Source organism: Octopus sinensis, linkage group LG19 (genome assembly GCF_006345805.1).
Source record: "Octopus sinensis linkage group LG19, ASM634580v1, whole genome shotgun sequence".
In the NCBI taxonomy this organism is placed as follows: domain Eukaryota; kingdom Metazoa; phylum Mollusca; class Cephalopoda; order Octopoda; family Octopodidae; genus Octopus; species Octopus sinensis.
Window position 1 is genome coordinate 28,175,077 of NC_043015.1, and position 55,000 is coordinate 28,230,076.

The following is a 55,000-nucleotide window of genomic DNA, read 5'->3' on the forward strand; positions in this document are numbered from 1 at the left end:
CTGTCCTTGTTTGTCCTCTCTGTGTTTAACCCCTTGTGGGTAGTAAAGAAATAGGTATTTCGTCTGCTGCTACGTTCTGAGTTCAAATTCGGCCGAGGTCGACTTTGCCTTTCATCCTTACGGGGTCGATTAAATAAGTACCAGTTATGCACTGGGGTCGATGTAATTGACTTAATCCGTTTGTCTGGCCTTTTTTGTCCTCTCTGTGTTTAGCCCCTTGTGGGTAGTACAGAAATAGGTATTTCGTCTGCTTCTACGTTCTGAGTTCAAATTCCCCTGAGGTTGACTTTGCCTTTCATCCTTTCGGGGTCGATTAAATAAGTACCAGTTATGCACTGGGGTCGATATAATCAACTTAATCCGTTTGTCCTCTCTGTGTTTAGCCCCTTGTGGGTAGTAAAGAAATAGGTATGAGGTTTGGGAGTGGGTCCATGTTTGCTAGAAACTGCAAAGGCAACTAAAATCCCTAGTAGAAGCATGATACATGTAACTAAGTCATACTTGCCGGCAAATTGTGACTAGGCTTTATTTTGTTTTTTTCTGTAAATGGCAATGAAATTTTCTTTCAGACATGTTGCGTTGAATACATTCTGTATTCTGGTTTTAACTTTTCGCAAACCCATAAATATTATCTATCTTCAAACAAGGCCATAAATATTCACAGAGCAAATATTCAATATATAAATAGCTGTTTCTAAGACCTTAGAAGATTGCTACAGAATTAGCTAAGTCATTAATGAGACAAAAATAGATATAATGGTAATATATTTGAAGGTTCTAGACACTTATGCTATCAGATACAGTATATTATCCGAAAATCCATAAAAATTTGAAGGCAAGTTCTATCGTACGATCTTACTAAATGAACGTCCAATAGAAAATCATTTTAAAGAATTAATGACGAAAATATTGAATTGTTTAAGATGCCTCTGTTAGCTTAAATAGTTTATGTTATACAAAATACAAATTCTTTTCGAAAATTTAGAAGAATATTTCATATTGTAATGATAATTTAACAAATATCAACAATTCTATCATATTTCAATTTCTTACAGATTTGAGATGATATGAACTATACCAGCAAGTGTCTTCCTCTATAGCCCCAGGTCAACTAATCCCCTGTGAAGGAATTTGGTAGACAGAAATTGGGTGGAAGCCAATTTAAGGTGGCAAGCTGGCAGAAACGTTAGCGCGCCGAGCGAAATGCTTAGTGGTATTTCGTCTGCCGTTATATTCTGAGTCAAGACTATTTAAGCATTTTATCCGATCAAATTCATCCTATGGTTGCGAAACTGTTTCCAGAGGGAAACACAGTCTTTCAGGATGATAATGCACCAATTCACACAGCTAAAGTTGTTACTGAATGGCACGAGGAGCATTCTAGTGAAGTTGAACATCTTGTCTGGCCACCACAGTCCCCAGATCTCAATATTATTGAACATTTATGGTGCATTTTAGAAAAACAAGTAAGGACTTGATATCCTCCACCATTATCGCTACAAGAACTGGAGACTGTTTTAGTTGAAGAATGGACAAAAATTCCTTTGGAAACAATTCAAACTCATGGAATTCAAGCTGTAATTACTGCCAAAGGCGGCCCTACCCCATATTAAAATAAATCTCTTCCAGCTGGCTAATGGCACAATGTCTAATCAGACACTGACTAATTGGACACAGACAGTGTGTCGTTAGCCAGCTGGAGGAGATGTCCTCCTGGGGCTATAAACAACAGTAACATCGTCCTCTACGGGTCCGCCACATTTAGGTGGCAAATATACTTCACGATTCGATGCTGCTACTGTTTACATCCTGCTCTGAGATTTGTTATATATATATATATATTCTTTTATTCTTTTACTTGTTTCAATCATTTGACTGGAGCCATGCTGGAGCAGCACCTTTTAGTTGAAGAAATCGTCCCCTGGACTTATTCCTTGTAAAACTGGTACTTATTCCATCGGTCTCTTCTGCTGAATTGCCAAGTTATGGGGACGTAAACACACCAACATCAGTTGTTAAGCAAGCGATGGTGGTAGGGGACAAACACAGACACAAAGGTACACACATAAATATATATATATATATATGTATGTATGTATGTATGTATATAGTTAAAATTTACAGAAAATGAAAGGCAAATACAGGTGAAAGAACAACAAGCAGATGTATTAGTTTAACGCTTAGGAAGAATGAAAAAGTCTTTGATGTTTTGAGCCTACACTCTTCTTCGAGAAAGGATTGAGAGGAAAAAAAAATGAAGAGACAATGAAAAAAATGAAGAGAGAAAAAAAAGGGGAGGGTTTAATGATTCAATATGAAATGGCCATATATATGTGTGTGTATGTGTGTGTGAGTGTATATTTAGTATATGCAAATAGATATATGTATGTATATATATTTGCGTGTTTATGTATATTACATGTGTAATTATGTATGCGTACAAGTGTTTAGGTATATTATGTAAACAATGAGGCATAAATAAACAAAATCAAGACATCAGTCTTAAAATAAACATATCACATAATATCCAGACCTTAACTAAAGTTTCCTATTTTACATAGTAATGTTTAAAGAGAGAGAAAGAGAGAGAAACTATATTTAGAGATTTCATTTTCTTTGATATATGCTGTAGTTATTACAAAATAGATATGAAGTGAAGCAAGACGAATTGGAACAGTGCAGTTATGCCATCACTCTAAAAGAGCTTTTCATGTGTGTAAACTTCACACAAAATACAAAAACTGATTGCTAAATTTAATGTTTGAAATTTGTATACAACACTATTTTGTTAAATGTTTTTACAAAATATTCAAAAAAAAAGAACCCCACTAGAAAGTCCTGTTATTTTTGCAGCGTACACTGGTCCTTATTTCATTGCTGAATGACTCTGAGAGGTATGCCTGTGGAACGCAATATCCTTGTAGGGCCTTCCATCCTGGACAGTTCAAAGGAATGCCAGGCTAATATGCTCCACCTCACTGCTTCCCAGAAGGGAAAATAAATGGGTTTATATAGAGTCAACCCTCTTATCTAGAAAAAAGCAAAGTTACAGAGGCATCGATGCCAATTCAAAGCCAACAAGACCTGGGTGAGGAAGGCTTCCCTTAGGGAAACATATGATGTGGTGCAGCAAAGTCCAAAAGGAAAAAGCAAGGATTCAACTGCAGAAGAGCAGAAAAGACAGCCCAGAGTTGAGAACAACAGAGAAAATTTGCTGATAGTCTATGCTCCATACAGAGAGAAGAGTTGAGTAAGACACCTACACAAAGAAGCCAATAGGCATAAAAAATCTGCAAGTATGACCTGGGAGCACATATCATGCATTTGCTCCTTGTTTTAGGTGTCTTATGCAGTTCTGAGCAGACACAGACACTGTCTTGGTCCTCCCACTGTTGACTCAGTGGAACATTGGAAATGCAGCAGCTGGAGGGAGAGAGGGTTGCACCGTCATTAGGCTCATATTTTCAGCTGAGTAGACTTGAGTAGCGTGATCTGGTTTTCTACAGTTGGATGCCCTTCATAACACCAACCACTCCAAGAGTGTAATGGTTGCTTTTACGTGCCACCAGCATGGGTGCCATTTGCGTGACACCAGTATTTACCACAACCATCATTCTGCTTGGCTTGATGGGTCTTCTCAAGCATGACATAATGCCAAAGGTCTTGGTCATTGTTTCCATGGGGCCCAGCAGTTAAAAGGAGCTCGGCCACTTTGCCTCCATGAGGTCCAACACTTGAAAGGAACCCAGCCACATTGCCTTGCTGGTGGGCTGCTATTGGCACAGTGGCACATATACTCTCTCAAAGTGTTGGGTGCTAAAACACCTAAGAGTGATGGAAATTGATGTTTCACCATTTTCGTGGCTTGTCAACATCACGTACCCGACAGGATTGGAGGCGAATGACCTCACCAGTCTCTGATGAGGTCAACTTTGCTTTCATTCTTCGGAGGTCGATAAAACATAACAACAGTTTTGTACTGGGGTTGGTATGTCCTACTATGTCCCTTTCCCCCTTTCCCCTTTCTCCCTCTCCCCACAACAATGTGGTTTGTTTTGGGGTCATAGCCATAGACCCGTGATTCCTCACCCATTATGACTATTTTCAAAAAGTCTTCATTGTTCTTGACAAAATCAAGGAGATCTTTTGCAACTGAAACCTGAGTGCCTTTTTGAGAAGTTTTGGCACAAACTTAGCAGATATGCATCTCATAAGGGCTGGTTTCCCAGTTTCCTTGGCATATAGGTTCCCCAAAAAATCACTGTTTTGATCATTATCATGATTGTGATATTTGATTCTCTTAATGATGACGATGATGATGAGATCCTCAGCATCAATACCATCATCGTCATCACTGCCATTGTCGTCATCATCAATATCCTCCTCCTCCTCCTCCTCATCATCATCATCATCTCTGTCGCCATCACCATCTTTGATATTTTCATTACCATCATCATTAATATCATCGTCGTTGTTGTCATCATCACCCTCATCATCATCATCATCCTCACCCTCATCATCATCATACCCTCATCATCATCATCATCATCATCATCATCATCACCATCATCATCATCATCATCATCATCATCATCATCACCATCATCACCATCAGCCTCACCATCATCATCATCATCACCCACATCACCATCATCATCATCATCATCACCATCATCACCATCACCCTCACCATCATCATCATCATCATCATCATCATCACCCTCATCACCATCATCATCATCATCATCATCACCCTCATCATCATCACCATCATCATCATCATCATCACCCTCATAACCCTCATCATCATCATCATCATCATCATCATCACCACCCTCATCATCATCACCACCCTCAGCATCATCACCACCCTCATCATCATCATCATCATCATCACCACCCTCATCATCATCATCATCATCACCACCCTCATCATCATCGTCATCATCATCATCACCACCCTCATCATCATCGTCATCATCATCATCATCACCCTCATCATCATCATCACCCTCATCATCATCATCATCATCATCATCATCACCATCGTCATCATCATCCTCATCCTCATCATCATCATCACCACCATCATCATCATCAACACTGTCTTTCTCATTGCCATCATCATCAATCAATACCAACATTTGTCATTGCTACCATCATCATCATCATCATCATCATCATCATCATCATCATCATCGTCATCATCGTCATCACCGGCATCATTGTCATCATGTCTCTTTCACATCCTTGACTCCATGCTGATGACAGATCCAGTTGTGAATCTACTCCACTGAACGGATGACATTTTGGCTCAACTTTGTTATTTAATTAGAATCTACCACTTTCTCCCGTCTCCCAGGAATCGATGCACTTCAACCAATAAATCAACTTATTTTGGTATTCTTCAGCTGCATCTTTCTGGATTTGGAAACAATACACCGTCTATACATGTGTGTGTGTGTGTGTGTGTGGTGTGTGTTTGGGGGTGTGTTTGGGGGTGTATTTATGTGTGGTGTGGTGTGTGTGTGTGTGTGTGTGTTTGGGGGTGTGTTTGGGGGTGTATTTATGTGTGTGTGTGTGTGTGTTGGGGGTGTGTGTTTGGGGGTGTATTTATGTGTGTGTGGTGTGGTGTGTGTTTGGGGGTGTGTTTATTGTGTGTGTGTGTGTGTGTGTGTTTGGGGGGTGTTTGGGGGTGTATTTATGTGGTGTGTGTGTGTGTGTTGTGTGTGTTTGGGGGTGTATTTATGTGTGTGTGTGTGTGTGTGTGTGTGTGTTGGGGGTGTATTTATGTGTGTGTGTGTGTTGGGGGTGTGTTTGGGGGTGTATTTATGTGTGTGTGTGTGGTGTTTGGGGGTGTGTTTGGGGGTGGATTTATGTGTGTGTGTGTGTGTGGTTTGGGGGGTGTTTTATGTGTGTGTGTGGTGTGTGTGTGTGTTTGGGGGTGTGTTTGGGGGTGTATTTATGGTGTGTGTGTGTGTGTGTGTGTGTGTTGGGGGTGTATTTATGTGTGTGTGGTGTGTGTGTGTGTGTGGTGTTTGGGGGTGTATTTATGTGTGTGTGTGTGTGTTGGGGGTGTGTTTGGGGGTGTATTTATGTGTGGTGTGTGTGTGTGTTTACAAGTTTTTGCTTGTGTCTATCTGTGAATGTGTAGATGAGGCTGTATGCGTGTCTGCAAGTATAAATATAGTGCGTGTGTATGTGCATGTTTGTGTGTGTGTATGCATGTGTGTGTATTCATGTGTGTATGCCTGTGTGAGTGTGCGTGTATATGCATGCGTGTGTATGCATGTGTGTGTGCATGTGTGTGTGCATGTGTGTGTATGTATACCGCTGTGTGTGTGTGTGCGCATGTGTTTTGTGTGTGTGTATATGCATGTGTGTGTATGCATGTGTATGTATGCATGTGTGTGTATGCATGTGTGTGTGTGCGTGTGTGTGTGTGTGTGTGCGTGCATGTATGTATATATGTATCATCATCATCATTACTTAACGTCCGTTTTCCAATGCTGGCATGGGTTGGATGGTTTGACCTGATGCTGGCCAGCTGGGAGCTGTCCATACTCCAACCGTCTGTTGTGGCATGGTTTATGTATGTACGTGGTCTGATCAATAAATATCTGGACTGTTGCTATAGTAACAAAACTAAATCATGCAGAGTGAAGCTGCTTGACACAGATTGACCTTCATCTTTGTTGTGCACGTGCACTAAGTTTTAACATTCTAGCTCACTTCCGCTGTTCACAGCAATGCTTGGAAAGAAGGTGTGTAGCATGTGATTGTTGCGTTGACCATGATAGAAAAAGTTGAGCAGAGAATCTGCATCAAATATTGTCAAAAGCTTGGCAATACCTGCTCAGAGGACTATGCAAAGTTGCAGAAAGAGTATGGAGAGGAGTTTATGAGCCACATGCGAGTGTACACGTGGTTCAAAAGTTTTGGAGATGGCCAAAAAATGTTGATGGTGACAAACGTTTTGGGTGACCTGCAACCAGCAGAACTGAGAAAATCATTTCAGACGTAGCATGTGATCTTTACATTGACCATGATAGATAAAGTTAAGCAGAGAATCTGCATCAAATATTGTCAAAAGCTTGGCAATACCTGATCAGAAGATTATGCAAAGTTGCAGAAAGAGTATGGAGAGGAGTGTATGAGCCACATGCGAGTGTACAAGTGGTTCAAAAAATTTGGAGGTGGTCAAAAAATGTTGATGGTGACAAACGTTTTGTGTGACCTGCAACCAGCAGAACTGAGAAGTTCATTGCAGATGTACATGCAGCTGTGGGGAGAAATTGTTGAATCACCATTTGTGAGTTATCAGAGGATGTGTAGATTAATTACAGTTCAGTTCAGTCCATTATCACTAAAGGTTTGGGTGTGGAGGCACATGGCCTAGTGGTTAGAGCAGCAGACTTGCAGTCTAGGGATCGCCGGTTCGAATCTCAGACCGGGCGATGTGTGTGTTTATGAGCAAAACACCTAAGCTCCACGTGGCTCCGGCAGAAGGTAATGGCGAAACTTCTGCTGACTCTTTCGCCACAACTTTCTCTCACTCTTTCCTCCTGCATCTTGCAGCTCACCTGCAATGGACCGGCATCACGTCCAGGTGGGGAACCTATATGCCAAGGAAACTGGGAAACCAGCCCTTATGAGATGCATATCTGCTAAGTTTGTGCCAAAACTTCTCAAAAAGGCACTCAGGTTTCAGTTGCAAAAGATCTCCTTGATTTTGTCAAGAACAATGAAGACTTTTTGAAAATAGTCATAATGGGTGACGAATCACGGGTCTATGGCTATGACCCCAAAACAAAGGCTCAGTCTTAGCTGTGGAAGACTCCAACCTCTCCTGTCAACAGAATGTGAAGACACCATTGACCATTTTCTTCGACTACAAGGGGATTGTTCATCATGAGTATGATCCACACGCTCAGACAGTAAACAAGGAGTACTACGGTGATCTTTTGCAGGATGCTATTCGTCAGAAAAGGCCACAATTATATGCGTCCAGTGAGTGGCAATTGCACCATGACAACACACCTGCCCATTCAGTAGCAGTTTTTGGCGAGGCACAGCATTCCCCAGGTCTGACAGCCACCGTATTCCCCAGATCTCACCCCTTGCGACTTTTTCCTCTCTCCAAAAATCAAATCCTGCTTGAAAGGAAGATTTCAGGACATCGAGGAAATCAAAGTCAGAGCGACAAGGCAGCTGCTGATTATCCAGAAAGCAAGTTTCAGAAATGCTTCCATCAATAAAAAATTGGTGGTGGTGATGGTGATGATGATGATGATGAGGGTGATGATGATTGTCGTTATTGTCTTGGTGTTTGGTACAAGTATTAACATGAAATTTTCACAGAACGTTTCAATTTAGATCTTTAAAACAGGAAAAATTTCTATCATAGAACCACAGGCACTCTTAGGCAGGTCAGTATTAAAAAAGGGTTAAATACACACACACACATTTAAAAAACAAAAAGACACGTAATTATGGAAGCCTAATCAGTAACAATGAGAGAATTTCACCAATAAATCAACAGCCATTGAAAGCTCATTGACATTGAAAAGTTTGACGGATTTAAATGTCAAACCAATTTCCACACTGCACTGTGTCATTTGTACAAAATGATTTTGACATTGTGTACATTTGACATTTCATTTAAAACATTTAATTTTGTGTTATTGAATTTAAAATACTGAAAAAAAAATTTAGGTACAGCTGTGGCTGAGTGGTAAGACATCTGCTTCTTAACCACGTGGTTTCAGGTTCAGTCCCATTGCATGGAACCTTGGGTGTCTTCTGCTATAGCCTTGGGTCAATAAAAGCCTTGTGAGTAGATTTGGTTGATGGAAATTGTAAGATTCCCTTCATTATGTATGTATGTGTGTATGTATGTATGTGTGTATGTGTGTATGTATGTGTGTGTATGTGTGTGTATGTGTGTATGTGTAGGTATGAATGTGTGTATATATGTATGTATGTGTGTGTGTGTGTGTGTGTACGCATGCATGCATACATGTATATATGTACATATATATGTATGTATGCGTGCATATGTGTGTGTCTCTCCATGTCTTGACATTGTTTGGTAATCATGAATGAGTATCACTTACCCCCGGCATATTTACAACACACACGCACATACAAAGGCTACTTTCAGTTTCTGTCCACTTAATCGACTCACAGAGCTTTGGTCAGCCTAGTGCTGCAATAAAAGACTCTTGCCCAAAATGCCATGCAATGTGATTGAACCCAGAATTATGTGGTTAGAAAGCAAAGTTCTTAACCATACAGTCATGCCTGCACTTTCACAGAAGTTATTTATATTGGGTTGTCCGGAAAGTTCATGCCGATTTATAGTAGCTTACCTTTCGACTTATTTTAGAACATGGTTGAGTCCATAAAATAGGATTTGACTACACCTCCATTTAGAGCACAGATTAAGCTATCTTTTCGTGGAAGAAGGTTTATGTTCCTATAACCTCTGTTAATTTTGTAACCCTTTAAAATGGAAGATAAAAAAATTCATTTTTGGCACTTGATGCTTTGGGAACCAGACAAAAATTGCTGCAGCTTGGCTGAGATGTGTTACCCCACCCTCCATATTCACCAGATATTGCTCCTTCGGATTTCCACTTATTCAGGTCTCTGCAGAATAGTCTTAATGGTAAAAAATTCAATTCCTTGGATGACGTAAAAAGATACCTTGATGTATTCTTTGCCATGAAACCACCTCAATTCTGGGAAGAGGGTATTTTCAAGTTAAAGGAAAGATGGAGGCGCATTGTGCAATAAAATGGTTCGTATTTGGTTGATTAAAAATGTAATGGCAAGTATTTATTGACCGTTTTCTTTCCTCTATAAATCGGCACGAACTTTCCAGACAACCCAATATTTAACCCTCTAGTATTTCAACCAGCTATATCTTGTCTATATCATATTCTTTTTTTTTCTCTTTTACTTGTTTCAGTCATTTGACTGCGGCCATGCTGGAGCACCGCCTTTAGTCGAGCAACTCGACCCCGGGACTTATTCTTTTGTAAGCCCAGTACTTATTCTATCGGTCTCTTTTGCCGAACCACTAAGTAACGGGGACATAAACACACCAGCATCGGTTGTCAAGCAATGCTAGGGGGACAAACACAGACACACAAACACACACACGCATATATATATATACTAGCAGTATCGCCCAGCGTTGCTCGGGTTTGTTTCGACCCGCTGGAATTGTAATTTTGAAAAGTAAAAATTTTGTGAACATTTTTCTGGTCGAAATACACCAAAAAGTGGCGACACAGCAGTGAAAAAATCGTAAAAAATAGGGATTTTCATAGAAAAAGCATCTTTTTGATGTAAAATTTTTGGTGTTAACATGGTCCGATTTGAATTTTGTTCTACGGAAGGAAGAGCAACCCTTCTTCTACCATACTCTCAATTTTGGTCAACTTGCGCCGCAGGGTCTCGGAGGAGATAGTGTTAGTTGAAGGTTACCATTCTAGGTGCCTGAGTAACAACCTCGCGGATTTACAGATAATGAATTAATTACTATTTTACAGAATAAAATTAAATAATTCTTGAAAATTAATTAATATTAATATTTTTTGAACAAAGTAAATAATTTTTAAAACTTAAATAATATTTTTTTACACAAACGCGAACGGGGAAAAGGGGGTGGCGAATTCGATTTACATACCTAAATTTTTTCTTTTTCATGACATTGTAGCAAAATAGTAGTGAATTATATAAATACCAGCAGTACATTTTTTTTTCTGGGGTATTTTTTTTCAACCTCGTCACAATTTGCCCCTTTCAATTTAAACAAAGTCTTAATTAAGCAATTACGGCAGCTTAGCAATGGTTCAATACAGGCGTGACATGTGTATCTCAATTGTTCAAAACCCTTCGAATTTTTTCGCACGTGATGATATCATAGTGAAAACTTTCAATTACGCGTGCTTAGAAGTACGCTCGCAAATTAATACTACCAAAATTTTGAAGTTCGCGCTCCGCTTGTGTGTGTGTGTGTGCGTGCTTTAGGTGTACGTAGGTATGTGTTTTTGTGTGTGTGTGTCACTGAAGCCATACATACATATATACATACATAACCTCTCTCTCTCTTTTCTCTCTCAGTCACTCACTACAAAAAGTGAATAAAAAAAGTTCAGTTATTTCTGTCTTTCACTCTGTCTGTCTCTTTACACACACTAACAAAAGCACTTCACTTACACACCACACTTTCTGTGTCGCACACCCATCAAACACACACACACACTCACGCACGCACACATGTACGTCAATGCTTTCGGAGTGAAATGTTAAAATATTGAGTTTTCTCGAATTTTGTCTTAATTGGGTGTGAAATTGAAAGAAATATATTATGGCATGACCGAATGGAGTACTTTGAAAAATCTTAGGTAAACTCTAATTGAAGAAATTGTGTGAGGAGTAAATCGTTATGTATTTATTTGTTTCTGTTTGCTGTGTTTTTTTATTTTTTGAGTTGTGGTTTAAATACTTTCAGTTTAGTTTTCCTCAAATCACTCTGTCGTTATTTACTTTCATTTTATTCGTTGCACACTGTGTGTGTGCGTGTGCATGTGGTGTAAACCATATTAAGAAAAGCATTTGACATACACACCAGAATGTAAGTTTTCTGTAAATTTTGCTTAATTGGAGTTTAAATTTTAAAAACTGGACCTGGCATGACCCGATGCATTCTACTCTTAAAAATGCTAGGTAAATTGTAATTGAAGAAATCCTATATTGTAGATTTCTATAAGTTACAAAGGGAGGCAGATAAAATCTGCCTTTTATAATAAGAGATATATATATATACATATATACGACGGGCTTCTTTCAGTTTCCGTCAACCAAATCCAGTCACAAGGCTTTGGTCGGCCCGAGACTATAGTAGAAGACACTTGCCCAAGACGCCATGCAGTGGGACTGAACCCGGAACCATGTGGTTGGTAAACAAGTTACTCACCACACAGACTCTCCCAGAGAATTACACTTTGATACCAAACCATCTGATCCCCACCACCACGACCACCACCACGACCACCACCACGACCACCACCTCTGGTTCTGTGATGCAAGCTTCTTGTTTAAAAGTGATTTAAATTAAAAGTTTTCCCATCAAAACTTTGTGGTTATGTGTGTGGTTCCAAACACCAGCTTAATAAGTTATTTTACTAAATTCTTGATTACTTTCAAAATTAATTAAAACAAAGCCAGTATATTTCAGCAGAAATATGATAACGAAAGGGTTAAAAAAGTAAAAAGTTTGTGTCATAGAACTTGAGTCAGTGGTGGTGGTGGTGATGGTGGTGGTGGAGGTGGTGGTGACGGTGGTGATGGTGTTGGTGGTGGTGGTGGTGGTATGATGATAATAAGGGATGCTGCTGCTGTTGCTAATGGTGATATTGATTGTTTTTGTTGTTTTCTTTTTGTGTATTTTCTTTTTTTGCTATCATTACTCTTGTTGTTGTTGTTTACAATGAAGACACCTCCAAATTCATTGACTGCTAACACCAATCCAAAACAAAGACTGACTATCCACACACACACACACACACACACACAAACACACGCTGCACAGATGTAGTGAGGCATATCACTATACATATATAGAGAGAGATATATATGTATGTATGTATATATATATATATATATATATATGTGTGTGTGTGTATATATATATACATATATATATATATATATATGTAATGTATATATATATGTATATATATATATATATACACATATATATAAATATATGTATATATATATATATACTATATATATATATACACATATATATATATGTATATATATATACATATATATATATATATGTATATATATGTATGTATATTATATATATATATATATATATGTATATATATTATATATATATATATATATATATAGGTATATATATATATATATGTATATATATATATATAATATATGTATATATATATATATATATATATATATATATAGGTGTGTATATATTTATATTTATATATATATATGTATATAACATATAAACACATACAAAATAATATACAAATGGTCGAGTTGCTGTTCCTAGGTAAATCAATATTTGTTGTTAACGAGTTTAACATTGCCAATATTAAATTGTAATCAATCAACAACAAAAAGAAAAACATTTCGTTTTTGTTATGCGTTTTTTCGTTCGTTTGTTTGTTTGTTTCTTTCTTTCTTTCTTTCTCCAACTTAAAACTTTTATCTTATCTAATAAAGTCAAAAATTAAGACAAATATATAAAGTTCTATAAAAAAAAGGTTAATTTTTTTCTTTGTTTTCTGAGTTTGACTTTTAAAGAATAAATTTAATTTTTAATCAAATAAGATATAGAAAATAGAAAATTAGTCTGTGTATATATTTATATATTCATTATCGTGTTTTTTTTTGTTTTGTTTTGTTCTGTTTTTGATTGTTTTTTTTTTCTCTTTGTTTAATTAGATTTGTGTTTAGTTAAAGAGAAATGTTAACTGCTACGGGATGAATTGATTGGAACATTGGCAAAGTTCTGAGCCAGGGGGTGGGATATTGTTAAAATGATGGGTGAGATGTCAATAGACTGTTGGAGGTGCTGCTTCTAGAGCGTCAGAAGTGCTGATAGAGTACTGGAGTATATCCAGGGTATTGCTTGTGGAGGCACATGGCCTAGTGGTTAGAGCAGTGGACTTGCAGTCGAGGGATTGCGAGTTCGAATCTCAGGCCGAGCGATGTGTGTGTTTATGAGCGAAACACCCAAGGTCCATGCGGCTCTGGCAGAAGGTAATGGCGAAACGTCCAGGTAGGGAACCTATACGCCAAGGAAACCGGGAAACTGGCCCTAATGAGCCAGGCATGGCTCGAGAAGGAACAAACAAACAACAAAAGGGTATTGCTAGAATGCTGGAGTATATTTATTTCTTTACTACCCACAAGGGGCTAAGCATAGAGGGGACAAACAAGGACAGACAAAGAGATTAAGTCGATTACATCGACCCCAGTGCGTAACTGGTACTTAATTTAGCGACCCAGAAAGGATGAAAGGCAAAGTCAACCTCGGCGGAATTTGAACTCAGAATGTAATGGCAGACGAAATACCGCTAAGCATTTCGCCCGGCATGCTAACTATTCTGCCAGCTCGCTGCACTATGCTGGAGTGTATTGGGTGGGTGATGTGGAGTATATTAAAAGTATTGATAGAAAACGAGTATATTGCATGAGTATTGCTACAATCATCATCATCATCATTTAATGTCTGTTTTCCATGCTGGCATTGGGTTGTACAGTATGACAGGAGACAGCCAACTGAAGATCTGCGCAGGCTCCCTGTCTGTTTTGGCTGGTTTCTATGGCTGGATGCTCTTCCTAATGCCAACCACTTTACAGAGTGTACTGGGTGCATTTACACAGCACTGGCACAGGTGTGTTTACATGGCACCAGTACAGGTGCTTTGTACATGGCACTAGCACCCATGAACCTCATTTAAACAAAACTCCAGAAGAAAACCAAAACTTTCAGATAGGGACCGCCGGACTCTTACGCAAATTGTTACAAAGGATCACAAAAGTACAGCTCCCAAAATAACTGCAGAGCTTAATGACCACCTTGAGAACCCTGTTTCCACAAAAACTGTTCCCTGGGAGCCGCACAAAGCTGCATTTCATGGGATGGCTGCAATCAGAAAACCACTACTTTCAAAAACAAACGTTGCAAAACATTTAGAGGGGAGTAAAAACCAACAGAATTCGTCCCTAGATAAGTGGAAGAATGTTATTTTCTCGAACGAGTCATCCTTTACCTTATTTCCAACCACCAGCCAAGAATACGTGGGGAGACAGCCAAAAGAAGCATTTGACCTAGACTGCCTTCTCCCAACTGTTAAACATAGAGGAGGATCTGTGATGATCTAGGAGGGTTTATCTTGGAAATTCACTGACCCAATGGTTTCCCTTCATGGCAGAATTAATAGTCAAGATGATGATGATGATGATGGTGAAGAGGATGAGGAGGAGGAGGAGGAGAAGATGATGAGAAGCAGAGGGAGATGATGAGGAGGAGGCTGGCTACCTGCTGCAACTTCTTTTCTGCATCGTTACCCATAATAATTCTGAAAATTAAATTTCTAATGCCCAAGGTTTCACCAACTCCTAATCAATGTTGTGAGATCTTGTTTGAACCAGAGATTTTATTCTCCATTGGAATAAATACCAAAACTCTGGTAAAAATTCTGCAATCAAAGAGGTTGCACTTCACCTTGATTTGTTGTTATTGCTAGTTTACTTTAAGGTGGCAAGCTGGCAGAATTGTCAGTACACCAGGTAAAATGCTTAGTGGCACTCCATCCATTTTTATATCCTGAGTTCAAATTCTGCCAAGGTCAACTTTGCCTTTAATTCTCTCAGGGTTGTTGAAATAAATACTAGTTAAGCGCTGGGGTTAGTGTTATTGACAATACCCCTCTCCCAAAATTAGAGGCCTTTGAATTTGATGGAATTTAATATTTACCACATACAATTTTTGTTCTGTGCTGGTACACACGCACATGCTCACATACTCACGCATACACACACACACACACACACACACACACACACATACACACACACATACACCTCCCTAACTTAATGGATTTCATTAAGCACATAAAATTTCATTGGCACGTAAAAAGCACCAATCCAACCATGGCCGTTTGCCAGCCTCGCCTGGCACCTGTGCAGGTGGCACATATAAAAGCACCCACTACACTCACGGAGTGGTTGGCGTTAGGAAGGGCATCCAGCCGTAGAAACACTGCCAGATCAGACTGGGCCTGATGAAGCCTTCCAGCTTCACAGACCCCAGTTGAACCGTCCAACCCATGCTAGCATGGTAAGTGGACGCTAAATGATGATGATGATGATGATGATGATGATGATGATGATGATTGTTGGGTAGGTATGAAAAGTTGGATTTGGTCAGTTTTATCTTAAAACAGAGAAAATATTTGGGCTGGGTATGGCCAGATTAAATGCCGAAGGGTCAACAGGCTTTTAGAAACCCAGGCGTTCAACTGTAAATAGGTACTCCCTAAACATTTTTTTAAAATGAAATCCATTAAGTTAGGGAGGCTGTATGTGTGTGTGTATGTGTGTGTGTGTGTGTGTGTGTGTGTGTGTGTGTGTGTGTGTGTGTGTGTGTATGTGTGTGTGTGTACCAGCACAGAACAAAAAATTGTATGTGGTAAATATTAAATTCCATCAAATTCAAAGGAACTATTTTTGCATATATAGTTCATTAAAGAAAATATATGAAAATTTGTTGTAAACATAAAAAAATAGAAACCAACAAATTTCTTTATTGCAAAATTTTCAAAACATATGAAAATATTGAAATATTGGAGTTTATCTGCAATTATTATTCAGTTTTACTTATATTGGCTTTTATTGTGATCACCTTCATATAAATTATAGTATTCTTTCTTCTGTACATACATTTGAATATGAAATATCATGATAGCATAACTTAAAAAGATTTATGGAAGTATAACTGTGACCTATTTAAAATAATGATGGCCACAACTCTTACATAGTAATAGAAAAAAATGTTGACCCTTATTCGGAAAATACAAAAAGCAAAAACATTATATTCATCATCATCGTTTAACGTCCGTTTTCCGCGCTAGCATGGGTTGGACGGTTCGACCGGGGTCTGGGGAGCCAGGTGCTGCCCCAGGCTCCAGTCTGATCTGACAGTGTTTCTACAGCTGGATGCCCTTCCTAACGCCAACCACTCCGTGAGTGTAGTGGGTGCTTTTTACGTGCCACCGGCACAGGTGCCAGACGAGGCTGGCAAACGGCCACGATCGGATGGTGCTTTTTATGTGCCACTGGCATGGGAGCCAGGCGAGGCAGGCAACGGCCATGAACGGATGGAGGCCAGTCGGGGCAGCGCTGGCAACAGCCACGTTCGGATGGTTCTCTTACGTGCCACCGGCACTGGTATCTCAGCTGCAATTTCCATTGTTCGATTTCGATTCTGATTCTCACTTGCCTCAACAGGTCTTCACAAGTAGGCAATAATAGAAAAGCATTGACTCTTATTAGGAAAATATAAAAGGCAAAAACATTATATTCTTTAATCATTTTACAAGATAATGCTTACTGGAAAATAAGGGAGCCAGCTTCATCATCATCACTATCACTTTATATTTGCCCTCTACCTGGGATGTAGCCAGCCCACTTATGCATTCCTTTCCTTCTTGGGACACAAAACTCCACTTGTGAAGACCTGTTGAGGCAAGTGAAAATCAAAATCGTAATCTATCAACATCAATGGAATTTGTAGCTGTGTTACCATTGCCGGTGGCACGTAAGAGAACGTGGCATAGCCTGCGCCACCCTGACTGGCCTCCGTGCCGGTGGCACATAAAAAGCACCATCCGATCGTGGCCGTTTGCCAGCCTCGTCTGGCACCTGTGCCGGTGGCACGTAAAAAGCACCCACTACACTCATGGAGTGGTTGGCGTTAGGAAGGGCATCCAGCTGTAGAAACACTGCCAGATCAGACTGGGCCTGGTGCAGCCTTCTGGCTTCCCAGACCCCAGTTGAACCGTCCAACCCATGCTAGCATGGAAAGTGGATGTTAAACGATGATGATGAGGATGATGATGTGTCAGGTGCAAACTTTATACAGTATACCCAGTGCAAGCTATGGACACATAAGAGGTGCAGTGGTATCACAGTAAGGTTAACACAGTAAGTAGTCTGTGTGTGTGGCAGATATGCAAGTACAATAAAAATTAGGAATGTACAGAAAATAGACTTCCTCAGGGCACAGGAGGGGCTGTGTGGTAAGTAGCTTGCTTACCAATCACATAGTTCCAGGTTCAGTTCCACTGTGTGACACCTTGAGCCAGTGTCTTCTACTATAGCCTCGGACCGACCGAAAGCCTTGTGAGTGGATTTGGTAGACAGAAACTGAAAGAAGCCCGTCGTATATATGTGTGTGTGTGCGTGTGTGTGTGTGTATGTGTTTGTGTGTCTGTGTTTGTCCCCCCAACATCGCTTGACAACCGATGCTGGTGTGTTTACGTCCCTGTCACTTAGCAGTTCAGCAAGAGAGACTGATAGAATAAGTACTAGGCTTACAAAGAATAAGTCCTGGGGTCGATTTGCTTGACTAAAGGCGGTGCTCCAGCATGGCCACAGTCAAATGACTGAAACAAATAAAAAAAATAAAAATGTCTAGAGGGGTCCTTGGAAGTAGTAGATAGTTTCCGTTACCTAGGTGACCAAGTTAGCAGTGGAAGAGGAAGCCCTGAAAGAGTAGTTGCAAGAATAAGAACTGGCCGGATAATGTTCAGAGAGATTTTACCTTTGTTGGTAACAAAGGACCTCTCCCTCAGAGTGAAAGGCAGATTGTATAATGCCTGTACACAAATAGCTATACAAAATGGCAGTGAAACATGGGCTGTGACTGCAGAGGAAATGCAAAGGCTTAAAAGAAATGAAGCCAGTATTCTCCACTGGATGTGCAATGCAGTGTAAGGGTCTTGAGAGAAAAACTGGGCATAAGTGATATCAGATGCTAGTGCTGCCTGACTGGGCCCCGTGCCAGTGGCACATAAAAAGCACCCACTACACTCTCGGAGTGGTTGGCGTTAGGAAGAGCATCCAGCTCAGATTGGAGCCTGGTGCAGCCTGCTGGCTTGCCAGACCCCAGTCGAACCGCCCAACCCATGCCAGGTATGGAAAGTGGATGTTAAACGATTGATGATGATGATGATGATGATGATGATGATGATGATGATGGTGATGGTGATGATGGTGGTGGTGGTGGTGATGATGATGGTGATGATGATGATGATGACGACGACGACGACGGTGATGACGACGATGATGATGATGATGATGATGATGATGATGATGATGATGGTGATGATGACTATTAAAGAATGAAGCAAGATAGCAACATCATTTTTCATCTTTCACAAACACAAGGTTTGCCCAGTTTGCATGGTAAGGAACCAATAAAACTTGTTCATTGTGAAGAAGAAGGAACCTTGACTGAAGCTGCCCATAGGATCTCTTCCTCACGTTAGCAGTTCCATTACAGCCCTGGCCACGTCCCCTTGTACAAGGCCAAACCTTCCAGTTCTTCACCAGTTAGTTTCAGACTTAATATCACATTCTTCAAAGAAATGTTTTTTGACTTCATTGGCAGACACAGCGAATGTAGAAGCCCGTTCAATGAGAGGAAACATCTGTAGTTTTATTCATATGAAATTAATATATAGTTGCCGTCTTGATTTCATTTGATATTGATTTTTCTTCCTTAAATAACCAACAACTTGGTTATGTCATTTCGAATGTGATTTGAGAGCCTTGACACTTGTGATTTCTCTTTAGATGAGGTAAACTGAATGATTTTCGATGGTTCTTGATAATGCTGTCGTATTTAGCAAACATTTTGATTGAATCAAGGATGTTTTCCTTGTTCAAACTTGCTTGATATTCTCCAAGTAGAAACAAAACACATTAAGAAAAAAAATATTCAAATAACAAATATCTTCTTAAATATCTTTTTCTAATTCAACAGAAACATCAATCATTTTTCAGGACTCTGTTACAGTAATAATAATAATAATAATCCTTTTTATGATAGGCACAAGGCCTGGAATTTGGGGAAGTGGGGTTAGTTGATTACACTGACCTCAGTGCTCAACTGGTATTTATTTCATTGATCCCAAAAGGATGAAAGACAAAGTCAACCTCAGCAGGATTTGAACTCAGAATGTGAAGCTGGACAAAATGCTGCTAAGCATTTTAGCCTGCATGCTAATGATTCTGCCAGCTCGATGTCTTAATAATAATAAAAGTAATAATAATAATAATAATAATAAATAAATTTGTTTATTGGCCACAAGGGCTGACAAAAATTAATTAAAACATAAAGGGACAAAACACAGGACGAAAGTTACAAAGGGTTTTGTCCGTTTGCAAAAAAAAAACCTTTAAAAATTCCAGAGATAACAACGAAATTCCCAATAGAGGGAGGCGCTTCGAAAGGTTACTCATGGAAAAACCCATAAAAGCCGCGGGAGCCTGGTCAAAAGTGGTGGGGCAGGTAGAGAGCCCTTTTCTCCTTTTATATTTCCTTTTAATTCTCACAGGTGTATCTTCAGAATTCGGTCCGGGATCTTTTCCTTTTGAACGGCAGATGTCAACACAATTTCTAGTTAACTAAACACTTTTAAACTTCGTATACTGGTAGAATGTGTTTATAAAACACCATTTTCTCTTGGTTTTATTGAGAAAATTCTATAGTTTGTAAGATATTTCATCTGAGAATCCGAGCATTTTGGCAATTTTAACCAATCGATTACCTCCATTCAACTAAAATCATTTGCTGCGTCTAAAACTGAGACAACATCCTGTAACTAACCCTAAACCTAGATTTTCTTTTCTTAATTGTTAAATTAATTTAGTTCCATTGCTTTAGTTTTTTTTACACACGTAACAATTAAATTAATTTAACAATTAAGAAAAAAAATTTAGGGTTAGGGTTAGGGGGGGGGTTTAGGGTTAGTTACAGGATGTTGTCTCAGTTTTAGACGCAGCAAATGATTTTAACTCAAAAGAGAGCATAGGATAGGATTGGTTAAAATTCGAAAAATTAAACTACGTTAAACAAACAAATTACAATTTTCTCAAGAAAGCCAAGAGAAAAAAATGTTTTATTTTGACACATTCTACCAGTATACGAAGTTTTAAAGTGTTTAGTTAACTAGAAATTGTCTGCCGTTCAAAAGGAAAAGATCCTTGGTCCGTTCATACTGGCCATTTAATAATAATCTTTATATATAAAAGTCAAGTTGTGTGTCTGTCTCCGATTTAGATTCCTAACTACTCCCACATTTTGCGGTGCAATTTAACCAAAACCGTGTATCTTATAGTCGTGATTCATATCGAGCCCTTCTGGGTATTAGCACGCGTCTACGATGAGTCTACGATTTTAAAAATAATTTACCATAATTTTTTTCCATTTTAATGCATTTTTTCGCTATTATATAAGGGAAGTAACTCTCTAAAAATGTCTACGATGAGTCAACGATTTAAAAAAAAATTTACCATAATTTTATTTCCAATTTTAATGCATTTTTTTGCTATTTTTTGGCTATAACTCTAAAAATGCTTATATAGTTATTTCCCTTACAAACCCGAGCAACGCCGAGTGATACTGCTAGTTTATAATAATAAAACAGTGTTAATTGGAGGTGAACGAAAGATAACGACTCGTAGAAACAGTGAAGGGTAGCAGTCGATGTGGAAAGTGAAAGCATTGGATGTTATGACAGGTGCCCGATACGAAACTAAAGATCCTTGCTATAAGTACCGAGTGAAATGGCGGACGATTTAGATGAGGAATGGTGGCTGAACAACCAAGAGGAAACCCAAAATCACTCCGATGACGAAAGATGTGAGTGTTATATGTTGTTAGGAGCTTATGGCTCGATCCCTTAATATACCTGTGTTGTTTCACAAAATTTCTGAGGTGCTTCCGTGTTTTTTTCACCTCTTTTGCTGTTTCCATGTCGTGTTCTGAGAGACGTGAGCTTTGGTAAAACTATCGTTCTTTATGATATTTCCTAATTTAAATTTAACCAGGTATCTTGAAGTTGAAAATTATACCATTATACCATTGATGGGTACTACCAGCGAACAGTGGTCCCGGTGCGCGCACTCGCGTACTCGCGCATCCGCGCCAGCTAGTCATGACTAGTCGATCCTTACTTTGTGTTTTTGTGTTATTTACTTTGTTTAAATAATTAATTACTTTGTGTTTTTGTTACTTTGTTTAACAAAAATTATTCATTTTGTGTTTTATTTACTTTGCTAGGTTACTCGTTGTAGGATCGACTAGTCACGACTAGCTAGTGCGGATGCGCGACTGCACGTGTGTGCGCACTGGGACCACTGTTTGCTAATAGTACCCCATTGATGTTCTTCACATCTTTTTTTTTCCCCCCGCAAGCTTTTGACATCGTAGAAGAGTTGTCGGTTTCCCTTATGTAGCATATGCGATTAACATGTGCTTCCTTCCTTGCGAGAATCCGCCAGGATACGATCACATAATTACCCTTATTAATTAGTCTAAACCGAAGGTCTCTCCACATAAAAAAACTTCGACCAAATGTGTGGCTATCGCCCATAATATGAGAAAGCTGATGTGGTGATAGCTATTATATTTCTTTAATAAAACTACGAACGATGTTTGTGGGGGACAAATATCTGGATGCTTAACCGCAGTTTAGCTTGTTAAATTATTCTGAGCTAACGAATAGAAATTGCATATAATTAATATTTAATATCATTAATATTTAAGTTGTCGTTTTCTTGCTTTGTTTTTTCTTATGTGTTAAAAAAAAAAGTTCTTGTCTGAGGTTAATATTAATCGTGTATAAAATATATTTTAGTAAATCTTTAAATGATATCATACGAACTCATATAACATTTTTGTTTTTTTGTTTGTCCTGTGTTGTCCCATTCTCTATAAGATCGTCCTGATCATAATAAAGATTTCATTAATATTATTTAAGTTGTACGATTAAGTTTCTGTTGCGATTGGATGGTTGTTGCTATTCGATGCTATTTATTTGAAGTTTCACCAAACTACAGTGGAAGAGTTTATCATTCATTCATACAACAAAAAGTATAAATTAGGCAGCAGGAGTGGCTGTGTGGTAAGTAGCTTGCTAACCAACCACATGGTTCCGGGTTCAGTCCCACTGCGTGGCATCTTGGGCAAGTGTCTTTTGCTATAGCCCCGGGCCGACCAATGCCTTGTGAGTGGATTTGGTAGACGGAAACTGAAAAGAAGTCCGTCGTATATATGTATGTATATATATATATGTATGTGTGTGTTTGTGTGTCTGTGTTTGTCCCCCTAGCATTGCTTGACAACCGATGCTGGTGTGTTTACATCCCCGTCACTTAGCGGTTCGGCAAAAGAGACCGATAGAATAAGTACTGGGCTTACAAAGAATAAGTCCCAGGGTCGATTTGCTCGACTAAAAGGTGGTGCTCCAGCATGGCCGCAGTCAAATGACTGAAACAAGTAAAAGAGTAAAGAGTAAAAGAGTAGTGTAAAATGAGACAAAAGCGGCCCGATTAATTTTACGTATCAAAAGTAAAAGGGACAAAAAGCATGTACTTCGTTTCGGTACATACGTTGCTATAAGACTGTATATATGTTTTAACTTTCAATTTTGCTTGATTTTCAGTAACTTGTTATTATAGGAATAAAAATAACCCATAAGCTTTCCGACTCTGACCATCCAGTCATCTATATGCAATATATATATATATGAGTGGCTGTGTGGTAAGTAGCTTGTTTACCAACCACATGGTTCCGGGTTCAGTCCCACTGCGTGGCATCTTGGGCAAGTGTCTTCTACTATAGCCTCGGGCCGACCAAGCCTTGTGAGTGGATTTGGTAGACGGAAACTGAAAGAAGCCCGTCGTATATATATATATATAATATATATATATATATATATATGTATGTGTGTGTCTATGTTTGTCCCCCTAGCATTGCTTGACAACCGATGCTGGTGTGTTTATGTCCCCGTTACTTAGCGGTTCGGCAAAAGAGACCGATAGAATAAGTACTGGGCTTACAAAAGAATAAGTCCCGGGATCGAGTTGCTCGATTAAAATGCGGTGCTCCAGCATGGCCACAGTCAAATGACTGAAACAAGTAAAAGAGTAATATATATTTTGTTTATTTCCGTAAAGCTGCCTTCGTCTTTTGTCTATTTTCATAAAGCTTCCCGTTATATATATATATATATATATATATATATATATATATATGAATAAGATATATCGTTATATATACCACATTTTAACGTGTATAAGGAACCCCCTAATTTTAGGGACTTGAAATTTGGAAAAAAAGGTTTTGTAAGGGATTATAATACTATCTATGTATAAGAAACTCCCATATTTTTTAACCTAAATTTTGATAAAAAAGGGTTCCTTGATGCGAGACCTGGACACTAAAGAAAGCTGACCAGAAGAGAATCAATGCATTCGAGGTTTGGTTTTGGAGAAAACTTTTACGGATTCCATGGACAGCGAGGCTCACCAATGGAGAAGTTCTTAACCTGGTCAAGCCGAAACTGTCGCTAGAAGCTAGGATCACCAAGCATAGATTGGCATATTATGCGGAGAAAATCCCTGGTGAAGGACATCATGCTTGGAATGGTCAGTGGCAAGAGAGGAAGAGGCCGACCAAGAACCCGCTGGCTTGACACCATCAAGAGTGACACGGGAATGGCTATAGCCAATCTGAAAGAAACGACCCAGGATAGAACTGGCTGAAGAACACTGATCCATCGAGTAACTGAGAGTCGACTTCAACTGAGCCGATAGATAGATAGATATACACGTTAAAATACGGTATATATTTATGTGTTTGTGTGTGTAATGTCCGTTTTCCATGCGGGCATAGGTTGATTGGTTTCACAGGAACTGGCAAGTCAGAAGACCAAACTCTGCTGTCTTTGGCATGGTTTCTATGGCTAGGCACCCTTACTAACACCAACCACTTTGCAGAGTGTACTGGGTGCATTTTACATCACACCAGCTACAGGGAGGTCACCAAGTAACTTGCAGTACAAGACCCCTCAGTTGGGTCGAAAGTAGTTTTAAAAGGGACAATATATATACACATTCATGTGAAGGCACATGGCTCAGTGGTTAGAGCGTTGAGCTTACGATCGTAAGGTTGCGAGCTCAAACCCCGGACCGGGCTGTGTGTTGTGTTCTTGAGCAAGACACTTTATTTCACGTTGCTCCAGTTCACTCAGCTGTAGAAATGAGTTGCGACGTCACAAGTGCCAAGCTATATTGGTCTTTGCCTTTCCCTTGGATAACATCGGTGGCTTGGAGAGGAGAGGCCAGAATGCATGGGCGACTGCTGGCCTTCCGTAAGCATCCTTGCCCAGACTTGTGCCTGAGAGGGTAACTTCCTAGGTGCAATCCCATGGTCTGTGTCATGACCGAAGGGGGTCTCAGAATATACACATTCATACATGAAAGTATTCTTTCTGTTTATGATCACAAATTGAAGGTGAAAAATTATTGTAAGCAAGCAGCATTAAAAAAACTTGAAATTTTTTAAAAAATTTTCAAAGTTGTCATAAAAGCACCCACTACACTCTTGGAGTGGTTGGCGTTAGGAAGGGCATCAAGCTGTAGAAACTCTGCCAGATCAGACTGAAGTCTGGTTCGGTCCCACTACGTGGCACCTTGGACATGTATTGTCTACTAAAGCCTCAAATCAACTAAAGTGTTGTGAGTGGATTTAGTAGACAGAAACTGAAAGAAGCCCATCATATATATATATATATATATATATTGTCATTATTATCATCATATGTTTGTTTTCCATGCTGGCATGGGTTGGGCGATTTCACTGGAAACTGGTTAGCTGGGGAGCTGCACCAGGTTCCAATCTGATTTGGCCTTCCTAAAACCAACCTCAAGAGTGTAGTGGGTGCTCTTTGTGTGCAATTGGCACAGGTGCCAGTTATGAAACACCAGCATCAACCACGACAGTATATGTGTGTGTGTGTATGCATGTGTCTCTGTCTTCTACCACTGCTTGACAATCAGTGTTGGTGTGTTTACATCCCTGTAACTTAGCAGTTTGGCAAAAGGGGCTGATAGAATAAGTACTAGGCTTTAAAAAAACCACGTGACTGGGCCTCATGCTGGTAGCATGTAAAAGCACCCGCTACACTCTCGGAGTGGTTGGCATTAGGAAGGGAATCCAGCTGTAGAAACTCTGCCAGATCAAGATTGGAGTCTGGTGCAGCCATCTGGTTCGCCAGCCCTGAATCAAAATCATCCAACCCATGCTAGCATGGAAAGCGGACGTTAAACGATGTTGATGATGATGATGATGAAGTACAAGAGTCAATTCATTCGGACTAAAATTCTTCAAGGCAGTGCCCCAGCATGGCCGCAGTCTAATGACTGAAACAAGTAAAAGATAGGAGTGGCTGTGTGGTAAGTAGCTTGCTAACCAGCCACATGGTTCCGGGTTCAGTCCCACTGTGTGGCATCTTGGGCAAGTGTCTTCTGCTATAGCCCCGGGCCGACCAATGCCTTGTGAGTGGATTTGGTAGACGGAAACTGAAAGAAGCCTGTCGTATATATGTATATATATATGTATGCGCGTGTATGTTTGTGTGTCTGTGTTTGTCCCCCTAGCATTGCTTGACAACCGATGCTGATGTGTTTACGTCCCCGTCACTTAGCGGTTCGGCAAAAGAGACCGATAGAATAAGTACTGGGCTTACAAAGAATAAGTCCCGGGGTCGATTTGCTCGACTAAAGGCGGTGCTCCAGCATGGCCACAGTCAAATGACTGAAACAAGTAAAAGAGTAAAAGAGTAAGAGATCTACCAGGTTATTTTTAACATATTGTATGATGATAATAGATGTTCAAAGTCAGCACACTAATTTGCATTCTAGAAATCTGCTCAAGTTCTTTGATGATATGAAAGATCCATCCGGTTCTCATAATATATATTCTGGAACTTATTTTTATCACTTTTCAATACCATGGCATTTTAGTCACATTGTTTGTTATTGATCTGCCAAATCTGTGTCAGGACCGATTTTATGAATATTACGATTGTCGTCATCATTACCATCAACTTACGTAACTCTTTAGTCATGCTGTTTGTCAGCTGGTTAGATACAGCAAGTTCAAACCAGTTGAACATGAAGTTTTCAAGGTAACAAATTACTTAATTACGGAAACTTCTGTGATCTGTGACAAATTGATTTCTTTTGTTCAGTGTTAGCTTTGTTCCATTGAGTTCAGAGGAGAGTGCTTCCTCTCTGCTTCTAAGTAGTGGTTTCTTCACAATGTACTTGGCATTTTTTTTTTATATAGAACCTGAATTTCTGGTGTAAGTGTTGAGACACAATTTCCTAATGACTGACAAGAATATCTCCATATATTTTATCAACTGTGTCTTGGTGCTTGAGGAGACCTATTGAGTCAAATACATCAACATCAAAATAAAAATCAAATGGAAATTGTAGTTGTGATACCTGTGCTGGTGGCACGTAAAATGCACTAATCCGATCATGGCCGTTGCCAACCTCACCTGGCACCTGTGCAGGTGGCACATAAAAAGCACCCACTACACTCACAGAGTGGTTGGCATTAGGAAGGGCATCCAGTTGTAGAAATACTGCCAGATCAGATTGGAGCCTGCTGCAGCCTCCTGGCTTCCCAGACTTCTGTGACTGTTTTGCCTGGATTTTTATGGCTGGATGCCCTTCCTAACACCGACCACTCAGTAATGAAAGGGTTAGAATTATGAAGGGAGGTTTAACCGTTTGGCATTTAAAACAGTCATATCTGGCCCAAATATTCAAACTTGCCAGATCTCACCTCTCTCACACCTATCCTACAATATCATTCTCTAAAAATAAACAGTCACATCATTGAAATCTTGATGCTACAAGATAATGCATCATCAATTCAAAACAATGTGAATAAATTAAGCATCATATTTGACAGAGTAATGTGAATGATAAAGGATTAAGCACGGTTTCACCCGGTCTGTTTGGATGATGTGGCTGTGACCGTTTTTTGGTTGGACATAATCTATAACAGCGTTTCTCAAACTTATTCTGTCAAAAGTAATGTTTGTTTATTCACATTGTTTTGAATGGATCATGCATTATCTTGTAGCTTTGAGATGAGGTAGCTGTTAATTTTTAAAACGATATTGTAGGGTTGGTGTGAGAGACCAGATCTGGCCAGTTTGAACATAAGAGAAGTAGAATATTTTGACCGGATATGGCCACTTCAAATGCTAAAGGGTTGAACTTAAATATGAGAGCAGTGGACAAGATTAGCCACGTGGACAAGAATTTCTCTTCATAATCATGTGGTTTCAAGTTTGGTCCCGTTGGTTGACACCAGTGCTTTGTGAGTAAATTTAGTTCTATAGAAAGCACATTATACTGCTTTATTTATATTTTTAAAAAGCCTGCTGGCTTTTTGTAACATCGGTGACTGAAAAGTCAGTGTGAGTCTATATATTGTTGCCAGTGAGATTTGGCTGCTATGAAGGACCGGGTGCCTGCCACCAAGGAGGTGCAGTATGCTGAAATTACATGATCCAATAGATCTGGCACTCGTACCAGACAGTTCTTGTCTGCTATGATATATATACCTATTTCTTTACTACCCACAAGGTTGCTAAACACAGAGGGGACAAAGAAGGACAGACAAATGGATTAAGTCGATTACATCGACCCCAGTGCGTAACTGGTACTTAATTTATCGACCCCGAAAGGATGAAAGGCAAAGTCGAATTCGGCGGAATTTGAACTCAGAATGTAACGGCAGACGAAATGCGGCTACGCATTTCGCCCGGCATGCTAACGTTTCTGCCAGCTCGCCGCCTTATATGCTATGATATATACCTGTGCCCTTAGCACCATATGTCAATACGAAAGGACCTTTCAAGGCGAATACCACTGTATTCAATGTTCTGATAATACATTTACTTTAAGTAGAATATGAAGATTGCCATATGTGTATTTGTTTATGTTTGTGTGTAGAGAGTGGATGGAACTTGCAGACAAAGTACTGAGGGACAATGTCAGGTCACTGCATTTTTCAGATGAAATGACAAAGAACCAGGATGTCTGGGACCTTGCTGTACTTGAGAAGACCCATCCTCCACAGCAGAAGCATTAAGGCCATTCCCCTTGGTGAAGAGGATTGGCCTACAAGAGTCCTGTGCTGGTGCCACGTAAAAAGTGGCTGTGCCAGTGCCACAGTCAAAGCACCCAGAACACACTGTGTAAAGGGGTTGGCGTTAGGACCTGGTGCAGCTCTCTGGCTTGCCAGCTCTGTTCAAACTGTCCAACCCATGCCAGCACGGAAAACGGACTTTAAAGGATGTATAAGTGTATGAATGTTGACGTCCCATGGCTGCTTTAGTGAAATAGTGATTTGATGCTTATACTCCTTATTAACACTTTGACCTGTCACTCTGGTTTTAACCCTTTTGTATTCAGATTATTCTGTCAAATGTGATGTTTGTTTATCTATGTTGTTTTGAATTAATCCTGCATTATCTTGTAGTTTAGAGATTGCAGTGATGTGGTCCTTTTAGTTTTAGAATGACATGGTAGGGCTGAAGTCAGTTTCAATATAAAACTGGTTAAATATTCTGGCCGGATATGGCCGGTTTGAATGCTAAAGGGTTAAACACCTGTGGAATAATAAGTCCTCTACTTGAAGAGCAGGTGTGGGCTAATGACAGGAAGAACATCCAGCTGTAAAATCCTGTTTCACATACATGCCTACTTAACCGAGGTTACCATGCCTACTTAACTGGCCATTGAACAAAGCATAATTTTCATCATCATCTTCATCGTTTAGCGTCCGCTTTCCATGCAAGCATGGGTTGGACAATTTTGACTGAGGGCTGGCGAATCAGATGGCTGCACCAGGCTCCAATCTTGATCTGGCAGAGTTTCTACAGCTGGATGCCCTTCCTAACACCAATCACTCCGAGAGTGTAGTGGGTGCCACCGGCACGGGGGCCAGTCAGGCGGTATTGGCAATGACCTTGCTCGAATGGCAGGTCAATTTTAGCAATAAAATATATTCGTACTCTTGCAATACAGTGTATATTAGAACTAAACGTATTTTCTACTGAAATTTTATCTCTAGTATATAAAATTAGTAATATTGTTTTTCTCTTAGATTGCCAAAAGCAGTTTTCAGAAGCAAAATCAGTGAGATGACATTTAGAATACAAGCAATAAGCAGTGATAGATGACGCAGATACACCACACCACCACCATCATCACTACCATCATCATCATCATTATCTAATATCCATGTTCATGCTGGCATGGGTTAGATGGGTTGATGTATTGGGCCCCAGAGACCAGCGTCATGCTCTAATGTCTGCCTTTGCATGGTTTCTGCTGAAATACCCTTTTGTGCTATGGATTTATACATGTGGTTAGATGTCTGTGTGTGTGTGTGTGTGCATGCATTTACATTCTACTTTCTTGCACAAAAAGCATTAAGCAAGAAAGTACTCATGCTTGTTGAAATACCTTGCTTACCAACCTCATGATTCCGGGTTCAGTCCCACTGCGTGGCACCTTGGGCAAGTGACTTCTACTGTAGCCTCGGGCTGACCAAAGCCTTGTGAGTGGATTTGGTAGACGGAAACTGAAAGAAGCCCGTCGTGTGTGTATGTATATATTATATATATATATATAGGCACAGGAGTGGCTGTGTGGTAAGTAGCTTGCTTACCAACCTCATGATTCCGGGTTCAGTCCCACTGCGTGGCACCTTGGGCAAGTGTCTTCTACTATAGCCTCGGGCCGACCAAAGCCTTGTGAGTGGATTTGGTAGACGGAAACTGAAAGAAGCCCGTCGTGTGTGTATGTATATATTATATATATATATAGGCACAGGAGTGGCTGTGTGGTAAGTAGCTTGCTTACCAACCTCATGATTCCGGGTTCAGTCCCACTGCGTGGCACCTTGGGCAAGTGTCTTCTATGTAGCCTCGGGCCGACCAAAGCCTTGTGAGTGGATTTGGTAGACGGAAACTGAAAGAAGCCCGTCGTATATATATATATATGTGTGTGTATGTTTGTGTCTGTGTTTGTTGTGTTTACGTCCCCGTAACTTAGCGGTTCAGCAAAAGAGACCGATAGAATAAGTACTAGGCTTACAAAGAATAAGTCCTGGGGTCGATTTGCTCGACCAAAGGCGGTGCTCCAGCATGGCCACAGTCAAATGACTGAAACAAGTAAAAGAGTAAAAGAGTAAGAAAAAAAATCATCCTGACAAATGGGTGGAGGGGAAGAGTCCATTAATCAATTAAAAAAAACAGGTGTGGGTTTTTGACAGAAAAATCATCAACCTGTAAAATAGGGTCTCAGTAATTAATAAACACTATAGTCAATCATTGAAAAATAAAAAAGGCTTTTCTCCTTAATCTAAAATCACAAAATCCTTGTTTGACATGATAAAACATAAAGTGATGTTTGAGTAGATTATAAAAGTTAAATTCTTTTTTTTTTTTGGTGGGGTTTTCCATTTTATTATTATTATTGTTATTGTTGTTGTTATTATTATTATTATTTGAAGTAGGGGGTTATAAATCCTTTATTATAACCAGCTTGGGCTTTGTTTTTCTATTTATTTTTTAATTAGCCAAAACTAATTACTGTGGCGTTACTTTAAGTTAATTCTATTGGACAACATGTATGTTTCACATAAGAAGTGATGCAGTTCTGAAAGCTGCGTGAAAAAGCAATTTTATTTAATTATTCTTAATTGGAAAAAAGGAAAAACAAAGAGGATACCTAGTAGTAATTTTAAGTGACCCTCCAAGAAAAATGGAGAGACAATTTCAAGAAGTTAAAAATTGATTTCACAAAATTAATGTTAAGGGGGAAAACCTCATCTTTGTTAGCAGGTATATACATATATATGACGGGCTTCTTTCAGTTTCCATCTACCAAATCCACTCATAAGGCTTTGGTCGGCCCGAGGCTATAGTAGAAGACACTTGCCCAAGTTGCCACGCAGTGGGACTGAACCCGGAGCCATGTGGTTGGTAAGCAAGCTACCTACCACACAGCTGCATTTAACATACAAACAAGTTGTTTTTATTTGATGAAAATTTAAGTTAGTTGTAAAGGAGAAAAAAAAAAGGGGGGGTGATTTGAAAGTTATGATTTGTTGAAGGAGATATGGCTGCTATTTCTAACAGGCTGAGAGACCATATAAGCTATGTAGTTAACATAGTGGGCATAAAGCAAAGAAAAGAATATGAAAAGTGAAGGCATCTAGTGTAGTGTGAAACTTGAGGGTGTTTTTTTTTCTTTTTCAGTCTTGCAAGTTAATTGGTGACATCACAAGGGTCAGGGCTATGAAAAAAAGCACCCGGTATATTCTGTAAAATGGTTGGCATTAGGAAGGGCATCCGGCTGTAGCAAGAATGCAAAAGCAGACATTGGAACTTGATGTAGTCCACCCAGCTTGTTGGATCCTACTGAATTATCCAACCCATGCCAACATGGAAGATCGACATTAAATGATGATGATGATCATCATCATCATCATTTAACGTCCACTTTCCATGCTAGCATGGGTTGGACGATTTGACAGGTCTGGCGAACCAGATGGCTGCACCAGACTCCAATCTGATCTGGCAGAGTTTCTACAGCTGGATACCCTTCCTAATGTCAACCAATCCAAGAGTGTAATGGGTGCTTTTACGTGCCACCGGCACAGGGGCTAGTTTGGTGGTACTGGCAACGGCCACGCCCAAATGGTGCTTTTTATGTGCCACCTGCACAGGAGCCAGTCCAGCGGCACTGGCGACGACCTCACTCGAATGTTTCACGTGCCATCAGTACTGTCATCAATAAATCTGTAGCCTTCTGATAATGTTGGAAATTTGTATGAATTCAACACAAGCTGTTATTTCTTTTTGCTTACTTAAAGCTTGTGTGGTTAAGAAGTTTGCCTGCCAATCACATGGTTCTGGGTTCAGTCCCACTGCATGGCTCCTTGAGCAAGTGTCTTCTTCAATAGTCCCAGGTGAAACAAAACCTTTCAAGTGGATTTTCTAATGGAAACTGAAAGAAACCTATCATGTGTGTGTGTGTGTCTGTATCACTTTGTCTTGACATCACATGATTGTTGTAAATGAATGTCCTTCATTTCCATTATGTTGCGATGACATTGTCTAGCCAAGGGAAAATATTGCTTTATTACCCCAGCTTAGAAACATGTAGGGTGTTGGCAATAGGAACAACACTTGGTCATGGGAAATCTGACAATCTTAGAAACAGGTAGGAACAGCATTTGGTCATGGAAAATCTGACAATCTAACCCAATAAATTTCGTCTGTTAGCATGGAAAAGTGAACATTAAAACGGTAAAGGTTAGCAATGGGAAGGGTATTTGGTTATCGAAAATCTGATTCTGATAATCTGACTCCATAAACTCTTGGAAAAGTGGACATTACAACGATGATGATGATGATGATGATGGTGAAGATGATGATGATGATGATGGTGATGATGATGATGATGATGATGATGGATGGTGATGGTGATGATGATGATGATGATGGATGGTGATGGTGATGATGATGATGGTGATGGTGATGATGATGATGGTGATGGTGGTGGTGGTGGTTTTAAGTGAGCTGTCTCTTTATTTTATACTTTGTAATATAATTTTTATTTTTTATTTTTAGGATATTACTAAATTGATTGCTTCATTTTATACTTTTCTTGGCTTACCTCTTCCACTGATTAACTTATTTCAATTCTATCAATATTCACAATAATTTCACTATCCATTCTCTGCAGACATCGGTATCATTTCAGAACTGTCTGTTACTAACAGCATTTTGATGCCTTTTATATATTTTATTTCTTTTCGCTATTATTATTATTAATTCTAAATATAGCCAACCCTTTCGAGCTTGCATAAGCAATCTAGTGAATTAGTCACTTCCATACTTACGTGGCTTTTTTTTGTTTTTTTTTTTCCATTTTTTTTTTTTGTGTGTGTGTGTAGCTGTGTAACTCTGACTCATTTTAACATTTTTTTTGTGTCTGAAAGATTTTTCTCCCTTTTATTTCAGTTGTAAAACTAACTGAAGATGAAGCGAAAGAGAACGAAAAAGATGTTCCTGCTAAAAGGAAGCTGAAAGAATCTTCAAATAGTAGCAAGAAAAGGAGATGGAAAAGGGTAAAAAAAATTTTTTTTTATTTTCAGAAATCATCTGAACAAAAGGAAAGCCAAAAAAAAAAAGCATTAAAAAAAATTATTTGAACCATATTCAGGTCGACTTTGCCTTTCATCCTTTCGGGGTAGATAAATAAAATACCAGTTTTGCACTGGGGTCGATGTAATCGACACTTAATCCCTTCGTCTGTCCTTGTTTGTCCCCTCTGTGTTTAGCCCCTTGTGGGCAGTAAAGAAATAGGTATTTCATCTGCCATTACGTTCTGAGTTCAAATTCCGCCGAGGTCGACTTTGCCTTTCATCCTTTCGGGGTCGATAAATAAAATACCAGTTTCGCACTGGGGTCGACGTAATCGACACTTAATCCCTTTGTCTGTCCTTGTTTGTCCCCTCTTTGTTTAGCCCCTTGTGGGTAGTAAAGAAATAGGTATTTCGTCTGTCGTTACGTTCTGAGTTCAAATTCCGCCGGGGTCGACTTTGCCTTTCATCCTTTCGGGGTCGATAAATTAAGTACCAGTTACGCACTGGGGTCGATGTAATCGACACTTAATCCCTTTGTCTGTCCTTGTTTGTCCCCTCTGTGTTTAGCTCCTTGTGGGTAGTAAAGAAATAGGTATTTCGTCTGTCGTTACGTTCTGAGTTCAAATTCCGCCGAGGTCGACTTTGCCTCTCATCCTTTCGGGGTCGATAAATTAAGTACCAGTTACGCACTGGGGTTGATGTAATCGACACTTAATCCCTTCGTCTGTCCTTGTTTGTCCCCTCTATGTTTAGCCCCTTGTGAGCAGTAAAGAAATACATATTCAGTTCGTAAAGTGTCACACACTTCACTGTATGAAATGTAAAGCATAAAACAAGCCTAAAGGGAGATAATTACATGCTGGCTTCCAATGTGCCATTAATACAGTTTATTTCTTCTTATTGACCATCCTATCAAGAACTAAATTATTTAGTCAATACTAATTTCCAGTTTTTTTTGTTTTTTTTTACCTCTCGTTCTTCTCTTTTTCATTGGTTGTAATATATGTCAAGTCAGTCAGTAGCATTGGACTACCATTTGAAACATTGTTGCATCTATTATCAAGATATATTCACATACAGTTCAATTAGCTGTTAGTAGGTACCATTAGAAAACTATGGCTTACTACTGCAGCAGAGAGAGAGAGAGAGAGAGAGAGAGAATTTCGTGTAATTAACCTGCTATTTTTAAGATCAAGTCCTACTCGAAGAATGAGCTAAATCTGGTTGACTTTTTCCTATCCTAGCTACATTACATAATGATGATGTTTTCAATGATTGCTTGATGATTCAGTAAGGTTTTAGGGGCTTGCCCCCACTATAAAAACTTTGTTGCCTTTAGCAAATGCTGTTAGGTCTTTTGATATATATATATATTATTATATATATATTCTTTTATTCTTTTACTTGTTTCAGTCATTTGACTGCGGCCATGCTGGAGCACCGCCTTTAGTCGAGCAAATCGACCCCAGGACTTATTCTTTCCTTTTCCTAGTACTTATTCTATCGGTCTCTTTTGCCGAACCGCTAGGTCACGGGGACGTAAACACACCAGCATTGGTTGTCAAGCGATTTTAGGGGGACAAACACAGACACACAAACATATACATATATATGACGGGCTTCTTTCAGTTTCCGTCTACCAAATCCACTCACAAGGCTTTGGTCGGCCCGAGGATATAGTAGAAGACACTTGCCCAAGGTGCCACACAGTGGGACTGAACCCAGAACCATGTGGTTGGTAAGCAAGCTATTTACCACATAGCCACTCCTACGCCTATATATATATAATTATTAGCGAGGTATTATCAATCCAGGCAAAATTCTTTATAAACTCTCTGTTAGTACACCACTATTGTTTAGATTAGTAAATAACTCCACATATTCTTGTGGCAGGGTTCAGGATTATAGTTCATCACCATTCTGTATTGTAAATGTATGGTTGTGTTCCAGTTATACTGGTTTTTACATGGAGTGATGTAGGTACGTGTATTTCGCTTAGGCAGTGAGATACTAACAACCAGGTGAGGAGCTCACTATACATATGTTTCTGAATGAAGCATTAGGGTGTGTACAGAGCAGTAATAAGAAAAGAGATGACAAAAGAACATTTTTATGCCTATTTTTACATTTTAGCTTGGGTGAAGTACTGTTCTACAACCAAATGCCCTTCCTGTCACTAACCTTTCAATTTTCTTTTCAAATCCAGGATTTGGGATTTCTTTGAAAGAGCGGAGCTAGTGGACTGTTTGTTGACAAGAAAGTAATAACACAGTTCACTGCTTGTTGGGCAGAGCTTTTCATGGCAGGCATGGATGTGTGGACTACACTCTCAGAGTGGTTAGCGTTAGAACGGGCATCCAGCTGTAGAAACTCTGCCAGATCAAGATTGGAGCCTGGTGCAGCCATTTGGTTCGCCAGCCCTCAGTCAAAATCGTCCAACCCATGCTAGCATGGAAAGCAGACGTTAAACGATGATGATGATGAACACAGGATGTAAAAATTCTCACATTCACACACACACATATGTATATGGATAGATAGATAGGCTATGTATGGCTTTTTTTTTTCTCTCAAATTCACTCACAAAGCATAAGTCAGCTCAAGGTTACTGAAGACACTTGTCCATGCAATGGTACTAAACCCAAAACCATGCAGTTTGGAAACACAGTTTTAAATGCAATGTCATGCCTGTACCTTAGTCCTCCTTTCTAAACTGTTGAGTGATGGTAGGTTACTTATCAAAATCATCTGAACGTGGCCGATGCCAGTGCCGCCTCGACTGGCTTCTGTGCCGGTGGTACGTAAAAAGCACCATCCAAGCATGGCCGATGCCAGCACTGCCTTGACTGGCTTCCGTGCCGGTGGCATGTTAAAAGCACCAACCAATCGTGGCCGCTGCCAGACTCCCCTGGCACCTGTGCCAGTGGCACGTAAGAAGCACCCACTACACTCACGGAGTGGTTGGTATTAGGAAAGGCATCCAGCTGTAGAAACACTGCCAGATCAGACTGGAGCCTGGTCAAGCCTCCTGGCTCCCCAGGCCCCGGTCGAACCGTCCAACCCGTGCTAGCGCGGAAAACGGACATTAAACGATGATGATGAACATAAGGAAGGACAAAATGCAGCTAACCATTTTGCCCAGCGCACTAACAATTTTGTCAGCGCACCACCCTAGATCAGATTAATATTAAATATTATTGTTTCAAAGATTGTAATTGTTACAAAATACATAAAACAACAAAAAAAGAAATCTGTTGTAATAAGACATTCTGGTTCTTGCTGCATCTGTCCTTGGAGCAAAACAAATATTTTGGCAAGCGACCAAGTACTCACTCATTCCTGTTGGAGGTTTGAAAATCAATATTTATTCATACCAGAGTAAATCCTCTTTGTTACACATTCGAATATGGTTATCTAACTATTTAGTGTACTGACCAGTTGTTTTCTAGAATGTTTAATGTTCATCAACTGTGCCAGCAGAGAGAAGAAAGTATTGTAGCCATTGGGACAATGGGGATGAGAGGCTTCCATGCTAGAAAGAGCAGCCAAATTCTTTCGACTTTCACCTCAACTGTTTTAAAAAAACGAGACACACATTGTTGAAAGTCGTACTTCGCGGTGCAGCATTGATGTGTGATTAACAAGTTCTCTTCCCAACCACATGGGTTTGGGTTCAGTCCCACCGTGTTGCCCTTTGGGTAAATGTCTTTTACTGTAGCTTCAAGCTGACCAAAGTCTTGTGAGTGGATTTGGTACAGAGAAACTGAAAGAAGCCCATCATTTACGTATGTATTGTGTGTGTGTCTTTGTCTTGACATTGTGCAATAGTAAATGAGTATTGCTATCATAAAGGCAGGGTCCTTCATACCAGTCATACGTGAAAATACAGCTGGCCATGGAGGGTGGGAAATGTTACATTGCTTGGAAGCATTTGAGGGCTGGTGGACAGGAAAGGCTTCTGGTCATAGAAAATCTGCCACAATAAATTCTGTCTGACCCATCCAGCCTTGGAAAAGTGAATGCTAAACAGATGATTTTTCTCAAATGACGAAATACCATAACTGGAATACCTTTGATCTTGCATTTGGTCATGGCACAGACCTTGGGCTGAACAGTATCACATACCTATTTCTTTATTACCCACAAGGGGCTAAACATAGAGGGGACAAACAAGGACAGACATAGGTATTAAGTTGATTACATTGACCCCAGTGCGTAACTGGTACTTAATTTATCAACCCCGAAAGGATGAAAGGCAAAGTCGACCTCGGCACCATAGCAATGATAATTAATGTAATTATCATTATGTAGCAAAGATAATTGAATGTGTAATGTGGGAACTGTGGGAATTTAGTCTCATTGTAGCAATGATAATAACTGAGTGTTTGTTGACAATCCAGTGTGGAGAGCCTTGATGTTGTTGCTCAACTTGCCAGAAATAGCAGCTAAGTCTCCCTCAAATCCTAACCCCACCATCTTAAATCTGGTAGATTACATGGATAATATAGTCTGTGATATAGAAAGAAAGACAGGGTAGTCATGGTCATTCAGGGCTGGGAATAAATAACAAGGACTAGTATGTGGAGGTTGGCTGAAACATTCATGGGCTGGCCGAGATACTTTCATGACCAAATGAGGTCTATTTCAACACAGTCCCCTTTGAGGTCCACACACTTCTTCCATCGGTATTGCAGTGCTTGAATCTCATTGGTGAAGAAGCTTTTATCCTGTTTGCCAAATTTGAAGTATGACCTATGACCCCAGTATATTTTCACTCTTGCTTTGATAATACATGTGAAAAACTTAGGGTTTTTTGTTAGTCCATTGTAGAAAATAGGGTCCAGTTGCTTAGGATTAAAAAATACTGGCATGGCTGTGCGGTTAGCAAGTACCCTTCCCAACCATGTGGTTTCAGGTTCAGTCTCACTGTGTGGCACATTGGGTAAGTGGCTTCAACTATATGTAACTCCTGGCCAACTAAAGCCTTTTAACCGTTTAGTGTTTAAACCAGCTATATCCGGCCCAAATATTCTACATGTTTTATATTCAAACTGGCCATATCTAGCCTCTCACACTCAACCTACAATGTCATGCTAAAAATAAACAATCACATCATTGAAACCTCAATGCTATAAGATAATGCAGGATTAATTAAAAACAATTTGAGTAAAAAAATATTACATTTAACAGAGTAATCTGAACACTAAAGGGTTAAATGGATTTGGTAAATGGAAACTGAAAGTGGCCCACCGTTTATACATATATATGTGTGTGTTTGTGTTGGTGTGTTTACATTCCTGTAACTTAGTGGTTTGGCAAAAGAGACCAGTGGAATAAGTCCCAGGCTCGAAAAGAAAATAAATACCGAAGTGGATTAGTTTGATTAAAATTCAAAATGGTGCCCCAACATTGTCTCAGTCTAATGATTGAAACAAGTAAAAAAAATATCAAAATATTGTTTTAACATCCACTTCTCTATGCTTGCATTGATCAGGCAGAAATCATTGATGCAAATTTGCTATGTTTGTTTAACCTTCCGTTAACCATCACCTGTTTCCAAGCAAGATATTTTCTGCATGATGAAACAGTTTTTTTCTTTTTTTTTGACATCTGCTTTGCATTGTGTTGACAGACTTGCACTTAAAATTTCCACATTATCAAAACTTGTTAGTTACTATGGTAACAACACTACCTATCTATCTATCTATCTATCTATCTATCTATCTATCTATGTGTGTGTGTGTCTCTCTCTCTCTATTTGTTTCTGAACAGCAACTTTTTCTCTTCCCCCATTTTTACCTCCTAAAGATACATCATAACAGGGATTATCTCCCCTTTTGATTCTTCCTTCCCTTCCTCTACACAGATGTTGTTATGAGTGTCTTCTCTTTTATAATATAAGATTGGAAATGAGCAATGCTCATTTACAAAACCCTGTGATGTCATTACATGGACATACACTTGCATATATACACATATATATGTTGAGCTTCTTTAGGTTTCCATCTACCAAATCCACTTGCAAGGATTTCTTTGGTGCTGGGCTATAATAGAAGACACTTGCCTAAGGTGCTGTTCAGTGGGATTCCTTGTCTTACCATTGTGTGATAGTTGTAAACAAGTGTCACCATCATATAAGTAGTGTCATTCATTTCCAGACTTCTGGCCATGAAGAAATATTGTGGTGCTTACAAATGGGAGGGTTGGTGTCAGAAAAGGCATCGACCTGCATCTAAGAACTCTGTGTAACCCATGCAAGCATGGAAAAGTGTAAATTAAAGCAATGATATGAGAAATTTGTCAAACATTCAACACTAATTTCAAAAAGTCTTCATGTGAACGCGACCTGGGTGTTATTGTCAACAGTGATTTGCGTTGGACAAAACACACCGCTAAAATTGTCAAGAAGGCTGAGGGTGTCTTGGCATCACTCACCAAATCCTTTGTGAGCCGCTCTCCGACTATCTATAGCTATGGTAAGACCTCACCTAGAATTTGCATCACCGGTCTGGAACCCCTATCTTGCCCAGGATATCAATCGTCTGGAAGCCGTTCAGCGACATGCAACCAAAAGAATAACCTCCATCAGGCATTTGCCATATTCTGAACGCCTTACTTCCCTGGGCATGGACACATTGAAACTCTGACGTTTGGCAGCTGACTTGGCAAACACCCATAAAATTATCAACCATCTTACAAACAATAACTCTGAGCACCTTTACAAACTCCACCCGTCTAACACCCGTGGACATGTTTACAAAGTCAGAAAACAGCACAGCTCCCATGACTTCAGGAAGCATTTTTTCACGCTGAGAGTTGCTGAAGCATGGAACAAACTGCCAGCATCAGTTGTTAGTTGTCGGAGCACTGCATCCTTCAAAACTTCCATGCTTCCTGAGATTTGCCAACACTACACCTGATTTTCTCCCCTCCATACACATACAAGCATGTATCTGACTCATGCATTGTTCGCTTTCCAGACATTTGTACATTATTGCATATGCTTTATACACACTTTCTGACAAGTTGTGGTGCACCTGAGCACTGTATACAATAATTTCATTATTATTATTATTATTCTGTATTTTTAGTGCTTTTATTTATTAATTTTTATTTTTATGTATTTTCAGAGGAAAATAACTGAGGAATTAAAACAGAATGCTCCGAAACAAGGTGAAGCTAAGGATATGATAGCTGCCATCCAAAAACATTGTGAAGCCAAGTTAACAGCCGCTGACTGGGAACAAATGAAACTCGATTCTGGTAAAATTAATTGCTTCTATGTTAATTAATTAATTAATCATTTAACCCTTTAGCTTTCAGATTTCTTTGTGAAATGTATTGCTTATTTACTCATACTGTTTTGAATTAATCACATATTATTTTGTAACTTCAAAATATAAATGGTGTTGCTGTATATTTTTAAAAGGACATTGTAGGGTAGGTGTGAGTGGTTGGATACAGCCAGTTTTAACATAAAACAGGTGGAATATTTGGGCCAGATATGGCCGGATTAAATGCTGAAGGGTTAACCATCCTTCTCCTTCCAGTTTAGTTTAATGAAGCATTTTCTAAGAAATTGTTGAGAATAGGCGCAGGAGTGGCTGTGTGGTAAGCAGCTTTAGTCAAGCAAATGAACCCCAGGACTTATTCTTTGTAAGCCTAGTACTTATTCTATCGGTCTCTTTTACCGAACCGCTAAGTTACAGGGACGTAAACACACCAGCATCAGTTGTCAAACAATGTTGGGGGGACAAACACACACAGATACACAACGGGCTTCTTTCAGTTTCCGTCTACCAAATCCACTCACAAGGTTTTGGTCGGCCCAAGGCTATAGTACAAGACACTTACCCAAGGTGGCACGCAGTGGGGCCGAACCCGGAACCATGTGGTTGGTAAGCAAGCTACTTACCACACAGCCACTCCTGCGACTATGTCAAAAATTAGGTTAAGAAAATACAGTTTCTTTTTTTCCAAATCTTAGGCCCCCCCAAAATTGGGGCATTCCTTATACACATTAAAATACGGTATATTTCTTGAAGACTACAAATAACCAATAATGTTGAACATCTGTTCTCCTCTAATACTTATTTTATCAGTCACTTTTGCCAAACCGCTAAGTTACAAGGACGTAAACACACCAGCATCAGTTGTCAAAATTTGTTAGAAATTTGTTGTAGTTTCTTGTTTTATTGTTTAAAATTGTTAACTTCACCTGATATTTTTTCTTTTTCTTTTTTTTCCAGACCACTTCTTTGATTCGAATACTGATTCTTTGATGCCTTCCATATATTTGAAACTTGTCCTTCCAAAATGGTCGAAAATGCTGAAGAAAAAAAAGGATCTTAAGGCAGGATCTCCCCTTGTATTGATTATTGCCAGTTCAGCCATTCGTTCTGTTGAACTGATAAGGTATTGTTAACCTTCTAACTATGATTATTTCAATTCAGTTGTTCTCAACCAGGGTTCATGTGGCACTTGAGGATCCCTATAAGATTTTATTAATTGAGGATCAGTGTATGATTTTATTAATTATATTTGTACAATTCATAAAATATCTTAATTTTTTATACAATTCTTAATAATATTCAATAAAAATGCAGTAACATTTTTTTATGTACAATTCCTAAACCTATTGGGGTTAGGAAGGACATCCAGTTGTAGAAACGTTGCCAGATCAGATTGGAGTCTGGTGCAGTCTCCTGGCTTGCCAGTCCTCGGTCAAACCATCCAACCTATGCCAGCATAGAAAGTGAGTGTTAAATGATGATGATGATGATGATATAAAAATACAGTAAGATTTTTTTTTATAAAAATACAATAGGAATCAAAGGTTCCATAGGCAAAAAAATTGCTGAGAATCACTTTTCATGGCAAGCTCTAGTGACAAAATACGGTTGCATGCTAAAGACGCAGGCTCAAAGTGTATATTGAATAATGAAGGATAATAACTATGGACACCATTAACCCTTTCGTTACCAACCCAACTGAAACTACCCCTGGCTCAGTAGTGCAAATGTCTTGTTTTCGTAAGATTTGAATTAAAATTTTCCTCCAAACCTTAGTCACAATTTATGTTCCTAACACTAACTTAATGATAACTAAGCTATTTTACTAAATTCTTCATTATATTTAAAATTAATTGAAAGAAACACAGAGCATCTAAAAATAAATACAGTAACAAAAGGGTTAACAAATCACAGTTTCCTTCAACGAAATGGTCTAATTATGCATTGGAAGCTGATGAGGTTAGTGGAGAAGTTTAAGTATCTCAGGACTGTATTCAAAAGTGATGGGAAGCAGGAGGCTGAATTGGATGTTAGAATTATAGGTGTTGCCACGGTTATGCTCCAGCTTCAATATTCAACCCTTAAAAGAGGAGAGGTTGGCAAAAAAAAAAGCCAAAACTAAGTCTCTTCAATTTTGTTTTCATGCCTATACTCACCTGTGGCTACTTACGTTGAGTAATGACGGAAAAGCATGATTACAAATACTCTTCTTTGGTTGTGCTGCTTTTGCAGATTCCCATGACTCCCTGTCACCATCCAATTCCATTATGAATTTGAATTGGGAGCTTGAATCTTTCATTCACTATTACATTCACTGATTACAGAACCATGGACATCACCTTTATGAATGAATTGTAGTTCCTCTCTTGATAAAGCTTAGGGATCCTAACCTTTGACCTTCTAGGATTCCTCCGCTCAGCATCAATGTAAGAAGAACCATTGGCTCAGTTGAACTCTTCTACTACCTCTTCACAATCTGCCATGCTGCAGTCCCATGACTTAGCCGTATCCCTGGCAGGGTGGCTGAATGGGTGCAATACTTTGCCGAAGGGCAACTTGTAACTGTGCAGGGACACAGATGTCACCCCCGTGAGGTATTATCAAAATATGCTCTTACCCAATTACAAATACAAACAGCCAACATGGGGTTCTTCTGAAGGATCTCTGGAAAAACGTTGCTTGAGATCAGGGAGTCTATCCAGGTTGGGTTGAGTTTCTACTTCTCTGCATTGAGAGGTCACTGCTCTGGTACTGCTGACATTGTGGTTAAGTGTCACAGGAAAGAATCAAGACAAATTCTTCAAACTAAGTCAACCAGAAAAGGACTCAGGGGTAGACTACAAGCGAGATGTCTGGTTAACATCCAGCAAGAAGGATGGTCATGCTGTGTAATACAGTTGGATAGTTTGATGACTGTTGCTTCTGATAAGACCCTATGGAGGAGGTGCTTGAGGACTCTACTCTTAGGAGACCCTCAGAAATTATGGGTGGTGAAAATGCATGGATGGATAGATAGTTGTTTATAACAGTGAATGGCTGTAGAGGTTTGTTGGACTGGTGACTCTGTTCTGCATTCAGTCACTACTGCTTCAGTCATTGTGTTTTCTGTCTTTAGGCAAGGCACATAATTCTGTTTGTTCCAGTTTTTTTACCCCCCACATAAAAGAAGTTCCACTTATGCCTCACTGTTGAAAGTGGTAGGAAAAGCAAACTGTTGGCTTTGCCATCCTAAGCAAGTAGTCAGGTCTTGAGGAGGATGTCACTATCCATGGCCAAACCAGTGGCTGTAGTCATCATCATCATCATCATCATCATCGTTTAACGTCTGCCTTCCATGCTAGCATGGGTTGGACGATTTTGACTGAGGGCTGGCGAACCAGATGGCTGCACCAGGCTCCAATCTTGATTTGGCAGAGTTTCTACAGCTGGATGCCCTTCCTAACGCCAACCACTCCGAGAGTGTAGTGGGTGCTTTTTACATGCCACCGGCACGGGAGCCAGTCAGGCAGTACTAGCAACGACCACGCTCGAATTTTTACACATGGGCCAGTCAGGCAGTACTGGCAACGACCTCTGAGAGTGTAGTGGGTGCTTTATACATGCCACCGGCACGAGGGCCAGTCAGGCAGTTCTGGCAATGACCTTGCTCGAATCTTTTTACACATGCAATCAGCACAGGTGCCAGTAAGGCAACGTTGGTGATGGCAACAAAGCAACATTGTCAGAGGTCACACATGACTCCTCTCTATCTGTGCGAGAAATACACAGTATTCGTTTTATATGGTGGGAGTCACACATGGAATGCATGAAATTTTCCCATCAGGTTGGAGTGCTTAAAATCTAAAAACCAACTGGCAAGGGAGGTAATACCACTACAGTCACTTAACTGAATCTGTTAGAAAATACAGAAAATGCAGTGTGGGCAGATCTGGATTTTAAATGCAGCTGGTGAAAGCAATGGACATATTTCAGTCTATGACTCTCTTTGACTTGTTTCAGTCATTTGACTGCGGCCATGCTGGAGCACCGCCTTTAGTCGAGCAAATTGACCCCAGGACTTATTCTTTGTAAGCCCAGTACTTATTCTATCGGTCTCTTTTGCCGAACCGCTAAGTGACGGGGAGATAAACACACCAGCATCGGTTGTCAAGCAATGCTAGGGACGGACACACACACACATATACATATATATACATATATACGACAGGCTTCTTTCAGTTTCCGTCTACCAAATCCACTCACAAGGCATTGGTCGGCCCGGGGCTATAGCAGAAGACACTTGCCCAAGATGTCACGCAGTGGGACTGAACCCTGAACCATGTGGTTCGTAAGCAAGCTACTTACCACACAGCCACTATGTACCTTCTGAGTTAAGCATAGTCGTCTCACTTGGCAAAACTGAGTATGATCAGTGTGTGAGTGTCTGTATATTTATGTGTGCGAGCTGGCAGAATCGTTAGCACGCCGGGTGAAATGCTTAGCGGTATTTCGTCTGCCGCTATGTTGTGAGTTCAAATACCGCCGAGGTCGACTTTGCCTTTCATCCTTTCAGGGTCGATAAATAAAGTACCAGTTTCGCACTGGGGTCGATGTAATCGACACTTAATCCCTTTGTCTGTCCTTGTTTGTCCCCGCTGTTTAGCCACTTGTGGGTAGTAAAGAGATAGGTATTTCGTCTGCCGCTACGTTCTGAGTTCAAATACCGCCGAGGTTGACTTTGCCTTTCATCCTTCGGGGTCGATAAATAAAGTACCAGTTTCGCATTGGGGTCGTTGTAATCGACTTAATCCCTTTGTCCTTGTTTGTCCCCTCTATGTTTAGCCCCTTGTGGGTAGTAAAGAAATATATGTGTGTATGTATTCCCCTTAGGTTGTGAATGGGAGAACTGGTCGCATTGGCTTGAGTACCTAAAACAATCGGAACAATTAGCAAAAACATGGTTCGTGTATAGAAATAGTGGTGATGTAGCGATGCTGATTAAGTCTTGTGGAATTCTTCCTTTATCTCAAATTCTTGAAATTACTTGATATAGCCATGTTGTGTGGAGACCAGAACAAGCTTTGAAAATCTCTTTTCCACTTGTGGTTTTGTAGGTTGTTGGGGGTGGGGGGCATGGCTATGTGGTAAGACGTTTGCGTCCCAAACATGGTTTCAGGTTCAATACCAGAGTGTGGTACTTTGGGCAGGAGTTTTTTTTTTACTAGAGCCTTTAATGATGATGTGGATGGTGGTGATATATACAAATGGCTTCTTTATATATATATATCAGTGTGTGTCCGTCCTAATATATATATAATAGATTGGCATATTTTGGTCATATTATGAGGAGAAAATCCCTGGAGAAGGACATCATGCTCGGAATGGTCAGTGGCAAGAGAGGAAGAGGCCAACCAAGAACCCGCCGGCTTGACACCATCAAGAGTGACACAGGAATGGACATAGCCAGTCTGAAAGAAGCGGCCCAGGATAGAACTGACTGGAGGACACTGAACCAACGAGTAACCGAGAGTCGACTTCGACTGAGCAGATAGATAGAGATAGAGTGTGTCCCTCATTACTGCCTGGCAACCACTGTTGGTATGTATATGTCCTTGTAACTTAGCAGTTCGACAAAAGCGACTGATAAAATAAGTACCAGACTTAAAACAAAAAGAAATAGTACTGTTATCATTTCGTTTCACTTAAAATTCTTCAAGGCAGTGCCCCAGCATGGCTAATGTCTGTAACAAGTAAAAGGTAAAAAATATCCATGATCTTTTCTAATTTCTTTGTTGGCCATTCTTTTAATTTTTCTTGACCGGTTTCTTTCCATTTCTTCCAGGGAAGTTGCTCCGTTCAAAGGCGAGGGCACTAAAACTGCTAAGTTATTTGCTAAACATTTCAAGGTTAGTCTTTTTAAATTTATTTCTATAGCTGTTCAATATAGCCTGCTGTTATTAACTGTTATATCAATCATTGCTTTTGCATTTGGAAAAGGTATACTAAGTATACAATATCATGTGATCACGTGACCGACCAGACCATCAGATGTTGTTACACATCGCTGGTCACAATGCGTTTGCATTGTTTTAGCCTTCGAATGACGCCACCCTGCTGGCTTAGTGAGCAGGCCAACAGAAGAAAGAGTGGTGAAAGAGTACAGCAGGGATCACCACCCCCTGCCGGAGCCTCGTGGAGCTTTTAGGTGTTTTCGCTCAATAAAAACTCACAACACCTGGTCTGGGAATCGAAACCATGAGTCCGCTGCCCTAACCACTGGGCCATTGCGCCTCCACAGTATACAATATACAGAGCTTAAAGACCATATGTAGGAATGTGTATATTTAAGAGAAAACTGAAAGATAGTTTGTCATTAATGATGGAAATGTTTTATTATGAATGAGTACAGAACTCATCATCATCATCATCGTCGTCGTTTAACGTCTGTTTTCCATGCTAGCATGGATTGGACGGTTCGACTGGGGTCTGGGAAGCCGGGAGGCTTGCACCAGGCTCCAGTCTGATCCGGCAGTGTTTCTACGGCTGGATGCCCTTCCTAATGCCAACCACTCCGTGAGTGTAGTGGGTGCTTTTTATGTTCCACTGGCACAGGGGCCAGAGGTGGCTGGCAAATGGCCACAATTGATTGGTGCTTTTACATGTCACTGACACGGACGCCAGTCAGGCGGCGCTGGCATCAGCCACATTCGGACGGTGCTTTTTACATGTCACCGGCACTGGTCTCTTAACTACAATTTCCATTTGATTTTTATTTTGATGTTGGTGTTGACGTACTTGACTCAATAGGTCTCCTCAAGAACAGCGGGTCACTCTACGATCCAAGGTCAGCACAGCAGAACTGAAAATTAAAATCTTTGCTTCCAACTTGTAATGATTTTTTTGACACCAACCTTCCTGTTGGTTCTATGATATAAATATCCAGTTTTGACCCTTTAGCATTCAGATTATTCTGTCAAATGTAATGCTTATTTCTACACCTTGTCTTGAATTAATAATCACACATTATGTTGTAGCTTTGAGATTTTGACAATGTGATTGCTTCTCTTTAGAAGGTTGATGTAGGATAGGCGTGAGAGGCTGGATCTGGCTGGTTTGAATGTATAACAGGTAGAATATTTGAGCTTAGATATGGCCAGATTAATCCTTAAGCATTCAGATTACTCTGTCTAATGTAATGCTTGTTTATTCACATTGTTTTGAATTAATCATGGATTATCTTGTAACTTTGAGATTTCAACGATGTAATTGTTAATCTTTACAGTGACATTGTAGGGCAGGTGTGAGAATCCAGATCTGGTGGGTTTCAATATTAAACAGGTAGAATATTTGGACCAGTTTGAGTCAGTTCGAAATGCTAACGGAATAAAGTGATCTAAATCAAAACCTTCCATTAAAATTTCATGTTAATTTGATTCCAGGCATCAGTGTAAAAATGGCAAACTTTTATACTAAATTCTTCGTTATGTTTAAATTTCTTTGCAACAAAAAGCTACATGGAGGATGCTTATTAGCCTTTCAAAAAATTAAACCACAGGTGTGGTTGTGTGGTAAGAAGTCGGCTTCTCAACCACATGGTTCCAGGTTCACCCCCACTGCATGGCACCTTGGGCAAGTGTCTTCTTCTATAGCCTCGGGCTGATCAAAGCTCTGTGAGTGGATTTGGTAGACGGAAACTGAAAGAAGCCCGTCGTATATATATATATATATTTACTCTTTTGCTTGTTTCAGTCATTTGACTGTGGTCATGCTGGAGCACCACTTTGAGTCAAGCAAATCGACCCCAGGACTTATTCTTTGTAAGCCTAGTACTTATTTTATCGGCCTATTTTGCTGAACCGCTAAGTTACGGGGACATAAACACACCAGCATCAGTTGTCAAGTGGTGTTGGTGGGGACAACACAGACTCACAAACATATACACACATACATCTATATATACACAATGGGCTTCTTTCAGTTTCCTCCTACCAAATCCACTTACAAGGCTTTGGTCAGCCCAGAGCTACAGTAGAAGACACTTGCCTAAGGTACCACGCAGTGGGACTGAACCCAGAACCATGTGATTGGGAAACCACCTTATTACCACACAGCCACTCCTGTGCCTATATATATGTGTGTGTATGTGTGTGTGTGTGACCGCGTGTGTACCGTTGGCGATTTTTTTTCCTCTGTCTTCCCTTCTCTGGATCTTTCCTTCTCTTATGTTTCCGACGAAGAGCTCCACTCGAAACAAGCCCTCCTTCTTTCCTTCTTACCTGAGCGTCCAATAATACTATATTTGTTTCACGTCCTTGCGTTGTTGTGTTTTTTTGTGCTTTCATGTTTGGATTAACTATATATATATGCTCCTTTTGTTTTTATCAATTTTATAATTTATGCTGTATGTTGTATATTTCCAGTTGAAAGAACAGACAGAATTTTTATCAAAAACTGTGATCCATATCGGGGTGGGGACACCCAATCGCATCAATGCTCTTCTAACAAATGGTGAGTTGTATTGTTTATTTTTGTTTTATTATAAAATGTTAAAAATGACACCAAGCTATGCTGTTATTTTATTCCTTTGTTTGACTGTGGCCATGCTTGGACGCAACCTTGAAGGGCTTTTTAGTCAGTCAAATTGTCCCCCAGTCCTTATTCTGTGGGTCTCCTTTTGCAGAACCACTAAATATTACAAACACACAAATTATACACATACAACATGCTTCTTATTTCTTTACTACCCACAAGGGGCTAAACATAGAGGGGACAAACAAGGACAGATAAAGGCATAGAGTCAATTACATCGACCCCAGTGCGTAACTCGTACTTAATTTATCGACCCCGAAAGGATGAGAGTCAAAGTCAACCTCAGCGGAATTTGAACTCAGAACGTAGCAGCAGACAAAATACCGCTAAGCATTTCACCCGGCATGCTAACGATTCTGCCAGCTCACTTCTGATAAGTTTCTTTCAACCAAATTATCTCACAAGGCATTGGTCAGCCTAGGGCTGTAGTAAAAGACACTTGTCCATGGTGCCACACTATGGAACCAAAACTGAAATTACACAGATGTCAAGTAAACTTCTTAACCACATGGCTAAATTTTTATTATTACTGTTGTTGTTGATGTTGTTGAGGCAGTGGCAAGCTGGCAGATTATTAGCAGCCAGGCAAAACGCTTAACGACATTTCATCCATCTTTATGTTCCGAGTTCAAATTTTGCTGAGGAGTCTTTGCCTTTTATCCTTTTGGGGTCGATAATGCTGACTTACCCCTTCCCCTAAAATTGTTGGCCTTGTGTCAGAATTTGAAGCCATTATTATTGTTTTGGGGTTTTTTTAGGGGTGGGGGGTAATTTCTATGTTTTAAGACCAGATGCCGAGCCATTCTTCATCATCATCATCATCGTTTAACGTCCGTTTTCCGTGCTAGCATGGGTTGGACGGTTCAACGGGGGTCTGGGAAGCCAGGAGGCTGCACCAGGCTCCAGTTGGTTCATTTTTATTTTTTAAGACCAGATGCTGAGCCATTCTTCTTCATCATCATCATCGTTTAACGCCCGTTTTCCATGCTAGCATGGGTTAGACGGTTCGACCGGAGTCTGGGAAGTCCGGAGGCTGCACCAGGCTCCACTAGGGGGTTAATTTTTATTTTTTAAGACCAGATGCTGAGCCATTCTTCTTCATCATCATCATCGTTTTACGTCCGTTTTCCATGCTAGCATGGGTTGGACGGTTCAACCGGGGTCTGGGAAGCCAGAAGGCTGCACCAGGCTCTAGTCTGATCTTGTAAAATGAAAATAATGTTGAATCTACTTCATTGGTTCATGCAGTTCAATCTGCTGCTATTGGTATTGTTACTGGCCAAAGAGTCAGTGTTTCATACCTTACTTTGTACTACATGCTTATCTTTTGTTGGCTCAGTGTGTGGTACCTATCTACAGCTAGATGGACTGAGCTGCAGAAGAGTGAGAGATGATAATCTTCCATCAAATCTAGGTCTCAGTTGTACACATTTCTTAGGAGAAAAAAAAGACATGAATGCCGGAACTCTGCTCACTCCCACTACTTCCATATCAATTGTACTAATTAGATGCAGCTAATTAGCAACTAGTTATTTGTATTGCAGTTATGTGGAGTAAAATATTGATTGCTCTGAAAATGTCAAAATACTAATTTTGGCATTTGATGTCCCCCAGCATTACTGTTATTTTATGAATCACTCTAGAGGTCAATGGCTTGTTGATGTACCTGGGTAGTAACATTGCTGAAGATGGGAACTCCAGACAGTGATGAGGAGAATAAACTCGACAAAGCTGCAGTTGAAGCCTGTATGGTCCCAGTTTCTCCAACTGAGGCACCAAATTCCACATGCATGCATTTATTGTCATGCCGACTGTGATTTACACCTGTGAGATGGAAAGCACCAACAGAATCGTTAAAGGCGGCGAGATGGCAGAATTGTTAGCAGGCCGGGTGAAATGCTTAGCGGTATTTTGTCTATCGCTACGTTCTGAGTTCAAATTTCACCGAGGTCAACTTTGCCTTTCATCCTTTCGGGGTCGATTAAATAAGTACCAGTTATGCACTGGGGTCGATATAATCGACTTAATCCGTTTATCTGTCCTTGTTTGTCCCCTCTGTGTGTAGCCCCTTGTGTGCAGTAAAGAAATAGGTATTTCGTCTGCCGTTACGTTCCGAGTTCAAATTCCGCCAAGGTCGACTTTGCCTTTCATCCTTTCGGGGTTGATTAAATAAGTACCAGTTATGCACTGGTGTCGATATAATCGTCTTAATCTGTTTATCTGTCCTTGTTTGTCCACTCTGTGTGTAGCCCCTGGGTAGTAAAGAAATAAGAATCTTCAGTGGCACCTTCTTAATCTGGCTGGCTGAGTGTCTCTATTTGAAATGTAGTCATTTAGAGCAGTGCTTTTCAACCTTTTTGCTGGAGCGGAACACCAAGGAAACATTCCACTGGCTCGGGGAACCCCTGCGCAATAATTTAATAGTCTTATGCACACATATCTGCACAGGAGAATTAAAAATTACTGCCGATTTTAGCAGTTTTGTAACTTCTTGCGGAACCCTGGTTGAAAACCACTGATTTAGATAAACAACAGGCTTTCTCTGTGTGGTCTGTACATGTACCAGATCTACTCACAGGGCTTTGGTTGGCCCAAGGCTATAGTAGAAGACACCCAAGGTGCTATGCAACAGGATTGAACCCAGAAACATGTGATTAGGAAGCAAACATCTCACTACACAGCCACACCTGAGCCAACGATGCCTAATAATTTTTCTTTTTCCCTTTTTTTACTTTCAGGTGCTTTGAAGTTAAAAACTGTCAATGCTGTAGTGATAGACTGGAATTGGAGAGATGTCAAGTCTCACCGACTTGTCGACATTCCCGAAGTCTTTTCCGATCTGATGGTATTATTCAAGACATTCTTGAGCCAGCATCTCCAAGAAAACCAATGCAAAATTGGTCTGATGTAGCAGTAATCCAGATGGGGTTTTGGGGTGGGGCTTTTTCTTTTCTTTTTTTTTTTTTTTATAAATAAAATATTTTTTATAAATTATTCTGTTGTGCCTATAGTAGAAAAGATCCTTTTAACGTCCCTTTTCCATGCTTGCACGTGATCAGTCTGAATTTCTATGGCCAGATGCCCTTGTCGCCAACCTTCACCTGTTTCCTAGCAACGTAATACTTCCCCATGGGGTCGATTCATTCAACTAAGAAAACTCTCCAAGGCTGTGCCCCACAAATAAAATCTTAGATTACACTTTTGTTGTAATACACTGTTGATTACAGTTTCAATTAATTTCGAAAATAATTAAGAATTTTGTCATTACTAAGCTGGAGTTTCAAACATTTATTAGCATGAAATTTTGGAGGTAGGCTTTAATTAATTTAGATCACTTAAAAGCAGGAAGTTTCTGTGATAGAATCTAGAGTGGTCTCAGGGTTAATCAATATCTATAAAGCTGAAATGCGAAAAAGTTGTTTGATTTCTTGGTTATTTACTCTTTTACTTGTTTCAGTCATTTGACTGCGGCCATGCTGGAGCACCGCCTTTAATCGAGCAACTCGACCCCAGGGCTTATTCTTTGTAAGCCCAGTACTTATTCTATTGGTCTCTTTTGTCAAACCGCTAAGTAACGGGGACATAAACACACCAGCATCGGTTGTCAAGCAATGCTAGGGGGACAAACACACACACGCATATATACGACGGGCTTCTTTCAGTTTCCGTCTACCAAATCCACTCACAAGGCTTTGGTTGTCCCGAGGCTATAGTAGAAGACACTTGCCCAAGGTGCCACGCAGTGGGACTGAACCCAGAACCATGTGGTTTGTAGGCAAGCTACTTACCACACAGCCACTCCTGCGCCTATTTGTCTCATTTCAGGATGGGAACAGTTTAAGGGGCAGTAGATGGGGTCAGATTGGCACCAAAATTTACACTGGGGAGTAAAATGGGGTGAGCAATGGTGTGAGGAAGGTTGCGAGTCGCTCGGGGTTACTGTTTGGTTGCCATGGTGAGGAATATGGGAAAAGTTTTATGGGATAGACAGGTTGCGCTGTTTGAATAATGGTGGCTTTTCGTGTTGCTGCAGGGGCTAGAGGTGGTTATCTTTAATTATGGGTGTAAAAATTTGGGGGATTCTGGAAAGGGGGGAAGACGAACAAAAGAAAGAGAAAAGGAGACAACATGCACAAAACAACACCACCAAAACCCAAGCGAAGCACGGGTCAAAATAGCTAGCACCATCCGATTGTGGCCGTTGCCAGCCTCGTCTGGCCCCCGTGCTGGTGACACGTAAAAAGCACCATCCGATCGTGGCAGTTTGCAGGTGGCACGTAAAAAGCACCCACTACACTCTCGGAGTGGTTGTCGTTAGGAAGGGCATCCAGCCGTAGAAACACTGCCAGATCAGACTGGAGCCTGGCGCAGCCTTCTGGCTTCCCAGACCCCAGTTGAACCGTCCAACCCATGCTAGCATGGAAAACGGACATTAAACGATGATGATGATTAAGCCTTTGAACAAGTTAGCAGACACAATTTTGTTTGACTACATCCCTGGATGATGCCAATGTGGGCTGCCACATTGTTTTATGTTTACGACTAGAAACAATGTCTTTGCCAATTAGTAAACCTTAAACATAAAACCAGTCACCGCCTGCTTCTTTCAGGGCTTCTAGGGGTATAGACAAATCTAAGTAGAGACTTCAAACTTGAAATCTTCAAAGCCACAGTCGAACCAATTCTACTATATGGTTCAGAAACCTGGACGTTATCAAAGAAGCTTGAGAGGCGGTTGGATGGAACCTACACTCGCCTCCTTATGAGATCTCAAAATCTCTCGTGGAAGCATCATCTAACTAAAATGCAAATATATGGGAAACTACCACCTGTATCATCTCTTGTGAAAAGTAGAAGAGTCCAGTTTGCTGGACATTGATGTAGAGCTGAAAAAGAGGTAATTTCTACTCTTCTCCTCTGGAAGCTATCTACTCACAATACCAGAGGGCGCACACTCTCCTACCCTGATGTAATCTCCAGGGATACAGGCATCCAGCAACAGGACCTCCGTAATGCTATGATGGACCGTGAAGTCTGGCGTAGCATGGTAAATTCCATTGTCTCGACCACAGTCGAACAATGATGATGATAGACAAATGAAAATTACTCCTGGATTCAAAGGGTTAAAAGTAATCCTGTCATAATAATCCCATTGTTATTGTTATTATTAAGGTGGCAAGCTGTCAGAATCGTTACCATGCTGGACAAAATGCTTAGCATCATTTCTTGTCTTTAGGTTCTGAGCTCAAATTCTGCT

The 55,000-nt window shown here is 40.0% G+C and overlaps 1 protein-coding gene across 1 annotated transcript; it reads left to right on the forward strand.

Moving 5' to 3' along the window:
• The first annotated feature begins 21,304 nt into the window (after positions 1–21,304).
• LOC115222293 (protein CMSS1) lies at positions 21,305–52,737 on the forward strand. The gene is made up of 7 exons (XM_029792467.2): positions 21,305–21,490; positions 33,759–33,865; positions 41,014–41,146; positions 42,133–42,298; positions 46,997–47,060; positions 49,575–49,662; positions 52,482–52,737. The coding sequence occupies exons 1-7, from the start codon at positions 21,415–21,417 to the stop codon at positions 52,652–52,654; spliced, it is 807 nt and encodes a 268-aa protein (XP_029648327.1). The 5' UTR covers positions 21,305–21,414; the 3' UTR covers positions 52,655–52,737.
• Positions 52,738–55,000: the final 2,263 nt, after the last annotated feature.

Excerpts from the sequence above, each read along its gene's own strand:
- LOC115222293 (XM_029792467.2), top strand. The coding sequence starts at position 21,415 with ATGGCGGACGATTTAGATGAGGAATGGTGGCTGAACAACCAAGAGGAA. Across the intron at positions 21,491-33,758 it reads TCACTCCGATGACGAAAGAT|TTGTAAAACTAACTGAAGAT; the intron begins GTGAGTGTTATA and ends CTTTTATTTCAG. Across the intron at positions 47,061-49,574 it reads TATTTGCTAAACATTTCAAG|TTGAAAGAACAGACAGAATT; the intron begins GTTAGTCTTTTT and ends GTATATTTCCAG.